This window comes from Tachyglossus aculeatus, chromosome X1, assembly GCF_015852505.1.
Source record: "Tachyglossus aculeatus isolate mTacAcu1 chromosome X1, mTacAcu1.pri, whole genome shotgun sequence".
Classification (NCBI taxonomy): domain Eukaryota; kingdom Metazoa; phylum Chordata; class Mammalia; order Monotremata; family Tachyglossidae; genus Tachyglossus; species Tachyglossus aculeatus.
The window spans coordinates 16677325-16749413 of NC_052101.1; the positions used below are offsets into that span (position 1 = coordinate 16677325).

Consider the following 72089-nt stretch of genomic DNA (forward strand, 5'->3'; position numbering starts at 1 on the left):
TCTAGAGAAGCAGTATGGCTCAGTGGAAAGAGCCCGGGCTTTGGAGTCAGAGGTCATGGGTTCAAATCCCGGCTCCACCACTTGTCAGCTGTGTGACTTTGGATAAGTCACTTCACTTCTCTGGGCCGCGTTACCTCATCTGTAATATGGGGATTAAAAACCGTGAGCCCCCCATGGGACAACCCGATCACCTTGTAACCCCCCAAGAGCTGTTCAATGACTCATCCCCATAAAATGTGGGTTTCCATAGAGAAGGAGGAAGGCTATTGTATTCCAAAACCATAAACAATACCTGTGATCTAAGGTAATGAGCAGACTATAGTATTAGACAATCTCCACTTAAAAATTATTATACACCTTTACCTGTGAGCAGGGATCAGGTCTATTGGTTCCATTGCATTGTACTTTCCCAAGTGCTTAGCACAATACCCCATACCCAGTAAGTGTTCAATAAATACCATTGGTTGATATCTAATTATTCAACTTTTTCATAATCCATATGTGGCATGAAAAGAGCTTACACTCTAAAAGGGGAGGCAGACATGAAATTATAATAATAATGATGACATTTATTAAGCACTTACTATACGCAAAGCACTGTTCTAAGTGCTGGGGAGGTTACAAGGTGATCAGGTTGTCCCACGGGGGGCTCACAGTCTTAATCCCCATTTTGCAACTGAGGTAACTGAGGCACGGAGAAGTTAAGTGACAGGCACACAGCTGACAAGTGGCGGAGCTGGGTTTTTAACCCATGACCTCTGACTCCAAAGCCTGTGCTCTTTCCACTGAGCCACGCTGCTTCTCACAGCATTCTCAATTATAGGTTGTAGGAAGAAGGGTAAGTTTTAAGATTTGAGCTCATTGAAAACCAGGTAATTTGACCTAGTGCATTTTGACAGGACTACTTTAAAACGGGTCACCTGTAGTGTCAGGGGGTTTTATAGTCTAGGGAAAGAGAACCAGGTTGGGAATTGGGAGACGTGACTTCTGTCTCATCACTGACTTGGAGAGTCACCCTGGAGAAGTTAACTAAAACTTCTCTCTTATATTGTTCAACCAAGCGCTTTATACAGTGATTTTTTTTTTCTACAAAACGTTCAGAACACGTCACCCTGCTCCTCACATAACTCCAGTGGTTGCCCATCCACCTCTGCAGCAAACAATAGCTCCTCACCATTGCCTTTAAAACACTCAATCACCTTGCCTCCTCCTACCTCACCTCCCTACTTTCCAACTGCAACCCAGCCCACGCACTTTGCTCCTCTAATGCTAATCTTTTCACTGTGCCTCCATCTCACCTATCTCACTGCCGGTCCCTTGCCCGCATCCTGCCCTCCCTCCTCAAATCTGACAGATAATTACCTTTCCAGCCCCCTCCGCCCCCCACCCCTTCAAAACCTTATGGAAGGCACAATTCTTCACTAAGCCCCCACTTTCCTATTCTCCCACTCCCATCAGAGTAAGCCTGACTTTCTTCCCCTCCCAGCCCCTCTTCATTTATGGACAGATCTGTAATTATTTTTATTGTCTGTCTCCTCCCCTCCAGACTTTAAGCTCATTGTGGGTGGAGAATGTGTCTATTTATTGTATTTACCGAGCACTTAGTACAGTACTCTACACGGTAAGTGCTCAAATATGATTGAATGAATTTGTTCTTGAACTCTTCCACACTTTCTAGCTTCTTTCTCACAGGTGTATCTTAGAAAAAGACAATTTTCAAATGAATTTTTAATCACTCCTAGGAGATGGGTAGGGGTGAGTTTTGAGTTCAACTCTTCAGGTACCTTAGTAAAGAAAGAGTTAAGCATTTTGGGAGGACATCAACTTGTTTAGAACACTAGTGTTTTGCGATTTACCCCATGTTTGGGCCATTGACAGGTTTAAAAGAGTTGATGAGAAGAATGGATGTGTAGGATATCCACGTATCTCTATGCAGGGGTGTACACCAGGCAAAATATAGTCAAACCTTGCAGTTTAGCAATGGAGACTACTGCAGAAGACAGACTGGAAATCAGAGGGTGGATTGCTGTCTTCGAGCAGAGGTAGTGTTGCCTAATGAAAAGAGCATTGACCTGGAGGCAGAGGATTTGGGTTCTAATCTCCGCTCTGCCACGTGTTTGCTATGTGACCTTTGATGAGTCACTTCTCTGTGACTCAATTCCCTCACCTATAAAATGGGGATTAAATCCTACTTCCTTCTACTTAATCTGTGAGACCCATGTGGGACAGGAACTGTGTCCAAACCGATTAACTTGCATCTGCTCCAGTGCTTAGAACAGTGTCTGGCACATAGTAAGTGCTTAATGAGTACCATAATTATTATAACTTCAATGATAAATTATAATTTTTATAAATGTTGTGAAGATTGGGATCATAGACTGTCGGACCTTATGTGGAACAAATCAATCAATCATATTTATTTAGCACTTCCTCTGTGCAGATTGCTTGAGAGAGCTCAGTAAAAGAGCTGGTAAACACATTCCCTACCCCAGTCCTTAGAACAGTGTTTGACACACAGTAATAGCGTAACAGATAAAATAAACAATCCTACCGTGCAAAAAAATAGCAAAAAAAGGAGTTTACAGTCCAGCACCTCAAGGATTTGTTCTTACTTGTGTTATCGACAAACATGGTGTACAGTCCAGCACCTCAAGGATTTGTTTTTACTTGTGTTATCGACAAACATGACGGGGTAGGATTTGTTATCGACAAACATGACAGGGTCCCTTTGTGGAACTGTTGTCGACAAACAGGGTTATCATATGGGTTCGTTTAGTCGATGAAGAAACAAGTGACTCTGAGAGAACGAGTCACAGATTAGAGCAGTAGGAAAGTGGCGAGCAGCCCGTCACCCAATGGGGTACGAGTGACTGCAACGTCCGAACCACCGGTGTAAATCGGGGGCAGGATTTGAGAACCCAAGGTGGTGACGCAGATAGGAAAAATGACTCGGAGACATGAGTTCAGATAGAGCAGTAAAGGAGGAAAGTGGCTACCTGCCCGTTCACCTCTCGAGAGAGATACGAGTGACAAGCAGCCCCAATCCCATTCTCACTGTTTCTTTTATTGAGTTAAAGCAACATGGGAGAGGAGCAATTGAGAATTTCAGGACTCCAATTAGGCCCGAGAGGATGTTATAAATTCTCATTGTTCTCTGTTTTTGCTGTCTTATGCAGGATGTTATCTGCCCTATGACCTTGCATTGATAGGTGTTATTGGCCTTGAAGACATCTGTTGCTGAGCCTTGCATAAAATACAAAAAAAGGAGTTGTTCTCTCGGCCTGCACGAAATGGAGGGTTATTGTCAGCATGCACAAAATGGAGTCAGTCATCATCATCATCAATCGTATTTATTGAGCACCTACTGTGTGCAGAGCACTGTACTAAGCGCTTGGGAAGTACAAGTTGGCAACATATAGAGACAGTCCCTACCCAACAGTGGGCTCACAGTCTAAAAGACAGTAATGTCAAGTCCGCCAGTAGACAACACTTGTTAACAATGAGGCAGGGTGTGAGGTGTCCTCAGCCAAAATCCCACATAGGGGGTGAACTTCAGAAGGGCAACTAGTCAGTCAATCATATTTATTAAGCTCTCACCATGTGCAGAGTACTGTGCTGAGCACTTGGGAAAGTACAAAATACGGACATATTCCCTGACCAAAATGTTTAGAGGACGAACTTAGTGTGCGAGTCTTGTAGGACAATGGCAAGTGTATGTGTGTGTGTGTGTGTGTGTGTGTGTGTGTGTGGCCATAACACAACACAGAGCCTGGGCTGAGTGGGGCTACCTGTAGGTCAACAGCTCATCAAAGACAGGCTGGTGTAAGATCAAAAACTGCATTACCTCTTTGCCCTGAATCTTGGAAAATGGAGCTGCCTGTGAGAGGTGAATGCCCTCCCTCCCCACATCCGCCAAGCTAGCTCTCTTCCTCCCTTCAAAGCCCTACTGAGAGCTCACCTCCTCCAGGAGGCCTTCCCAGACTGAGCCCCCTTTTTTCCTCTCCTCGTCCCCATCCCCCTGCCCTACCCACTTCCCCTCCCCACAGCACCTGTATATATATTTGTACAGATGTATTACTCTATTTTACTTGTACATATTTACTATTTATGTTGTTAATGATGTGCGTATAACTTTAATTCTATTTGTTCTGACGATTTTGACACCTGTCTACGTTTTGTTCCGCTGCCTGTCTCCCCCTTCTAGACTGTGAGCCCTTTGTTGGGTAGGGACCGTCTCTATATGTTGCCGACTTGTACTTCCCAAGCTCATAGTACAGTGCTCTGCACACAGTAAGCGCTCAATAAATATGATTGAATGAATGAATGAGTCCCTCCTTGTAGTAATGTAACGGCTCAGTTGTGGCCAGCAGATCCACTGGGGCCCCCCAACAGACAGAATTTGTTCCAAAAGATGAAATGTAGGAGAATAGTGGTGGTGATTGTTGTGATCTAAAGGTGATTTCTGTGTTCCTCCTGGCAAGGCTTGCTTCCCCTGAGAACCGGAGTTGCCTGTATTCCCGGGGACAGTTTTGAGAACTGACGTGGCCCTGAAGGCAACTCTGCACTTTCCAGTTCCAGGTGCACATACCCATCAGACTCCACATGTACCCCTCCCCCACCCCCCAACCTATGAGGAAAAAAAAATCGTTTCCCACTGTCTGCACAAATTGCAAGGGCTCTTGTGGTTACAAAAATAAATATTCCTGCTTCGTTCCTGAAACTAGTTTAAAAGTCTTTAAAACCCAGTTCCCTGGGACAACTGAGAACTTAGAGAGGATGAAGAAAGGCAGTTCTGGTTGAAGCATTAGCTTCCCATGAAATTTCACTGGCAAACCTTCAGTGCAATATTCCAGCGTGGCCTTGTGGAAATAGAAAGGTCCTGGGAGTCAGAGGACCTGGATTTTTAACCCTGACTATGCCATTTGCCTGTTGTATGATTTTGGGCAAGTCACTTGTCTTCTCTGTGCCTGTTGTATGATTTTGTCTTCTCTGTGCCTCCATTACCTCATATGCTAAATGGGCATTTGGATTGTGAGCCCCATGTGGGGCATGGCCTGTGTCCAACCTAATTATCTTGTATCTACCCCAATGCTCAGTACAGTGCCTGGCACATAGTAAACGCTCAACAAATGCCATACAAAATTGATCAAACAGTATTTGTTCAGCATGACTACTTGAGTTCCTCTCTAGTTACTTACCATGTTCCATGAGAAGCAGCATGGTCTTAGTGGTTAGAGCACAGTCCCGGGAGTTAGAAGGTTATGGGTTCTAATCCCAGCTCTGCCACTTATCTGCTGTGTGACCATGGGCAAGTCACTTCACTTTTCTATGCCTCAGTTACCTCATCTGTAAAATGGGGTTTAAGACTGTGAGCCCCATGTGGGACCAGGGATTGTGTCCAACTTGATTTGCTTGAAGTCACCACAGCATTTAGTACAGTGCCTGGCACATAATAAGCACTTGACAGATGCCATTATGATTATTATTATCTGATGCCTCAGCAGCAGTTTGGCTCAGTGGAAAAAGCATGGGCTTTGGGGTCAGAGGTCATGGGTTCAAATCCCAGCTCCACCAAATGTCTCCTGTGTGACTTTGGGCAAGTCACTTCACTTCTCTGTGCCTCAGTTCCCTCATCTGTAAAATGGGGATTAAGACTGTGAGCCCCCAGTGGGACAACCTGATCACTTTACAACCTCCCCAGCACTTAGAACAGCGCTTTGCACATAGTAACCACTTAATAAATGCTAGTAGTAGTAGTAGTAGATGATCCTGGTAGCTTTCCCACTAACCTAACTCTCCTTAGGTAGAACTGGCTCAATATCTTTTTGTAATATCCTCCACCGCCGCCCCCGCCCCGCTTCTGCACCAGAAAGTGGGATTGAGGGGCAGACTTTGTTTCCATCAATCAACTGGGCTTGAAACATTATTCTATAGAAGAGTGATACATTCCCTACCCTCATGGGGTCTACAATCTTATAGATTGGCTGTCCTAGACTGAAAGCTCCTTGTGGGGTGGGAGCATGCCTACTAACTCTGTTAAATTGTATTCTCCCAAATGCTCTTCACACAACCATTCAATAAGTACCATCCATTAGTTGTCCTGAGAGCTCCGAGGGTCACAGCCCTTTGGGTGCTAGGACCAGAAAGGGGAGCAAAGAGACCCAGCTGGGATCTTTCTTACCCTAGTTGAAGGGTAAAAATGTTGGTGACCTTTCTTCTTGCTTCACTCTACTCACCCCAGTCCTTGCTGACCCAGAAGTGGTGCCTTACCCCTTTTTTCCTGGGGCTTCATTGACCTCTTCCTCAGTATCTGGGCTGTATGAGTGTCTGAGTTTATCTAGTAAGGGAGCCAGTGGATAGTCAATCAATTATATTTATTGAGCATTTTCTGTATGCAGAACACTGTACTAAGCACTTGGGAGAATACAATATAACAACAAAAAAGACACATTCCCTGCCTGCAACGAGCTTATAGTCTAGTAGTGATGGCATCTTTGCCCTAGCACTGACTTTAATCAATCAATCAATCGTATTTATTGAGCGCTTACTATGTGCAGAGCACTGTACTAAGCGCTTGGGAAGTACAAATTGGCATCACATAGAGACAGTCCCTACCCGATAGTGGGCTCACAGTCTAAAAGGGGGAGACAGAGAACAGAACCAAACATACCAACAAAATAAAATAAGTAGGATAGAAATGTACAAGTAAAATAAATAAATAAATAAATAAACAGAGTAATAAATATGTACAACCATATATACATATATACAGGTGCTGTGGGGAGGGGAAGGCGGTAAGGCGGGGGGATGGAGAGGGGGACGAGGGGGAGAGGAAAGAAGGGGCTCAATCTGGGAAGGCCTCCTGGAGGAGGTGAGCTCTCAGCAGGGCCTTGAAGGGAGGAAGAGAGCTAGCTTGGCGGATGGGCAGAGGGAGGGCATTCCAGGCCCGGGGGATGACGTGGGCCGGGGGTCGATGGCGGGACAGGCGAGAGCGAGGTACAGTGAGGAGATTAGTGGTGGAGGAGCGGAGGGTGCGGGCTGGGCAGTAGAAGGAGAGAAGGGAGGTGAGGTAGGAGGGGGCGAGGTGATGGAGAGCCTTGAAGCCCAGGGTGAGGAGTTTCTGCCTGATGCGCAGATTGATCGGTAGCCATTGGAGGTTTTTGAGGAGGGGAGTGATATGTCCAGAGCGTTTCTGGACAAAGATAATCCGGGCAGCAGCATGAAGTATGGATTGAAGTGGAGAGAGACACGAGGATGGGAGATCAGAGAGAAGGCTAGTGCAGTAGTCCAGACGGGATAGGATGAGAGCTTGAATTAGCAGGGTAGCGGTTTGGATGGAGAGGAAAGGGCGGATCTTGGCAATGTTGCAGAGCTGAGACCGGCAGGTTTTGGTGACGGCTTGGATGTGAGGCGTGAATGAGAGAGCGGAGTCGAGGATGACACCAAGACTTTAAGCCTAGTCCTGGTTGGTGTTCAATCAATCGTATTTATTGAGTGCTTTGCTATGTGCTGAGCACTGTACTAAGACCTGGAAGAATACAATATAACAGAGTTGGTAGACATGTTCCCTGCCCACAGTGAGCTTACAGTTTAGAGGGGCCTCATATGGGTTGCCAGAACATCTTGTCCAGAGCTCCCTCCCTGGCCGTCCACACCCAGTCTATCAGAATGCTTGCTGTCTGTCTTAGAAAGAACTCCAGACATATTTTGATAGGCTTTATACAAGAGAAGCAGCATGGCTCAGTGGAAGGAGCATGGGCTTTGGAGTCAGAGGTCATGGGTTCAAATTCCGCTCCACCAATTGTCAGCTGTGTCACTTCAGTCAAGTCACTTAACTTCTCTGTGCCTCAGTTACCTCATCTGTAAAATGGGGATTAAAACTGTGAGCCCCCCCATAGGACCATCTGATCACCTTGTGACCTCCCCAGCACTTAGAGCAGTGCTTTGCACATAGTAAGCACTTAATAAATGACATTATTATTATTATTATTAGTAGTATGCATCTGCCGCCCATTCTCAAGGTGATGCTAGTGACTAATTTGATCCATATATGCAACTGGTTTGCACAGGCCTACTTGCAGATGCGCTCTGCTCCCTGCCACAGGGATGTCTGCATCTGATGCCGTTTAAAATCTGCCTTTTGGTCTTCTGATGCTCATGCAAACTCTGGTGAAGCAAAGCAGTGTTCTTATAGCTGCAAGACAGACTGATCATTTGCTATATGTTGCCAGCTTGTACTTCCCAAGTGCTTAGTACAGTGCTCTGCACAGAGTAAGCACTCAATACATTTGAATGAATGAATGCTATCTCCTAGCAGTTCACTATTATACTACGTTGTTTAGAAGTAGGTTCTCCTGAAAGAATCCTTTCTTCTCCACTGGCATGAGATTAATTTCAATTCCCCATCTGGCAGATATTGGACTATTTGCCTCTTTACAATCCACTGGGTAGGGAACGTGTCTACCAACTCTGTTGGGTGGTATTCTCCCAAGTGCTTAATGCAGTGCTTTGCACACAGTAAGCATTTAATAAATATCATTGATTCACTGGATCTCTGTGTTTTAGGGAACTCTCGAAGATGTTAGTATCTTCTTGAGTATTTGAGCCAGGATGCTACTACAGGAGTTCAGATAAAATTTTAGATTACTCTCCCTGTAGGTTGTCAAATGATTCTAGGCAAGAATGACTGTTAAAGTGACAACCATCAGAGTTTGCTTTAAAGGTTGATATCAAGTAGATATCAATTAGGATGTAACCATTTATAAGTAGGAAACAAGTGAAAGAAATGGGATGCTTTAATACTGAAGAGGTAGCATATATCAAAAGCTAAAAAGTCTTCTGGGTTCTGCCGCTTTAGTGATTTACCCTTTTCTGCCTTTCAGGTTTCAGCTTAGAATTGAGGCTATATGGATAGGACAGGTTGTTGAAATAGAACAGATCCATAATAGAATATATCAAACAAATAGTTGTGTTCAGCAGTGTTAGGGCAGGGCAACACGCAGCTGTTAGTGTAAATATACCACTGTTCTAATCAATATAGAAGGAAAGTGAAGATTGGAGAACTAGGACTGCATTTCAGACATGAGGGTGAGTATCCCCTTCTAAATTGTGAGCCCGTTGTTGGGTAGGGACCGTCTCTATATATTGCCAACTTGTAGTTCCCAAGTGCTCAGTACAGTGCTCTGCACACAGTAAGCACTCAATAAATATGACTGAGTGAATAAATGAATCCCAGACATCAACAAATACAATTGATACGATACGATTGATGATCAACTGTAAGCTGATTTGAGTTTCCCGAGCAGGAGAGGCATTTATAGAGCAAGCTACTGACACCTGTGGTTAATTGCTGTAAATAATGTGATAAGAACAGATCACAACTTCACTGCAGATACAGCTCTGATTATATCTCAATTGCAAATCGGAATTTTTCCATTAAGCTTCTCTCCACTGAGAGGGCAAAATGAGTCGTCTTGTGAACAATTAGAACTGGCACCAAATGTTCTTTTAGCAAATATTGGCAGGGGTAAGTATTTTTACAAGTATCGGATTTCGAAAGGCCATTTTTATACTTGCCAGGATTGGCTTAAGTGAAAATAAATTGACTTCAGACCACAATCCTCCTTCCAATGTACCATCCACCTTATGAACATTTTCCCCTTAAGTAAAAATAAAGGTAAATTTGACTTGACCATCTTTATCATTACTCTACCATCGTCTTCTGGAAGAATATTAGCCCTTTAACTTCCACCTTGTTGTGTGCCTGGTAAGACTAAAAATCTAGCACAAATTTAAACATAATATTTCCCCTATCTATAATTGATTTTAATATCTGTCTTCCCCTATAGATTGTAAGTTCTTTGTGCACAGGGATTATATCTACCAACTCTTTTGTATTGGACTTTCCCAAGTGCTTCGTGCAGTGTTCTGCACACAGTGAATACTATTGCTTCATCAGCACCACTTAATAATAATAATAATAATGATGATGGCATTTGGTTAAGTGCTTACTATGTGATAAGCACTGTTCTAAGCACTGGGAAAGGTACAAGGTGATCAGGTTGTCCCACAGGGCGCTCACAGTCTTAATCACTATTTTACAGGTGAGGTTACTGAGGTGCAGAGAAGTTGTGACTTGCCCAAAGTCTCACAGCTCACAATTGGCAGAGCTGGGATTTGAGCCCATGACCTCTGACTCCAAAGCCCGGGCTCTTTCCACTGAGCCACGCTGCTTCTCTTACTGACTACTGTACGCAGAGCAGTGAACTAGAGGCTTGGGAATGTAACACTTGGAGTTAAAGAGATGGCCCATGCCCACAGGAAGATTATAATTTAAGCTATGATTACTATAAGGGTAAGAACAGAGATGTAAATGATTTAAAAAGCAAGGAAATACTTATCAAATATAAGTAACACATCGCTGTCTTACAGTGTAGTTTTGCATACTCATAATAATAATAATGGCATTTATTAAGCACTTACTATGTGCAAAGCACTGCTCTAAGCGCTGGGGGGTACAAGGTAATCAGGTTGTCCCACAGGGGGCTCACAGACTTCATCCCCATTTTACAGATGAGGGAACTGAGGCCCAGGGAAGTGAAGTGACTTGCCCAAAGTCATGCAGCTGACAATTGACAGAGCCAGGATTTGAACCCATGACCTCTGACTCCAAAGCCCGGGCTTTTTCCATGAGCCATGCTGCTTCCCCTAGACCCTTCATAGACCCTGGGTTGAAGGGAACTCTTATACTACTCCTGTAGACTGTAGGTTCCTTAGGGGCATGGATCATGACTACCAACTCCATTGTATTATACTTTCCCAAGCACTTGATAAATAAATAGCATTGATCATTTGATTGATCACACATCAAGCACACAACCCTTTCTTCCAACATCATGCCATACTGTATTCAGAAAGGTGTGGGCATTTGAGGAACATTCCTAAATTCTGCCATCAGGTTAAGGTCAAAATGCAGCCTGAAAACACATACTAAGGCAGAACAGAATACGTTACTCTTTATTTTAGTTTGTGTCTCCCTGTGTAGACAGTAAGCTCCTTGTGGGCAGGGGATGTGTCTATCAACTCTGTTGTATTGGACTCTTCCAAGTGCTTAGTACAATGCTCTGTGCATAGCAAGTGCTCAATAACTACCATTGATTGAATTCTAGGGTGGTGAATGGGATGATCAGAAAGTTGGGAGATTATTCAGGAAGTTTCATTTGGAAGAAGGGGGTTTTGGGGGGTATTTGAAGATGAGGAGGGTTGTGGTTTGGTAGATTTGATTAAAGAGGGAGTGAAAGGGCAAAGGGAGTGATTAGACTGTAGGAAATAAGAGGACCTGATTTGTGATTCCTCCACTCAAGGCCAACATCCCTGATGAGGGAACTGAGGCCCAGAGAAGTTAAGTGACTTGCCCACAGTCACACAGCTGACATGTGGCAGAATCGGGATTCGAATCCATGATCTTTGACTCCTCAGCCCGGGCTTTTTTCATTGATCCACGCTGCTTCTCAATAGACACTGAGTACATATATTTAGTTTTACATTTCTGAAAAAGCAGCATGGCTCAGTGGGAAGAGCACAGGCTTGGGACTCAGGTCGTGGGTTCTAATCCTCGATCCGCCACTTGTCCGCTGTGTGACTTTAAGCAAGTCACTTCACTTCTCTGTGCCTCAGTTACCTCATCTGTAAAATGGGAGTTAAGACTGTGAGCTCCACTTGGGACAACCTGATAAACTTGTATCTACCCTAGCGCTTAGAACAGTGCTTGGCACATAGTAGGCGCTTAACAAATACCATCATTATTATTATTACTGTTGTTATTTGGAGGCCTTCCCAGACTGAGCCCCCTCCTTCCTCTCCCCCTTGTCCCCCTCTCCATCCCCCTGTCTTACCTCCTTCCCTTCCCCACAGCACCTGTATATATGTATATATGTTTGTACATATTTATTACTCTATTTATTTTACTTGTACATATCTATTCTATTTATTTTATTTTGTTAATATGTTTGGTTTTGTTCTCTGTCTCCCCTTTCCAGACTGTGAGCCCACTGTTGGGTAGGGACTGTCTCTATATGTTGCCAACTTGTACTTCCCAAGTGCTTAGTACAGTGCTCTGCACACAGTAAGCGCTCAATAAATTTGATTGATTGATTGATTGATTGATTGGTGAATACTTTGCCCTGTAATGCCTGAGTAGGTTGCCTCTACTTAGGGCTAAGCTAAGAATAGTTGCTGGCCAGTTTTTAGGGACAAGCTGCCCATTTGGGATCAAGGAAAAAAGGCCACTGAAAATTCAATCAGTTGTATTTATTGAGTGCTTTCTGTGTACAGAGCACTATACTAAGTGCTTGGGAGAGTACAGTCCAACAGTTGGTAGACACATCCCTGCTCTTAATGAGCTTATACTGTTGTTCCTTGGGGATCGCTAAACTCAAATCAGTTAAGCTTGTGTAGGAGGATGACACAGAGGTTTGAAGAGATTCCTAAGTGAGGATCATGTAGGTAAATGCACTGGATTTCCGTGAGACATTCTTTCCCAAGGTCAGCACAAACTCACAACTGATGGCTTAACTGATGGTTGATGGAGGATTCTAATCCTCGAGCCAAGACTGATTTAACACTGGGGATTCTAGGGCTGGAGCCCAGATGCACTGAAAACCTCCACAGTATATATCCCCACATCTGCCTCCACCAAAAGCCACCCTCAAGATGACTGATTGGAGCTTTCCCTCAACCCTCCCCATAGCTCTGGTCTGTTGCAGCCTTGCCCAAACTGGCTCAGAAGATCTCTGCTTAGCTTCAGTATATGGGGAAATGAAAGGGGGGTTTATAGGATTTCCCTCTGCTCCCCTTCCACTTCCCCTAAATCAATTTCTGGGAGGGATTTACTTCAGGAGGACTCTCACCAGGTGCATTTTGACAGAGTCCCCGTGTTGGCAGAACAGTCTTAAAAGCCCTGTTAGTGATGCTAGTGGGAGCAATACCGCCATTCAAGTGAGCCATCAGTACCTGATGGACTTGGGGAGTGTGAGGGAGAGCTAGCTTAGGAGAGGCTAGTGAGATTCAACATGGTATAATCACTTCACATATCACATAGGCACTTCACAAAACCCACCAAACCCAGTAGGCCTGGACCAATGGGGTGATTAACATAGCCCTGTCTGGAGGAAGACACCATTTTAGATTAAAAACTTCCTTCGATTTCATCAAACCTGTTTTGGAACAGTGAAGGAGAGTGAGGGTGCCTAGGGTTATCTAAATTGAACCTTGACTAGGATTCTGTGGGGAAGGAAATTCATTCATTCAATCATATTTATTGAGCACTTACTGTGTGCAGAGCACTGTACTAAGCACTTGGGAAGTACAAGTTGGCAACATATAGAGACGGTCCCTACCCAACAACGGGCTCACAGTCTAGAAGGAAATGAGGAATTGATTCATGTTCATATTGAATATGGACAGTTTGAATTATGGCTTATGTTCATGTGTGGAGTGGGCTTTAGAGGAGTCGTTAGTTTCAGATGCGGGACCCACTATAGGAGGGAGGTAGGGAAGGAGGAGAGAGGAGGAGGAGGACTGAACTTGCCTGGTAGTAACCAGGTTGTCTTATCCTCTAGATGGTAAGCTTGTTGTGGGCAGAGAACATGTCCAACAATTCTGTTGTATTCTCCCAAGTGCTTAGTATGGTGCTCTACATACAGTAGGCACTCAATAATTACCACTGATATTAAATAACTGAGTCCTGGAGTTTGGAGGAATGCTGCCAATCCCCCTTCAAAACCTTACTGAAGGCACATTTCCTCCAAGAAGTCTTCCCTGACTGTACTCCTTTCTTCTCTCCCACTCTCTTCTGCATCACCCTGACTTGCTCCCTTTGTTTTTCCCCCATCCCGGTCTCTACCACTTATGTACATATTCAAAATTGTTTTATTTATATTGTCTATATTCCCCCTCTCCCTCCAAGACTAAGCTTGTGGGCAGGGAATGTGTCTGTTTATTCTTGTATTGTACTCTCCCAAGTACTTAGTACAATGTTCTGCACATAGTAAGCACTCAATAAATATAAATGAATTGAATGATTTGGGGAATCAGGGTATAGTCATCATGTGCGTTTGGAAGTGGGATGAATATTTTCTGTTCATTCTGTTGTTGGTACTTGGCATTAGGAAGTACATTGTCAGGTTAGTACTAACTTCTGGAGACTCCAGAGACTTTTCTATGATGTAAAAGCATCTCATACATCCCCTGCCCCCTAATCTAATCCCACACATACTTGTGAATGCCAGGCAAGGTCTTTGTGATTTCTTATTCATTCAATTGTATTTATTGAGGACTTACTGTGTGCAGAGCACTGTACTAAGAACTTGGAAAGTACAATTCAACAATAAAGAGAGCCAATGAATATCCATCTCCAATGGGCTAACTGGGACTTATCTGTATTATGCCTCCCAGGAATGTATGAGTTAAGTTTCCTCATTCAAGCTGAGGTGAACATCCAGCTCTTAGAATAGTGCTTGGAACATAGTATGCGCTTAACAAATACCACCATTATTATTATTAATTCTAGATGACAGCAGTTTTAGGACTGGCCCCCACAGAGCACTGTGCAATCTGTCTTTCCCCTCTCTGATCCTGACTTTCCAGGTAGATGAATGGAGCAGCTGTCTGAAAGTATGAGCATCACTCCCCAGACAGAGCGAGGGGTCCTTAGCTCCTAAAGGGAGATGATTTATTTGCCACTTTAGGTAGTCAATTGTGGACAGAAAGCCCAGCTTTGGGTAGAGGTAAAGGGTATCTTGTGTGGGAGGAAAGCCAGGAAGCCTGAATAAGTCCTACCGGTTCTATCTAACCTTGCAATGGATTTGTGTATTCAATGGTGTGTGTGTGGCAATGGGGGATGGGGAATGTGAGCATAGGAGATTTTGTCTGGTGTTCTTGGAGGGGACTCCCTTTTCTCACCTTATTCTAATTTGATGAAATCTCAACCACACGCAAAAGGTTAGGGGAGACTCCATAGAGTGAATCTGGGTTGGATCTTTGGAGGTGCATTGGACTTGGAAAAGACTTTTGGTGAGGAAGTTAAAGGGAACGGTGATCTCATTCTTTTCTTTCATCCCTACCCTCTATGTTGGTTTTGTGGCTAGGCTGTGGGGGTGGTTAACTCATGTTTTCCATCCCTAAGGGTCAGGACAGCCCTTCCATTCCCTCTGCCATCTCCCACTCAGAGACCAGGGAAGGGAAAGAGGAGTGAGGCAGTTTGGAGGGGCTGGGCAAGGAGAAGACAAAGAAATTAGGAGGAAGGAGCTCACTCATAGGAATGGAATAAGGTTGGTTAAGAACATGCCTTGTGGAGGGAAGTATCTTACTTTGGACTTTTCATTCCCACCCACTTCCTTTCTCTCCTCCCCAAATATAGTCTCTGTCATAAACACGATATGCTAATTCAATGGGTGTGTTTCAGATCTCCCTCCATTTTATATCCTTTTGGCCACTTCAGCTCTTCCATGCCACTTAAGCACTCACATCACCCTTTGGTCCTCATGTACGGCTCTCATATCCACTGGTACTTCCTTCTAGCTGTAATTTTTTAGTACCTGTCTCCCCTGCTAGAGTGCAAGTGCTTTGAGGGCAGGGATCATATTACTCATTCTGTTGTACTCTTTCAAGATCTTAATTCAGCTCTGTGCACACAGGAGGTATTCAGTAAGTAGTACTGATGGATTGAATTCAATCAGGGCTGAAAAGAAAAATGATAAATGCTGCCTTTCCTGATATTTTTTTAAGAAAAATACTTGCGCCCTCTTAGCCAATCAATCATAGTATTATTGAGTATTTACTATGTGCAGTGCTCTGTACTAAGTGCTTGGGAGAATTGGCAGACACATTACCTACCCACACCGTGCTTACAGCCAACAGAGCCAAGTTGCCTTTCAGGTAGAATAAATTTGCAATTTTCACTGCTGATTCTTAGTCAAATAATTTTAGGCAAGACTGATTTATAGTTGCTTAAACTAGATATTTTTTAAAAATTTGATGTGATTTGGAGATGAATTGAGAAAGTCACTAGGTATACCTACAAAAAAATTAAAATCAATCAATAAATATTGGGAGGAATCATATGGAAGAAAAATATGTCAAGAACCAAAAGAGATTCTGGGTTGTGTAGGTTTTGTGACTTTTTTCTGCATTCTACTTTTCTGCCAGGAAAAGGCAGGTCTCGATTGGCTGATAGCATAAAATTAGTATTGCTCTATTTGATGTAGAAAGTACAACTTCAAAGAAGTTGACAATAGGAAACTGTTTTGGGGAGCCGATGAAGAGAGCACAGGCCTGGCAGTCTGAGGACATAAATTCTAATCCCAGCTCTGCTATTTTCCTGCTGTGATTTTTAAGGCACGGAGAAGTTAAGTAACTTCTTCAGTTTCCTCACCTGTAAAATGGGGGTTAAATACATGTTCTCCCTTCACCTTAGAGTTGTGTGTCCCATGTGAGGCAGAGAATGTGCCTGATCTGATTTACTTGCATATACTCCAGCACTTAGATCAGTGATTGACACACAAAATGCACTTCACAAATACAGTAATTAGTATTAATTACAGGGCTGTATCTACTTGGAAGGCGATTTAAACGAATAAGATTAGCCTAGAGAAAGAAGCTGATCTGTGGAGCAAAGTAACACATTTGTTAATGAAAATAACTGGAGGAGAAAAGAAACACTTTCAATGCAGTTTAATCTCAAATTTCTTCTAAATTGCCAATGAGACATTTTCCCCCTGAGTCATTCTCCTTGGAAAGCCAAGGAGAGAGAGACAGCATGGAGGAAAGTTATTTAATTTCAGTGGTACACTTGCAGCTGGCTTCACAATCTGATTGAACTATAGGGTGATCACAGGTAACGGAATTCTTCAGATCCTCACAGTTCGCCCATTTATTCACATGCTTGCAAGGATTGGCTGAAAGGAAAGCAAATTGGAATTAGAGACAACAACCTTTCTTTCATCAATCCTATTTTATAAGCATCCTCATTCAAACCACCCCCCTCCCCCAGCAAAAAGCAGGTTGGCCATGTATTGCCTCAGTGTTCCAGGTTTTAAAACATCACTAGATCAGTGACACCTCCTCTGATGCTCTGTTGAATGTGCAGTTATTGTTACCAAGTGCAGATACCAAGATGCATTCTCTAGGAAACCCCCACTGATTTAGATCATCTGGAAACACCCCAGAGGTTCATGTTGGCTGGCAGTAATCTCAGGAATTGTGATTTAAACTGCAGAGACCCTGAGGACTAGCAGTGTTTGCTGGGGATCCTTGTTTGAAGACCTTCTGGAGATTTGAGATGCTCTGATAACCTCTGAAGAGGTTTAGGGATCTGCTTCTGCCTGGAATCTTGTAAGGATACACACCAGCTCATCAGAAACAAAACAGAGCCTTGGAAAATTACAAGGGAGGAACTGTAAGCTGTTGGCAGCTCCATCTGAACTCTGTGGTTTGTTGGTCCAAGGGCTACCATGGCTTGACACACGTCCTCTTGTAAGTCCTCATATTAAAATTCCCTAACTTCGCACTGTCTTTGGATATCGTGCATCCTTTGGAGGGATCAGTGTGGCATGCATCCGGTGACTATCAGGCATATCCCTGACCCTCCCCTGCCTTTTATTCTTTTTGAGTTTGGGTGGCATTCTGATATCTGATTGTGGACCACTTTTTTTAAAAAAAATAGTAAATCATTTTAGAACTATCAATTGACTTGTTCAAACTTACTACACAGTCCGTTGTCACAAGCATCTTCGCAACTGTCACACGGAGTTCCTTTTAGGTATGGCTCGTTTATGCTTGAGTGTTCATTCCCTCTGAAAAATAACAGAAAGGCAATATAAGGTAAAAGCTTTTCAGGCAACTTAAAGTTAGCTTTAGAAGTAGAATACAATTCATCATGTACTTGGGACTGTTACCTGCTTGAAAAATGGGTATTCCATTACCATGGGCAGCTAGGCTGGTTTTGCAAGGAAAAAATAAAATAAATGGAATGCCCCTTTTCCCATGCACTTAGGTCCTTGTGCTCAGCTGCACAGGAAGTGAGGTATGGTCACTGTGCCATTGGAAGAGAAGGATAGGAGGAGGCAATGACTCGATTCCTTTCCTCCTCACCTGCACAAGACCAAAATAATGTCAATCCAGTGCTCCATGCTGCTGATGAATTTTAGCTTCCTAAGGCCTCCTGAGTCCAGCATTTATGATCTTCCTTCCTTAAGAACCCAGGGCATACATATCCCCAGTGAACCCCAAAGGGTAGTGCCACTTAGGTGAAAGGGAGTAGAATGGAAAGGTTCTAAACAACCAGGAGAACAGCTCCACTCAGGCCAAACCAACAGTTATCATTCATGTTTTAGGGTCCATAGTGTCAACTGGCAAAGAAATATTCATTACAAGAACTCGATATGGTTGTCTGACATCACCTAATATCCCTGGGGCATGGTTGCTTCAGACAATAATATCAACAATAATAATGATATAAGACTACGATGTAAGACTCAAGATTGTAAATTCCTTCTGGGCAAGGTACATGTTTCCATTTCCATTCTACTCTCCCAAACACTTAGTACAGAGCTCTGCAGACAGAAAGTGCTCAATAAATATGATTGATGCTAAGCACTTACTATGTCAGTCGATCATATTTGAGTGCTTACTGTGTGCAGAGCACTGTACTAAGCACTTGGGAGAGTACAATATAACAGACATTCCCTCCCTACAGTGAGCTTACACTCTAGAGGGGGAGATGGGTGTTAATATAAATAAATGCATTACAGGTATGTATATAAGTGCTGTGAGCTTGGAGGGGGGGGATGAATAAAGGGAGGAAGTCAGGCCTCAGAAGGGAGTTGAAGAAAAGGAAAGGAGGGCTAAGTCAGGGAAGGCCTCTTCGAGGAGGTGTGCCTTCAATAAAGCTTTGAAGTGGGGGAAGAGTAAGTGTCTGTCAGATATGAGGAGGGATGGCTTTCCAGGCCAGAAGCAGGACATGGGTGAGAGGTCAGTGGTGAGATAGTTGAGCTCAAGTTCCAGTGAGAAGGTTGGCATTAATTGAGCCAAGTATACAGGCTGGGTTTTACTAGGAGTGTAGTGAGGTGAGGTAGGAGGGCTCCAGGTAATTGAGTGATTTAAAGCCAATGGTTAGGAGTTTGTATTTGATGTACTTCCCAAGGTCTTAGGACAGTGCTCTGCACACAGTAAGAGCTCAATAAATACGATTGAATGAATGAATGTGGAGGTAGAATGACAACCACAGGAGATTCTTGAGAAGTGGGGAAACATGGCCTGAATGCTTTTGTAGAAAAATGATCTGGGCAGCAGAGTGAAGTATGGGCTGGAGTGGGGAGAGACGTGAGGCTCGGAGGTCAGCAAGGAGACTGATGAAGTAATAAAGGCGGGATAGGATAAGTGACAATGTGGTAGCAATTTGCATGGAGAGGAAAGGGTGGATTTTAGCAATGTTGTGAAGGTCAAACTGACAGGATGGATTGACTAGGTGTGTTGAATTCATTCAATCATATTTATTGAGCACTTACTGTGTGCAGAGCACTGTACTAAGCACTTAATGAGAGGGAGGAGTCAAGGATAACACCAAGGTTATGGGCTTGTGAGACAGGAAGGATGGTGGTGCCATCTACAGTGATGGGAAAGTCAGAGGGAGGACGGGTTTGAGCAGGAAGATAGGAGTTTTGTTTTAGACTTGTTAGGTTTGAAGTGACGGGAGGACATCCATCCAAGTTGAGATGTCTTGAAGGCAGGAGGAAATGTGAGTTTTCAGAGAGGGAGACGGAGATCAGACCTGGAGATGTAGATCTGAATATCGTCTGCATAGAGGTGGTAGTACTATGTCCTAAGCACTGTGCTAAGAGGTGGGGTAGATATGAAATAATCAGATTGAACACAGTCCCTGCCCAACATGGGGCCCACAGATTGCAGGAGGGCAAATTGGTATTTTATTCCCATTTTACAGATGAGGAAACTGATGCACCAAAAAGCAACTCAGCAGGCTAGTGGCAGAGCAGGGACTAGAACCCAGGCCTCCTGACTTCCCCAAACCCATTTTTAATCCCCCAAAATAGGATTAAATGGTCCCTGGCCTTTTGAAGTTTTCTTGTCATTCTGCCACCTGTATGAGCTCCTTCTGAAACAGCCTAAGGCGTTACAGGATAAAGTTGGAATCTTACAGTGCTGAAACTCATGAAACATACTTTTTGAAATAAAATTCAGAATTCAAACTTACGCAGGACAGTATTGACAAACATAAAAATATTTAAAATCATGCTCGTTCGGACAGTAGGCCACAGCACATCCAACTTGATGAGATTTATACCACACGACCTGAACAGACAAAAGGAAACATATGAGAATGGGTAAGAGGTCCTACTTCTTTCAAAAAATAAATTCATAATAATGCATTCATGAGGTATAGAAGAAAAAGAATCACTCTTGTCTAAATGCCTCTGTTTAGGCCCATCTTTGGAAGCACAGTATTTAATTCAGAAAAACATGAGTAGGCCATGTTCACAAGGATCCTTTATTTCAGCCTTTTGTGCTATTTTGGAAGCAAATAAAGACCACTGAATCTTGAGACACCAGCCCACCGGTACTTCCCTGATGGCTTAGGAGCATGAAGTTACTCCCAGTTGATGCTTTTCAATTTTGACTGGTTTCCCGAGTCCAAAACAGGTGCTTTTTAAATCAATGCTGGAAATAATAATAATGGCTTTTGTAAAGCGCTTACTATGTGCCAAGCACTGTTCTTAGCACTGGGGTTGATACAAGCAAATTCAGTTGGACACAGTCCCTGCCCCACATGGGACTCACACACGTAATCCCCATTTTACAGGTAAGGAAACTGAGGAACTGAGAAGTGAAGTGACTTGCCCGGGACCACACAGAAGACAAATGACAGAGCTAGGATTAGAACCCAGGACCTTCTGACACCCAGGCTCTATCCACTAAGCTGTGCCGTAGTCTGAAGAGCAGTGTGCTATAGTGGATAGAGCGCGGGCCTAGGAATCAGTAGGTCATGGGTTCTAATTCTGGCTCTGCCTCTTGTCTGCTCTATGACCTTAGGCAAGTCACTTAACTTCTCTGTGCCTCCGTTCCCCTTATCTGTAAAATGGGGATTAAGACTGTGAGCCCCATGTGGGACAGGGACTGTGTCCAACCCGATTATTTTGTATCTACTCCAGTGTTTAGAACAGTGCCTGGCACTTAGTAAGTGCTTAATAAATACCACAATTATAATTATCATTTTATGGCATTTATTAAGCGCTTACTATGTGCAAAGCACTGTTCTAAGAGCTGGGGAGGTTACAAGGTGATCAGGTTGTCCCTCGGGGGCTCACAGTCTTAATCCCCATTTTACAGATGAAGTAACTGAGGCACAGAGAAGCTAAGTGACTTGCCCAAAGTCCCACAGGTGACAATTGGCAGAGCTGGAGTTTGAACCCCGTGCTCTTTCCACTGAGCCAAGCTCATTATTACGATATTATTATATTCAAACTGCTGTATGTAGTTGGCCAAACATTCCCTGATTGCCTAGCAAAATTCTAGACAAAAAGCTTAGTAAAAAAGCCTCTTTTCTGACAGGTCTACTGAGTGTTAATTATATACTAAGACATGGTCCCTGTCTTTTGGGAGCTCACAATTGGACAATATCCCTTTTGATATTCATCTTTAAAGGCATGGACATATCAAGTTTTACTAACTTTCTCTCTGAGATCAATTAAGCACCTTTTGGCCTATTTAGCTAATGATAGTGACTGCCTGAACCAGTTCTAAAGGAAATCAGGCCACCCACTATGTGAAGATGTTTCCTTTTGTTTGTTTTAATCTACCACATTCATATTTCTGGGGTTGCTCCTGATTCCTGGTATTGTGGAATTTATTGAACAAGTCCACTTTTATTACTTATCTTTACTTCTTATGCCATAAGCACTTGACACTCAACTCAGGCTCACAGTACTTATATACAAATTCTTATACGTTACTATTTATTCTATTGGTAATCTATTTTAATCTTTAGTCCCTTATGGACGGAAAGCTTCTTGTAGGCAGGTATGCTGAGTATCAGCTCTGTTGTATTTTACTTTCCCTAGCATTCACTCATTCATTCAGTCGTATTTATTGAGTGCTTACTGTGTGCAGAGCACTGTACTAAGCGCTTGGGAAGTACAAGTTGGCAGCATATAGAGATGGTCCCTACCCAACATTGGGCTCACACAGTGCTCTGCACCCGATAAGCACTCGGTAAATACCACTGATTGATGAGCTAGTAAGTGCTTGCTTAGTGCTAAGCACTGAGGTTGAAAAAAGATAATCAGATCAGATGCAGCCTCAAGAGGTTCACGGTCTAAGAGGTAAGGAAAAGTAGGCATCGTTATTCCCATTTCACAAATGAGGGAGAAGGCTCAGAGAGGTTAAAAGCCTTACCCAAGGTCTCACAGCAGGCCAGTGGCAGAGATAGGACTAAAACCCCGTTTTCCTGGCTTCTGGGCCCCCATAATCTTTCCATTAGGCCACGCTGGCTTCTGTGCTTTGTGTGCCTACTTCCTAATTAATCAATCAATCTTTAATTGAGTGCTTAGGGTGTGCAGGACACTGTACTAAGTGCTCAGGAAGGTACAGAGAAGCAGCATGGCATAGTGAATAGAGTACAGACCTGGGAATCAGAAGGTCATGGGTTCTAATCCCAGCGCCACCACTTGTCTGCTGTGTGACCTTGAGCAAGTCACATAATAATAATAATAGCATTTATTAAGAACTTACTATGTGCAAAGCACTGTTCTAAGCGCTGGGGGAGATACACGGTGATCAGGTTGTGCCACGTGGGGCTCATAGTCTTCATCCCCATTTTACAGATGAGGTAACTGAGGCACAGAGAAGATAAGTGACTTGCCCAAAGTCACACAGCTGACAAGTGGTGCCTCACTGTAAAATAGGGATTGAGACTGTGAGCCTCACGTGGGCCAGGAACTGTGTCCAACCCAAATTACTTGTATCCACCCCAGTGCTTAGTGCAGTGCTTGGCACGTAGTGAACGCTTAAAAAATGCCATCATAATTATTATTATTACAATATAACAGAGTTGGTAGATTCATTCCCTGCCCATAATGAGCTCACGGTCTGGAGGGGACTTACAGTTTACACAATTACACAATTCTGTTGACAACATTTATGTCTCATCTCGGTTTTTTGGTTCTCATTCCAAGAAGTCCTCCCATTTTTACACTATCCTCATGTTGGAAGTTTTGCCATCCCCAGGTTTAATTTGGTTGAATGAAGATTGTTGGCTATTAAATCTTGCAGAATGCTGACAGTAAAACATAGTAATTTCCTGAATAATTTTAAAATCTATAGGATATAGTTATAAAATAATGAAATTGATTATCCTTACCTGTGTGTAGTGGCCAACCACTGCATCTTCAAACTTTTTCCCTTCACCATGTACAAAATCATGAACCTCATCATACCAATGCTGGATGGCTTGTGACCATGAGTCGGGGTGACCTGACATATAGAGGTTCTCCCCACAGTGTATATCTGAAAAGGAAACAGGAAGAGTGTAGATGATGGAAAAGGATAGTGACCTGCACACTAGAGGACTCTGACTTTTCAGGAAAAGGGTGCCCCTCCCTCATTTCTCATTTATCAAAATGAACAGGCCAGCATACCAAGGAATTAGATAGCACTGAGAATTCTAAATTACTTTCTTCAACTGGATTTAAATTGGATTGAAACAGTATGGACTAGTGGAGTCTGTGGACCCTAGTTCTAATCTCACCTCTGCCACTCATCTGTTGTGTAAGCTTGAGTGACCGTTAGTTTCTCTTTGCCTCTGTTGCCTCATCTCCAAATCCTACTCCCTCCTACCTAGACTGTGTCCAACCCGTTTATCTTATATCTACCCTAGCACTTAGTATGGTCCCTGGCACATAGTAAGTGCTTAACAAATGCCATTTTATAGACCCACAAAAATAACGCAAACCAAAAGGAATAATGAAATGCACAAAAGTTAGAAACAAAAAGGTTAAAATGAAAATAATATGTTCGGGGAAATAAAGGACACTGGCCCAACAGCCCCTTGGGGGGGTCTGATATTAACACAGCAGTACTTAGGCCTGACTCTTCATTTACAGTAGTCCAATAGCAGCTCCCAAGCATGGTTTAATTAATTTTGTTTGAAAGGTTTATCTTGTTTATGTGGTACATCCTGAGAAGCAGTGTGGCTAAGTGGAAAGAGCGTGGGCTTTGGAATCAGAGGTCATGGGTACAAATCCCGGCTCCACCAATTGTCAGCCGTGTGACTCTGGGCCAGTCACTTAACTTCTTGGTGCCTTAGTTACCTCATCTGTAAAATGGGGATTAAGATTGTGAGCCCCACATGGGACAACCTGATCACCTTGTCTCCTCCCCAGCGCTTAGAACAGTGCTTTGCATATAGTAATTGCTTAATAAATGCCATCATCATTATTATTATTGCTATTACATCTCTGACCAGAACTCTTCATTTTTAGCAATAGTACTGATAGTATTTATGTGCTTATTATGTGCCAGCTGCCGGGCGAGGTACAATAAAATCAGTCCGTCTTGCATGAATTTCACAATCTGAGGGAGGGGTAGCAGGGATTTGCCATTCCAGATGAGGAAGCTGAGGACCAGAGAAGATAAGGCACTTGCCCCAAGATCACACAGCAGTGGAGGAGTAACAGAACCTGGACTAGAAGCCAGGTCTCCTACCTCTTATTCCTGTGACTTTCTCTTTTCTTCTCTAGACCATGTTGCCTCTCTATCAGTTACTAACACCTTGAGGACAAAACCATTAAACCACTTGTGGCTCAGTGGAAAGAGCCCAGGCTTGAGAGCCAGAGGTCATGGGTTCAAATCGCACCTCCCCCACTTGTCAGCAATGTGACTTTGGGAAAGTCACTTCACTTCTCTGGGCCTCAGTTACCTCATCTGTAAAATGGGGATTTAGACCGAGCCAAACGGGGGACAACCTGATCACCTTATATCCCCCCCCCCCCCCAAGTGCTTAGAACAGTGCTTGGCACATAGTAAGTGCTTAACAAATACCAAAAGTATTATCATTATTATTATTATTGGCTGTGGTCATCTCATTTCAGTAGCCCAGAAATGGAGAACTTTCATTCATTCGATCATATTCATTGAGTGCTCACTGTGCAGAACACTGTACTAAGCACTTGGAAAGTACAATAATGATGGTATTTAAGTGCTTACTATATGCCAAGCACTGTTCTAAACACTGGGGTAGATACAGGGTAATCATGTTGTCCCACGTGGGGCTCACAGGCTTAATCCCCTGATTACAGATGAGGTAACTGAGACATAGAAAAGTGAAGTGACTTCCCAAGGTCACACAGCTGACAAGTGGCAGAGCCGGGATCATAACCCATTTCCTCTAATTCCCAAGCCCAGGCTCTTTCCACAAAGCCACTCTACTTGAAATGATTCAGGTGAATATCTGAAAAGTCCATCTTTTTGCCAACTTTATTAGGCTCAGCTAGGAGCTGAAATTTTTGTTGAAAATTGAGGTATGTCACTCTTCCAAACATTGTTATCTGGCCTGTCCTGCAAAGACAAAGTATGAGGGACCAGGGTCAAGTGTGTAGTTTAAGTTGCTCTTGCTGAATCCTCCTGCCCTTTCCTTCTTGGACATATGCCCAGTGCACAATAGATAAACATTGTCCTTTGAGATGACAATCTGCTGACCTGTGATATGAGCAGTGGTAGAGCTGAGGGCCACTCTAGTAATAATAACATTAATAATAATATTTGTGGAATTATTTAAGCACTTATTATGTACCAGGCACTATATTAAGCGCTGGTGGTGGGGGGAATACAAGCAAATTGGTTGGACGCAGTAACTGTCCCATATCCAACTCACAGTTCTATCCCCATTTTGCAGGTGAGGTAAAAAGCAAAGAGAAGTGAAGTGCCTTGCTCAAGGTTACACAGCAGACAACTGGGGGAGCTGGGATTAGAATCCATGACCTTCCTACTCCAAGGCCCATGCTGTATCCACCAGGCCGTGCTGCTTCTCCACAGAAGTGTGATGTGGTTAATCCAGCTTGCCGATTGTCAGAACTGTTCTATTGCAAGGTCCCTTATGGAATACTAATGATAATAATGACATTTATAAGGTCCTTACTATGAGCTAAGGACTGGGTGATCAGAGCGAACATTTCTATCCCACAAGAAATTCATGATCTACCTTCTCCTTTCCCAAAGGAGGAAACAAGGCACAGAGAGGTGGTGACATATTCAAGGTCACACGGCAGTCCAGGGGCTGAATTGGGTTTAGAACCCAGGCCTTCTTACCCAGTCCAGTGCTCTATCACCAGGCCACCCACGTCTTCCCTTTGTGTCCTCCTTGGTGAAATTACGAGGGTCGGGGGGTGGGGAGGGATAAGATTCTCAGTGAATTTTGAGCTTTGAATAGGAGAGAAGGAGCTGGATGATCATACCTTTTGCTGGGAACTCCCTCCTGGCCTCTGGGCCCTAAATCATCTCATTCTCTTTATTCATTTATTCAGTCATTTTTATTGTGTGCCTACTGTGTGCAGAGCACTGTACTCTGGGCTTGGGAGGGTACAATAATAACAAACAGGCACATTCCCCGCCCACAAGTTTAGAGTCTGCAGGATGAGCTTACAGTCTAGTGGAGTTGATTGCAGTCAGTCAATCAATCAATGACATTTATTGAGCAATGGGTGAAGAACACCGTACTCAATACTTGGGAGAGTCCAAAACAACATAGTTGGTAGATACACTCCCTAAGTCCATAGTGGGCCTGGGGAGTGTGGTAGTGTCAGGAAACATGTTGCAAAATCTGCCTTATAGCTCATCTACAGAAGTCTCATGGGATCAAGGGCTCTCTTGGCCAAAAGGGCAAGGGTCACCCAGGACTATGAGCAAGCCATCTCCTGACTTCATCTGAAATCTAACACAGGTGGAGATATTCATCACCTCTTCTGAAATGGTTTATGTCTGAACTTAAATAGTTTGGCACTTTGGCACATTTTGTTCACCTCTGTGTTTTCAAAAATCCACATCAAATGAGGCATTAAGGCTCCTTTGAACATGAATAAAGTCTTATTGTTTGATGAAAATGATTATAACAGGACAGTGAAAGCCTTCATAAAAGCATGTCGTGTTTCATTACTCCCTCACTAAGCTTGTTACTTACCAGTTTGTCTGTCTTCTGGAGCACTGTGTTGTAAGTGGCATTGGTTTGCCCAAGCCTCAGCATTTTGTGCCGCTTCATGACTCCATTCCTTGTTGAAACAAAAAATTATATGTGTTATTTCACTCCAGTTGTGTACTATCTGCTATATGGAATGTGCTTTAGGACTCTATATGTTATCATCTAATGTTGTGTTTTGCTTGAGTCAGGGGAGAGATGCCTTCCCTGGGGAGCAGGAATAAATCCGCATGTCAATAGCTTTTGATTCAACGTACAAATCCCCCAATATTTGACTGTATATGTTATCAAAATAATGGTATAGTTTTGGCATTTGTGGCCGGAGGATATAACATACATTTAACCAAAAGTGAGTTCTTTGCCAATTATCTAATTTCATGCCAATTCAGTTTTTTAGCTGTCTTGTGTATCCCCATCCTTTAGAAATTTCTATTATTTGTACAATTCATCTAGGAAAAGCATCCAGTGAACTGTTCCCCCTGGTAACTATCAACTTGCAAATCCCCATGAGAATGAATGTGCTGTAAATATCAGATATATCCAACATTTCCTTAGATCATGTTTCTTACCATTCTTAGCATGTTGCTGGCTGGGGGCGAGGCTTGTCTCCTTAGGGCATTGTGCTTGTCCACAATCTCTCTTTGTACTTCGGGATCCTCGGTAGACAAACTTGACCAAGATGGATCCTATATGGGAATGAAATGGGGAGAAGGATTTATACAAATACAGAACTGGTTTTATGTACATGTAGTTAAAGGCTAGATGAAATTTTTGTTTTAAAACTAAGTGTTTGGGAGAGCACATTACATTAGAATTGGCAGATAAGGTCCCTGCCCTCAAGAACCTTACAATCTAGTGCCCCTGTGAAATTAAGCCATCCATGAAAGGGTTTGTCAATATTTTGGGTACAGCACTGTTACAGGCAATAAGGGGGCTTGTTCAGAATTGAATTAACATTGGAAACTCTTTCAAGAACCAATTCAGGAACTTATAATATTCAGAATATCAAGAGATTTTTCTTAATACCTAACTTGATAATGCTTACAAATTATATAATGCTTGATTTTTTTTCCTAAGGACTTTTTGCATTACATTGTGGACAGGGAGCAAATTTGTCAACTCTTGTATTCTCTTAAGTGCTTAGTACAGTGCTTTACAGTAAGTGGTCAATAAATATGATTGCTTGACCTCATTTATCTCCATTACAGCCTGTTTGTTGTATGTAGAGGCATGTATGAGCCTCATTTTAGAGAAAAGGAAACAGAGGCCCAGTGAGGGTAAATCAAAATCACACAGCCCACCCACCTTACTACTCTTACCACTAGACCTCCCTGCCTCCCTATATTATCTTTGCTGTTTTTGAATCAATTTCATCTAGCTCTGTGTCTAAAGATAGTGAACAGTTGATCTCCTTAATCTTTCACATAATGTATGTATAAGTTTGTGTGTGTGTGTGTGTGTGTGTGTGTGTGTGTGTGTGTGTGTGTGAAGTCCTTTAGTTTTTAAGGATAACTCTACTGACACAGACATTCTACCTAACTCCCAGTCCCATCAAATCCTCCCCTTCTGCCAAAGTAATTGTTTTAAATTCCATATGGCCACATGATCTTAATAATAATAATACTGGCGTTTGTTAAGTACTTACTATGTGCAAAGCAGTGTTCTAAGCGCTGGGGGGGTACAAGGTGATCAGGTTGTCCCACGTGGGGCTCACAGTCTTCATCTCCATTTTACAGATGAGGTAGCTGAGGCCCAGAGAAGTTAAGTGACTTGCCCAAAGTCACACAGCTGACAAGTGGTGGAGCCGGGATTAGAACCCATGACCTCTGACTCCCAAGCCCGGGCTCTTTCCACTGAGCCATGCTGCTTCTCTCTAAGTTTCCAGAGTACTGGAAACTCTGCAGGTGCGACCATGAGAGGGGAAGCACTGGGGTAGATGCAAGCAAATTGGGTTGGACACAGTACCTCCCCCACATGGGGCTCAGAGTCTCAATCCCCATTTTACAGATGAGGTAACCGAGGCCCAGAGAAGTAAAGCGACTTGCCCAAAGTCACACAGTAGATGAGTGGTGGAGCTGGGATTAGAACACATGACCTACTGATTCCCAGGCCCGTGATCTATCCACTACACCATGCTTTTTGATCAGACATTTGATGACTGTAAGTTTCTTGTGGGCAGGGAACACCACCATGTCTACCAACTCTGCTATAGTGTACTCTCCCAAGAGCTTAGTATAGTGCTCTGCAAATTGAAAGCACTCAGTAATTGATTTGTGGGTTGATCAGGAAGCAGAAAGCTGATTGACTACAATGAAGCCAATGGTTAGAAGTTTCTGCTGCTGCAGAGAAGACCAAGCAGCTATTTGGGGTTTTTTTGAGCAATCAATCAATTAGTCGTATTTATTGAGCGCTTACTGTGTGCAGAGCACTGTACTAAGTGCTTGGGAAGTACAAGTTGGCAACATATAGAGACAGTCCCTACCCAACAGTGGGCTCACAGTCTAGAAGGGGGAGACAGAGAACAAAACCAAACATACTAACAAAATAAAATAAATAGAATAGATATATACAAGTAAAATAAATAGAGTAATAAATATGTACAAATATATATACAGGTGCTGTGGGGAAGGGAAGGAGGTAAGATGGGGGGTATGGAGAGGGGAACGGGGGTATGGAGAGGGGTGTGCGGGGGAGAGGAAGGAGGGGGCTCAGTCTGGGAAGGCCTCCTGGAGGAGGTGAGCTCTCAGTAGGGCCTTGAAGGGAGGAAGAGAGCTAGCTTGGCGGATGGGTAGAGGGAGGGTATTCCAGGCCAGGGGGATGACGTGGGCTGGGGGTCCATGGTTAGCAGTGACGAGATGGGTGTAGAACATCATTTTAAAAACCGATCTAGGTAACAGAGTGAAGTATGGATGAGAGAGGGGAGAGCCTGGAGTCAGGAAGATCTTGTGGACGAGGATTGTGTCTATCAACTCAATACTATTGTGCTCTCCCACGTGCACAGTACAATGCTCTGTCCACAATAACTGCTCAATAAATACCATTGATGGATTATAAGAGATTCCTGCCACATTATAAAGGAACTCCGATGTTCAGTCCATTGTCACAACGTCAAGACAAGACTCATAGAGGAGTGGCACAGACCGCAGCCCAGCTTTATTCTATGATATTAATCAGGATCATCAACAACAGTATTTATGGAGCATTTGCTGGGTGCAGAGCACTGTAGTTGTCCCTTGGGGACATACAGTAGGAATAAAAGACACAGTTCCTGCCCTCAAGGAGCACCCAATCTAATGGAAGAGACGGACACAAATTGCAACAACTCACTAGGAATGAGTGGAAAGGAATAGATAAAAATAATAGTATTTATTAAGCTCTTACTGTATGCAGAGCACTGTCCTATGCGCTGGGGATAGTACCATATTACCAAGATTGTAGATAATGATAATAATGCCATTTGTTAAGTACTACGTGCAAAGCACTGTTCTAATAACATTTTTCAGAAGGGCTTTGAAAGTGGAAAGCCACGTGGCTTTGCAGATTTGATGAAGAAAGAGATTCATGAGGGGAAGAGACATGAGAAAGACCATACCCTCAAAGAGTAGACTAAGGAAATTCGTATGTTTCTCAACGCAGTCAAATTTGTTTCATAGTCCAAATCCCCAGCCTACTGAGATTATCCAATATTTTGTAATATCATCAAAATCATACTCAGGTACTTTTCTGAATGAGGTTGAAGCTTCATACCTGTCCAGAGGATAGATACAGGACAGCTGCCAGAAACACCAGCAACTGCAGGGAAGCCATTGCTGAAAAATAAAAGAGAAATATTCTCAATCTTAGAATACCTCCTCTTCATTAACAGTATTGAGTGTCTTCTCTGTGCAGAACACTGGGCTAAATGCTTGAGAATCATGGCATGGAAATGAACTATGTGATCCCTTCTCTCAAAGAGCTTGTACTCAGTAGTGGGAAAGCAAGCAGCCACGAATTGAGGATTATGCAATGGTTTATAAAAGGGTGAGAAGAGGTGAATAAACATGAATGGATAACCTAATAAAATAAACAGTAAGTGCATAGGAATGCTGAAGTAATGGCTTGATTAGGAAGATGGGAACTTAAATCAGGAAATTTTGTTTGCAGGAACTCACCTTTCAAAAGGAGTGGGCATGCATAGCTTGGGAAAGATGAGAAGGGAGAACTTTACAGCCTAGAGTTAGGCCAGGGGCTCTGGCTCCTTATCTAGGATTGGAGTCTTTTTGTTCATGTTCATAAAGTCCTTTCCTTTATTCATTCAATCGTATTTATTGAGCACTTACTGTGTGCAGAACACTGTACTAAGCACTTGGGAAGTACAAGTTGGTAACATATAGAGACGGTCCCTACCCAACAACGGGCTCACAGTCTAGAAGGAGGAGACAGAAACAAAACATGTAGACAGGTGTCAAAACTGTCAGGATGTAAAACCTTTAGAATGTAGACTTGTGGGCAGAGAATGTGTCTACCAACTCTGTTATATTGTACTCTCCCAAGCACTTAGTACAATGTTCTATACCCAGTAAGTGCTCAATAAATGGTGCTCAATAAATGTCACTGATGACCCTGCATCTGCTGGGAAGAGAAATCCCGCAAGTGTGGTGGAATAATCATCTTCTCTTTCCCACAGTGATCCCCTGAATCAGGATGGCTTTGTCAAAAGAAAGTGAAATGGTGTGTGGCAGATAGGCCCCACTTGCTGAGATTAGAACAGACCGGACCAGGTCCTGGAATTTGGGGTAATAAAGGGATCTGTCATCAAATTCATATAGTGATTTTTGCATCAATTGAGTCATCCCAACCACTGCAACTTTTCAGCACTGTCATATATCACTTTCTAAGGCTCTGAACAATTTATTGCTGTGTGACTGTCTCGGATGAGCATTTGTACAAACGGGTGAAATTAGAATAATAGTGATGGCATTTATTAAGCGCTTACTATGTGCAAAGCACTGTTCTAAGCGCTGGGGAGGTTACAAGGTGATCAGCTTGTCCCATGGGAGGGCTCACAGTCTTAATCAACTCCCTTCTCAGGCCCCAGGTTCCTCACCCTCCTCATTCCCTCACCCCCAACGATCTGGCCTCCTACTTCATTAATAAAATTAAATCCATCGGGTCTGACCTCCCCAAAGTCACCTCCCCTCTCTTCTCCAACCCTCCAGCTGTCAACACTCTCTGCTACTCTCCCATCCTTCCCAGCAGTATCCTCCGAGGAGCTCTCCTCCCTCCTCTCAAGTGCTACTCCGGCCACCTGTGCTTCTGACCCCATTCCCTCTCATCTCATGAAATCTCTCAATCCGTCCCTTCTCCCCTCCTTAACTTCCATCTTCAACCGCTCACTCTCCACTGGTTCCTTCCCCTCTGCCTTCAAACATGCCCATGTCTCTCCTATCCTAAAAAAACCCTCTCTTGATCCCACCTCACCTTCTAGTTATCACCCCATATCCCTCCTACCATTCCTTTCCAAACTCCTTGAATGAGTCGTCTACACGCGCTGCCTTGAGTTCCTCAACACCAACTCTCTCCTCGACGCCCTCCAGTCTGACTTCCGTCTCCTACATTCCACGGAAACTGCCCTCTCAAAGGTCACCAATGACCTCCTGCTTGCCAAATCCAACGGCTCCTACTCTATCTTAATCCTCCTCAACTTCTCAGCTGCCTTCGACACTGTGGACCACCCCCTTCTCCTCAACACACTATCCGACCTTGGCTTCACAGACTCTGTCCTCTCCTGGTTCTCCTCTTATCTCTCCGGTCGTTCATTCTCAGTCTCTTTTGCAGGCTCCTCCTCCCGCTCCCATCCCCTTACTGTAGGGGTTCCTCAAGGTTCAGTTCTTGGTCCCCTTCTGTTCTCGATCTACACTCACTCCCTTGGTGACCTCATTCGCTCCCACGGCTTCAACTATCATCTCTACGCTGATGACACCCAAATCTACATCTCTACCCTTAATCTCTCCCCCTCCCTCCAGGCTTGCATCTCCTCCTGCCTTCAGGACATCTCCATCTGGATGTCTGCCTGCCACCTAAAACTCAACATGTCCAAGACTGAACTCCTTGTCTTCCCTCCCAAACCCTGCCCTCTCCCTGACTTTCCCATCACTGTTGACAGCACTACCATCCTTCCCGTATCACAAGCCCGCAACCTTGGTGTCATCCTCGACTCCGCTCTCTCGTTCACCCCTCACATCCAAGCCGTCACCAAAACCTGCCGGTCTTAGCTCCACAACATTGCCAAGATCCGCCCTTTCCTCTCCATCCAAACCGCTACCCTGGTCGTTCAAGCTCTCATCCTATCCCATCTGGACTACTGTATCAGCCTCCTCTCCAATCTCCCATTCTCTTGTCTCTCCCCACTTCAATCCATACTTCACGTCGCTGCCTGGATTGTCTTTGTCCAGAAACGCTCCGGGTATGTTACTCCCCTCCTCAAAAATCTCCAGTGGCTACCAATCAACCTACACATCAGGCAGAAACCCCTCACCCTTGGCTTCAAGGCTCTCCATCACCTCACCCCCTCCTACCTCACCTCCCTTCTCTCCTTCTCCAGCCCAGCCCACACCCTCCACTCCTCTGCTGCTAATCTCCTCACCGTGCCTCGTTCTCAGCTGTCCTGCCATCGGCCCCTGGTCCACGTCATCCCCCTGGCCTGGAATGCCCTCCCTCCCCACATCCACCAAGCTAGCTCTCTTCCTCCCTTCAAGGCCCTACTGAGAGCTCACCTCCTCCAGGAGGCCTTCCCAGACTGAGCTCCCTCCTTCCTCTCCCCCTCCTCCCCCTCCCCTTCCTCCCCCTCCCCATCCACCCTCCCTACCTCATTCCCCTCCCCACAGCACCTGTATAATATGTATATATCATCATCATCATCAATCGTATTTATTGAGCGCTTACTATGTGCAGAGCACTGTACTAAGTGCTTGGGAAGTACAAATTGGCAACATATAGAGACAGTCCCTACCCAACGGTGGGCTCACAGTCTAAAAGACTGTATATGTTTGTACATATTTATTACTCTATTTATTCATTTATTTTACTTGCACATATCTATTCTATTTATTTTATTTTGTTAATATATTTTGTTTTTTTCTCTGTCTCCTGATTCTAGACTGTGAGCCCACTGTTGGGTAGGGACCATCTCTATATGTTGCCAACTTGTACTTCCCAAGTGCTTAGTACAGTGCTCTGCACACAGTAAGCACTCAATAAATACAATTGATTGATTGATAAATCCCCATTTTACAGATGAGGGAACTGAGGCCCAGAGAAGTTAAGTGACCTGCCCAAAGTCACATAGCTGACAATTGGCGGAGGCAGGGTTTGAACCCATGACCTCTGACTCCAAAGCCCGGGCTCTTTTCCACTGAGTTACACTGCTTCTCCAGTGAGGAGATAGTTTATCACAGTGTCCCAATTCGTTTCCTTAGTGAACCGAACTTGCGGAAAAGACCTCTGGTTATCTTAGGAGAGGGTGAGCTGGAATCTCTTTTGACCACTGAAACCATGGACTGCTCCCAAGCACCTGAATTCTTCTCTGTGGGAAGTAGGTTATTTTAAAGGAACTACATGCGGTGACAGAAAACAAGACTCTTTAGGAGAAATCACAATCAATGAATCCCCCTTGGGCTTAGCAGGTCTTGGGCAGAAAACCTCCCAGGAAGGAAAGAAAGTTCAAAGGATAAGAGTCCCTGAATATTTTTATGGTATTAGTTAAGCACTTATTATGTGCCAAGCACTGTTCTAAGTGCTGGGCAGATACAGATTAATCGGCTGGATAGAATTCTTGTCCCGCATTGATCTCAGAGTCTAAGTAGGAGGAAGAACAGGTATTGAATCCCTGCTTTTCAGATGAGGGAACTGAGGCACATTGCAGTTAAGTGACTTGTTAAGGACCTGGTTTCTAATCCCAGTTCTGTCCCTTGTCTGCTACATGACCTTGGGCAAATCACTCAACTTCCCTGTGCCTCAGTTTCCTCATCTGCAAAATGGGGATTCAGTAACTGTTCGTCTTCCTACTTAGTGAGATTTAAGCCTACACTTAGAACTGTGCTTGGCATATAGTAAATGCTTAACAAATACTACAATTATTATCATTATTATTGTTATCATTATTGATTATTATTCAGAGTTGTCTCCCAGAGCAGCTTTCTGGTTCCTCTTCTGCCTCTAACCACCTAAACTGTGCATAATCAGATAAGAGCCACTTTGGACACATTCCCTGGGACACTTCAATCACTATGCAGATTCATCACTTTATCCTGTCAGCCCTGACCTTTCTTTCACTTTTCCAAGCTTGTATTTCCTCTTTAATCAATCAATCATATTTACTGAGCATTAACTGTGTGCAGAGTACTGTATTCATTCAATTGTTCAATTCAATTCAAACTGTTGCCTGGATCATTTTAAACAAAATAGCAAAAAAAGTTTAGTACACATCTCCCCACTCTTTAAAACATTCCAGGGATTGCTCATCAGCTCCACAACAAACAGAAACTGCTTACCATCAGCTTCAAAGCACTTAGCTTGACTCCTCCTGATTTCTACTACAGTCCAGGCCCCAGGCTTTGATCCCCTGACTACAATTTACTCACAGTACCTCATCTCATCCATCTTGCTTTCCACTCTTAACCTAAATCCCAAAATCATCCCTCTGGCCCTCTCCAGATAGGACAGACCACCACTCTCCCCAACTACCTAGCCCTTCCCGAATTAAGTCCTCATTTCCCCTACTCCCTCTTCCTTCTTTGTCACTTATGTACTTGGATTGGTACCCATCGAGCACTTGATGTTCACTTTACAGTACTTAGGCACATCTCCATAATTCATTTTAATGTATTTCTTCCCCTGTAAAATGTAACCTCCATGTGGACAGGGACATGCCTACAAATTCTGTTGTATTGTACTCTCTCAAATGCTTAGGCACTGTTCTCTGCATATTAACAGATCAATAAATACCATTGGTTTATTAATTTTTGTCCGTCTCACAGTTTTTATCTAGTTTCCATATGTGATTCCCAAATAGATTCTTTGGAATTTATGGCAGCATGGCCTAGTTGGTAAAAGACAGTACTGGAAGTCAGAAGGATTGGGTTCTAATCCTGACTCCTGGGCAAGTCGCTTAACTTCTCTGTGCCTCAGTTACCTTATCTGTAAAATGGGGATTAAGACTGTGAGCCTTATGTGGGATAGGGGTTTCATCCAGCTCAATTATCCCAGTGCTTAGTACAGTGCATGGCACATAGTGCTGAAATAACACAATTATTTTAATTGTTTAATAATAGTTTAATAATGTAATAATTATTTTTAATCATTTTATTTAATTATTATTAGTAGCATGGCTTTTTTCAGTGTTCTGTAGGGTTACTAGAAATTCCTTCCTTCAAATTTTAGTTTTGAGCTGTATTTACCATTTCTCATTTATGGATATATATTCCCTGCTTATTCCAAACAGTTTCTACCTTTCTACTGATTCTTTTTGCTTAGGTTAATATTAACTTTCCCATCAATAGTTCGGGTTTAAGGCTCTGCACGACTTCCTTTACTCAGTTCATTGTCAGATGGCAAGAGGAATTAATCGAAGTTTGTGATAGCTAGGGCATCTGTCCAAGGTGGCATACCCTGATGGTATTGACATCAGACGAACCGATCTTCTTCCGTGGCCACTGAGTGCTAGAAAATGAAGAGCTTAATCTTTTAACATCTCAAGCAGTCAGTGTCTCTTCTAGGTCAATAGCCATTAGTGATAGAGAGACCAGACCTTACTGCTTTTCTTTTTTTTTTTTTTGGTCTTGTAGGGATGAATGGAACCTTGATGTGCTGTAGCAGTGTACATATTTGTTTCCTGGTTTACAGATAAGAAGACTGGGTGAGTCATATGATTGATATATATATATACACAGTACTCTGCACACAAGCTAGTGTTCAATAGATACCATTGATCAATTTTTTATGGGCTTTATATTCGAAGAATGAAGTTCACTTATTAACATTTTAATAGCTGAAAAAGCCAACACAGGATCCGCAGTCTTGCTTACAGTTTTTGTACACATAAAGGCTGTTCTTTATGTTATTGTGTTTAATATTTTCAGCCCTGGTGCTGTTTTCTCTTTAGCCTCCTTGTCTCTCATTCCGAATGGTTCCAAGTGACCTGTTTCTTAATAGCAGTACACCTTTTAAACAGACTTCTCTTCTCAAATGTTAACCTTCACACGACTTCAATCTTGTCTATCTCACCACTGACCCCTTGCTCACCTCTGCCTTTGGCCTGGAACACAGTTCCTTTTCATAATGGACAGACAATCTCCCCATCTTCAATGCCTTATTGAAGACACAGTCTCCTCCATGAATCCTTCCCTGAGGCACTCATTTCATTTTCTTCCACTCCCTTCTGCATCCCCCTAGCACTTGGATTTCCAACCTGTATTCACCCCTCCCTCAACTCCACACAGCACCTGTGTGCATATGCATTATTCATTTATTTATATTTATAGTATATGTCTGTCTCCCCTTCTAGACCCTAAGCTCATTGTGGACAGGGAACAAGTCTATTAAGTCTGCTATATTGTACTCTCCCAAGTGCTTAGTACAGTGCTCTGTACAAAGTAAGTGCTCAATAAATGCAATTGGTTGATTGATTCAATCCCTGTTCTTCCTCCAACTTGGACTGTGAGCTCCAAGTGGGACAGAGGCTGTGTCCAACCTGATTAATTTGTATCTAGCCCAGCACTTAGGACACTGCTTGTTATAAAGTAAACCCTTAATAAATATTATTATTATTATTGTTATTATTCTGATCACACCATCCTGGTCTATCCTCAGCAACTGACTCCCAGTTTCCAGCTGGGATGCAGGCCTTGTTTTAGCTCCAACACCATCTGAGGTTTTGTTTAATCAGTAGATTTACCGACATGGTTTAAGCAAGATAAAAACATGCATACTCTGCTGTCAGATCTCCAGTTCATTCCTCTTCCTCTCTCAGCCCCCATCCCCTTTTTCCCCAAGTCCCCAGAAATCCCTACTCTGAAAACATCTCAATTGGCGGCTTCTGCAATGTTTAGGTGGTGGCATGAAGGAGTTTGGGGAAGATGTGCCAGCTGTTTTCTTTCAAGGTCAAGCATGGGCCCCACTGCACTCCTGATCGCTTGACCTCTGCCCTCTCCTCTTTCAGGGATGCATGTTTCTGTTCCTCATAAGGCTTTGCCAGGGCACAGAACAAGACTTTCCCCAGCCCCTTCTAGACTGTAAGCTCATTATGGACAGGAAAGACTGTGAATCCGTTGTTGGGTAGGGACCGTCTCTATATGTTGCCAACTTGTACTTCCCAAGCGCTTAATACAGTGCTCTGCACATAGTAAGCACTCAATAAATACGATTGAATGAAAGAATGAACGTCTACCAACTCTTATATTGTACTCTCCCAAGCAGTGTGCTCAGCCTGCAGTAAGCACTCAATAAATATAACTCATTGATTCCCTTCTTCTTTGCCCAACATGTAACATTTTAAAGATATAGTTTTTCTCTCCCAATCCTTCCTTTTTTAAAACAAAATGCAAATTTAAAAAAAAATGAAAAGGTTGCTGTAATGAAAGTATCAGACACAAGAGCCAAACATAGGAATGTGTCTGTTTATTGTTATATTGTACACTCCCAAGTGCTTAGTTCAGTGCCCTGCACACAGTAAGCACTCAGTAAATGCAATTTAATGACTGAATGAATACTGCCTCTTTAAGGGTAAACATAGCACTTATCTCCCAAATTCCCCAATGTCATAAGCATCTCTGTACAGCTATTTCACTGTCTTTTCTGCTGTGTTCGTTGTTTCTTTCTGCTTTCCAATAGTGCTTGCTTTTTTGAGCCGTCTGCTAGTCTTCTCATCCAGTTACTTAATTTTGTTTGAAGTCAGTTTCAATATCATCAAATGATATGTGTCCTTATTTTTTTTTGAAAAAAAGGTGTATTTTCCATCACAGCTCAGTTAGTACCTTCATGTTAACTCTTAGCTTTTCGAGCTGACCTGCATAGCCTTGATTATTCCACTGTCAATATTATAATTCATAATAATAATAACAATTATTATTAGTATTTTTCCATTTACTGAAAATTGAGAGTAAGTGCACGTGTATGATTCAAATACATCTTGTTCAGATACACAACTTACCCTTAATAACTCATTAATATTTTGTCAATTTTGGCGTGCAACCCTAGAAAAACTGTCCCAAAGAATTCCAGAAATTGGGAATATGGTAATATGAATCTTTCAAAACAATTCATAACATTTCCAGTCACTCAAAAATTTCTTTGATTTGGTTAAAATAAAAGGCACCTGATGTTATCCTTCAACATTATAAAGTAACAGAAAACATTCTATTTAATAAACCTAAGTAGCAACGTTTTGAAGATCATTAAAATGTATATTCAATCTGTCATTTTTCTGGACTACATTATCCAAAAGTATTGGCAAAATGAAGTTCTAATACCAAAATATTTTCTGACTTACCGTTGGTTCTCAGAAGATAACCAAGTCTTTCTGTGTCTTTAGGAAGACTAAATTTGGAGTGGATTTGAGTAGTATATATATCATTCCAGTTTCCTGCTTTGACATATTTCTGGTTATGCAAGGTGTTAGGAAATCCAAAATGGCTAGAACAGGATATGTCATAGCTACTTTGAAAAAGGCATCAGGTTACAGTGTTGCATGTTTTCACTCATCCAGAGCTGACATTTTCAAGGGACCTTTGCTGTTGGGCATTGCTCTTTGAATCTGCACTATTTTCAAGCATCTTCAATTTCTCCATAGAAGTCGCTAATAGAATGTTAATTGTTGATGACCAACATAATGACATTTCCTCCTCACTGCATCACAACTGCAATGGCGGTGACAACTCATATTTTAAATGAGGGTTGCACTTCAATACACTTCGGTAATGAAGTGTTAAAGGAATTGATTTTAGTGCAAGGAACTTGAGAGGGGACATTTGCATTTTTTTATCCTTGCCAATAATGTTCCCACTGGGAAAGAAGGTGTAATCAGCGGGTAAATGGGCAGGAGTACAACAAATTGGGATGTTACATTTTACATACAAACCCCATTTGGGACCAAAGTGATTTCATCATGTTTCCATTGGTGTATAGATTAGCGGGTGGTTGTCAAGATTGCCAACTCAGCATCCGCAGTGGTATTTGCTTATAATAATAATGGCATTTACTAAGCACTTACTATGTGCAAAACACTGTTCTAAGTGCTGGGGAGGTTACAAGGTGATCAGATTGTCCCACGGGGGGCTCACAGTCCTAATTCCCATTTTACAGATGAGGTAACTGAGGCACAGAGAAATTAAGTGACTTGCCCAAAGTCACACAGCTGACAATTGGTGGAGCCGGGGCTTGAACCCATGACCTCTGACTCCAAAGCTCTTTCCACTGAGCCATGCTGCTTTGCTTCCTATATAAGCCAGAATTATTCAAGATTCCTGTGAGCCTTTTCTACTATGTAATAATCATCATTATCATCATCACTGTGGTATTTGTATGCCAGGCAGACTTGCGCACTGGGGTATATACAGGCAGATCGGGTTGGAAGCAGTTCCTGTCCTACATGGGGTTCTGGGTTCCCAGTCTCAATCCCCATTTTACAGATGAGGTAACTGAGGCACAGAGAAGTAAAGTGACTTGCCTGAAATCACACAGCAGACTAGTCATGGAGCCCGGATATGACACACCATAGTAATAATAATAAAGATGATGGCATTTATTAAGCACTTACTATGTGCAAAGCACTGTTCTAAGTGCTGGGGAGGTTACAAGGTGATCAGGTTGTCCCACGGGGGGCTCACAGTCTTAATCCCCATTTTACAGATGAGGTCACTGAGGCCCAGAGAAGTGGCTTGTCCAAAGTCACAAAGCTGACAGTTGGCGGAGCCGGAATTTGAACCCATGACCTCTGACTCCAAAGCCCGGGCTCTTTCCACTGTGCCATGCTGCTTCTCTGTGGTTCTTCAGTTAGAAACCCTGAGCACTGATGGCATAGCCCTAGCTATCATTTCACCCTCCTCTGCAACTTCCACAATGAGCGGTGAGGCAGCGAGTACGGGGGTACCTGAAATTGTTAGCTTGATTCTACACTAAGATAACCAGAGTATTCTAGGCAAAATTCCAGAGAATACAATTTTCCCAAGAAGAATGGATTGTTTGCAAAAATGCTGGCCTAGTCTCCTTGGAATGCCTCTATTTTCTAAATAAAAGGCTTCATTTTACCAGTGAAGAAATGGTCTAAAACTTCCTCTAGACAATTGAAAATAACATGTACTAACTCTGATCATTAGCAATGAATAGAGTACTCCAAGAACTACTATGTGTATTTATTGAACACCCATTCAGTGCGGAGCAGTCTACCAGACACTTGGGATGTACAAATTAAAGAGTGATGTCTTCTCTATCTTCCAGGAGCTTACATTCTACTAGGGGGAAATGAGTTTTATTCTTCTTCTTGCTAACATAAAGCCCTGGATTTCCTCTAGACTGTAAGCTCCTTGTGGGAAAGGAAAGGGTCAAACAACTCTGCTGCATTATACTATCTCAAGCACTTAGTACAGTGCTCCGCACACAGTGAGCACTCAATAAATGCCATTGATTGATTATTTTGATCAAATCTTGAATGTAATGGTGTGCTTCTATAATCCACTTTTTATCTTTGTACCATATACCATAATGTCTGATTTAAACATTCATATTTGTAATTAGCCTTAAAGAACTTGTATATATGTTTCATATGTATATATGAAACAAAAAAACACAGGAAATCATCAGAGAATGACAAGGAAAGACACCATTATTACTCAATTAAAAGATTTTTCTCACCACACCCTTGAACCCCAGAGTTCCTTAATCTGTAAATATCCCTCATCACGTCTTTCATCGAAAATGTAACTGGAATATTCTATTTCGCCTGTAAAATATCATATTCCCCTGAAATAAGATTAAGCATACCCTGATAGTGAGTGGCGTGCCCTTTAAAACTGCAAGCATGAATGAAGTAAAAGAAAGGAACCGATTGAGACAGAGGTAGAAAAAAATATGCCTGAAAGAGTAGATTGGCATGTCTTTTTCTTATTGTTTCCTTCTTCATTTCTTTCAGAGTTAGGATTGCTCACTCTCCCTCAACTTTTTTTTTCCCCTCATATCCTTCTAGCTTCATCTCATGAGCTGGTTGCTTCACAGATATATACAACAAGGGTTCCCACTCATGAAAGAAATAACAATATTTACTGAAGCAGTGTCTCAGCTCAAGATTGTCAAATGGAGGCAATCATACACTTCTCTGACAGATGGAATTATTATCTTCACTATATGTACATGGCTGTCCTTTATGTTCAGGGATGATGAGGATGATTATGGTATCTATTGGTGAGATTTAATAGTACCATGTCACATCAATTGAGGTATTGGCTTGACTGTGAACTTAAAGTGCTTTTTATGTCCACCTTCAATATGATTATCCAGTTTCAGCTCATCATAAGTCAGGTTTTTAGGTATTGGCCTAGGGTAAAGAGCACAGGCCTGAGAGTTGGAGAAGCAGTGTGGCTCAATGGAAAGAGTCCGGGCTTGGGAGACAGAGGTCATAGGTTCAAATCCCAGCTCCGCCACTTGTCAGCTGTGTGACTTTGGGCCATTCACTTAACTTCTCTGTGCCTCAGTTCCCTCATCTGTAAAATGGGGATTAAGACTGTGAGCTCCCTCCGTGGGACAACCTGATTGCCTTGTATCCTCCCCAGCACTTAGAATAGTACTTTGCACATAGTAAGTGTTTAACAAATGCCATTATTATTATTATTATTATTATTATTATTATTATTATTATTATTATTATTATATGGGTACCAATCCCAGCTCTGCCACCTGCTTGCTGTGTGATTTTTGAGCAAGTCACTTAATTTATCTGTGCCTCACTTCTCCCATTTGTAAAATAGGGATTCAATACCCGTTCTCCGTCACCCTTAGATGTGTACCCCATGTGAGACAGGGACAGAGTCTGACCTGATTACATCCATCCCAGCACTTAGTACAGTGCTTGGAACATTAGTGCTTAAACACTATCATTATTATTATTACTATTATCTTCAATTCTTCCTACATGTCTTGCCCAGTGAAGCTGTAACGTAATGAATATCGCCACAAGGCTTGTGGTCTGGCTGTGGTCTTGGACTTGAATGTGTTTGATCTGATCTTGCTACTTGGTGTTAAAGTATTGCACATAGATGATATTGGAGGAATTGTGCTAGAGAGATCTTGTGGTCCTGGTTGGCCTGGTACCCCATCTGAATTCTTTTCCTTGTTCCTTTCTACAGTTCTTTTCACAAAGCAATTGTTCAGCAAGTGCTTATAATAACCAGAATAGTGATCACTGTTATGTGGCAGTGATGATGATGATGGCATTTATTAAGCGCTTACCATGTGCAACACACTGTTCTAAGCACTGGGGAGGTTACAAGGTGATCAGATTGTCCCACGGGGGGCTCATAGTCTTAATCCCCATTCTACAGATGAGGTAACTGAGGCACAGAGAAGTTAATGACTTGCCCAAAGTCACACAGCTGACAATTAGTAGAGCCGGAATTTGAACCCAGGACCTCTGACTCCAAAGCCTGTGCTCTTTCCACTGAGCCATGCTGCTTCTTCGTAGTGGCAACAGCAGAGAGCAGAACCTGAGAGTCAGAAGATGAGATTAGAAGAGCAGCTCAGTTGCTGGCCTTAAGTAAATCTAGACCTTTCTGGGCTAGTTTCCTCATCTTCAAAATGGTGAGAAGGTAACCACTCACTTTTCCTACCTATTAGGTTTTGAGGCCCCATGTGAGAGAGGGACTATATCTAATCTGATTATCTACTCCAGTTTTTACCACAGCAAGCACTAAATGAATATCATTATTCCCCTCTACTCCCCCTCTAAACTGTCAGCTCTTTACAGGCAGGGAACGTGTCTGCTAATTCTGTTGTATTTTCCCAAGCACTTAGCATAGTGCTATGCACAGAGTATGCACTAAATAAATGCCATTGATTGCTTACTAAAATACTCTAGGTGCAGATGTCATTGCCATGAAGAAGACTGGACACTCCAGTTGCCCTACTTATCTTTAGTTTGGCTCATCTTGAAATTTATTTTGGGCCTCACTTTATCTTTATGTCCTTCAAAAGATGCACTAGCCTTTTTGATTCACTTCCTACCTTCTTATCTCTCCTTACATTACTGGACAATGTGTTTCCCAGATGACAGAATTCAGAACCAGTCATTCAATCAATGGTATTTAGTGAGCCCAGATTCCCTGAGAGAAATTCAGCAAAAGGTTAGTTTTGAAATGGAGTACCAGCCTTCAATTAATATTTACAGATGCTGGTCCTCGATTGTGTGTAGTGCTTGCTTTATACTTTGTTGCTTCCCCTACCTGTGATTTATTTTAATGTACATCTCCCCAGCTGGAATGAAAGCTACCTAGAGAAGCAGCATGGCTCAGTGGAAAGAGCACGAGCTTTGGAGTTAGAGGTCATGGGTTCAAATCCCGGCTCCACCACTTGTCAGCTGTTTGACTTTGGGCAAGTCACTTCACTTCTCTGGGCCTCAGTTCCCTCATCTGTAAAATGGGGAATAAGACTGGGAGCCCCACGTGGAACAATCTGATCATCTTGTATCCTCCCCAGCACTCAGAACAGTGCTTTGCACATAGTAAGTGCTTAATAAATGCCATTATTATTATCATTACCTGATGGGAAAAATTGGGTCTACCTACTCTATTGTACTCTCCCAGGGGTTGAGTACAATGCTCTGCACATAAGAAATGCTCAAATAATAGCACTGATTGATTGGTTTTTGATGAAAATGCTATGTAACCTTGTTTTTATTCATATTGTCAATCTACAGCATTTTGCTGCTTCTGAGAGGTTGTCTAGTATCACATGAATTTTTCCGTCTGTGAGGTGTGTGTGTGTGTGTGTGCGCGCGCGCGCTTCCAGAGCCCAGTCATTAGCACATTGGCATAAGGACATCATTCAAGGACGTTTTCTAATGCTTTCAACCTGTAGAATTGAAAAATTAACCAAGAGGGGCCAGAATCATATTTTAAAACCTGCTTCCAAATTCTTTGCTGTAACATTGGGCAGGGCACTGGGAACACAGTGTGGCTCAGTGGAAAGAGTGTGGGCTTTGGAGTCGGAGGTCATGGGTTCAAATCCCGGCTCTGCTAATTGTCAGCTGTGTGACTTTGGACTAGTCACTTAACTTCTCTATGCCTCAGTTACCTCATCTGTAAAATGGGGATTAAGACTGTGAGCCCCCCATGGGAAAACCCGATCACCTTGTAACCACCCCCCAGCACTTAGAACAAAGCTTTGCACATAGTAAGCACTTAATAAATGCCATTATTATTATTATTAGTAGTAGTATTATCAAACAGTTCTAGCCCAGGTCCATAACCCTGCTTTACTATGTTGGTGGTGGAGAAAGGATCTGACAACGGCTTATCGACCCTGATGTGCCAGGCCCTATGACTGTGGAGTAGCCTGTGAACTGTGACACACTTGTCAGTACAGCCAAAGTTTTGTTCAAGAATTAGATGGTTGTTTTGTTTTCCTTTTGGCTTATGTAAAAATGTATGGAAATTAAAACTTGAAAAATAGCTTTCCAGGAATCTCTAGTAATTGGGATTGAAAAAACGTTTATAAATACACATATGTACAGATACATTTGTACGTTTGAGTGAAACAAAATGCTCAATCAATCAATGTATTTATTGAGCATTTTCCATATACAAAGTACCATACTCAGTACTTGGGAGAGTACAACAGAATCATTCTTTCATTCATTCAATCGTATTTATTGAGCGCTTACTATGTGCAGAGCACTGTATTAAGCACTTGGGAAGTACAAGTTGGCAACATATAGAGACGGTCCCTAACCAACAATGGGCTCACAGTCTAGAAGGGGAAGACAGACAACAAAACGAAACATGTGGTCAGGTGTCAAGTCATCAGAATAAATAGAAGTAAAGCTAGATGCACATCATTGACAAAATAAATAGAATAGTAAATATGTACAAATAAAATAGAGTAATAAATATGTACAAACATATATACAGGTGCTGTGGGGAGGGGAAGGAGGTAGGACGGGGGGGGAACAGACATGTTTCCTGCCCACAACGAGCTTACAGTCTAAAGGGGGAGGCAGACATTAATATCAATATAAATAAAGGGATGCATTCCAATTTTTCCAAAGAGTTGAGAGCATTATAACTTTGTAGCCATTTTCAGCCTCTCTGGGAGACTGATAGGAGGTGACTATTTGTATGTGAACTTTTATGGATGAACTCGGACACAGCTGGTCACTTACCCGAATTATCGGCGAGTGAGTTGCTTGAAGCTGTAGGCGCCAGTCGTGGAAGAGTTAAAGTGAGGAGGCTTAGAATGTATGTGCGGCCTCAATGAATCCCTTCAGCAATTGGATACAAAGGTCCCAGTTCTTGTGAGGAAGACAGCTCTGGAAGCGTCCAACCCCAGTAATGTATCTGTTCTGCAAGGACTTATAGAGAACAAAGGGTGTGTTTGAAGTGTCCCAGATCTCTGTCCCCATCTCAGGATTGCACCTGGAGAGTTTCCAGTACCCAATCAGCCTCGGCTACATGAGGGAGAGTCAAGCAGAGGCCTACCCATTCCATTCCTAGCTTTGGCAGTGGCTAGTGAGTGGAAGGCAATCTGCTACAAGTCGAAACTCACTTGTGCTGGGCCGCAGCAGCATCATGGGAGAGAGTCGAGGGCAGAGACTCAAGTTTACTGTGCGGAAGGGGGCAATGGTCAACCACTTCCATATTTTTACCAAGAAAACTCTATGGATACACTACCAGAACGATTGTGGGTGGAGGTGGGGCATTCTGGGAGAGATGTGTCCATGGAGTCACTACGGGTTGGAGACGACTCGTCAGCATAAGACAAGATCCCATTCTGCATATGAAAATCTGGGGTCTACCTTATCGATATTTGTGTCAGGGCCCTACCTGCTAGCATATTGGCTGATCCCTAGCTTCGCTTTCCAGCCACATCCTGTCATGCTGTGATGGACCATACTATTTTATCGACTCCTATTTAAACAGGCCACTATACTTGGATGGTTGAGGTGCCACTATGATTGATACCAACGTCTGTTATGCTCCGTACAGTTGTGTCAGCATTTCTCTGCACTGACTGGCATGTGAGTATGCCTCCTTAAAATATCTACTTATTAAGCATAGCCTTTGTGAGCCTTGGTATCATCGGTACCTTTCCAAACCATATCATGTGTTCAGTAGACTGTGAGTTCATCACTAGATTGTGAACTGGTTGAAGGCAGGGAATGTTTCCTTTGTTGTACTGTCCTCTGTGAAGCGCTAGTACAGTGCTTTGCACACAGTAAGAGCTCAAAATCGATTGAATGAATGAAAGCTCACTTACATCTGATCTCAGTGCGAACCATGTCTTATGTATTTACAGAAGGAACAACATTCTATTACAGGAAAGTACTGGAAACAAAAGCCATGTGCTGAAATCTGTACAGCATTATGATCTCCTGAAGCAAGAGTAGTCTTCCTAGAGATGACAGGGAGAGCTTTGTTTATATTTTACCCATTCAAGTGTTCCCATGAGCCTAGATCCCTTGAGAGAAGATGGGCATTCTGCAAAGGTTGATTTTGAAATGGAGTGGGCAGCCTCTGATTGAGATGGTCCAGGAGTCGATGGGTTTTGAAAGAGGTTTCAAGCTAAATGGAAATCGAACCTATTAAATCTGTGCCTGTGCCTTGGGACTAGACTGTGAAAAGATATGGGATTCTGGATTTTATAAAGAACTTTGCAGCCAGCTATTCCAAGAGTCATACTTGTTTGTGTTAATACGTATAGAAATAACTAGTGTTTGAATTTGAATGTGTGCGGGCTAACTCATGGTTCCATTTGTGTAGCGATGATAGTTCATTCTCATCATTAGTTTCAGTGAGAGAAGGCAGAATTTCATGGTTTTGGCTGGATCTCTGCAACCAAAGAGGAATCTTGGCATATTTTGCTTGAATTGTCCAGAAAAGCAACTTCATTTCCCCACTTGTGGATGTTACCTCTCAAGCAGAGTGTCTATTTCCAAATAAAGTAACTGGTACTCACCTTCCTACCTTGAAATCATGATGCCATGCCAGTCCATGTGCTCCTTCCTTCCTCCTGTGACATGTAAAGGTGGAGTGGAATGTTTCTTAAAAACCTGAGCATGCTCAGGAAGACCTTGTCCTATGAGAGAATATTTCCCAGAACTCCAGGTAATTAATTAATTCATTCAATCATATCTATTGAGCGCTTACTGTGTGCAGAGCATTATACTAAGCACTTGGAAAGTACAGTTCAGCAATAGAGACAATCCTTGCCCACCCGGGTTTACAGTCTAGAATCCAAGGCATTTAGAAGGTTGAGTGTACCCCCACATGGGATTCACAATATAAGAGGGAGGGACAGCAGGTATTTTAGCCCCATTTTACAGATAAGAAAACAGGCACAGAGAGGTTAAATAACTTTCCCAGGGTTAAACAGCAGTCCAGAAGTAGATCTAGGATTAGAAACCAAGGCTCTGGACTCCCACGGGAAGCAATGTGCCCAAACAGAGAAGAAAACAGGCCTGGGAGCTGGAAGACCTGGGTTCTACACCTGGCTCCACCACATGTCTGCTGTGTGACCTTGGGCAAGTCACTTAACTTCTCTGTGTGGTAGTTATCTCATCTGTAAAATGGGGTCTAAATCCTTCTCTCTCTGAATTGGAGTGTAAACCTCAAGAGGGTCAGGGACTGTGTCCAACCTGATTATCTTTTTGGTTTTTTAATGATATTTGTGTGCTTACTACATGACAGGCACTGTACTAAGTGCTGGAGGAGATGCAAGCTAATTAGATTGGACACTGTCCACATTGGGCTCATATTCTTAATCCCCATTTTACAGATGAGGAAACTGAGGCACAGAGCAGTTAAGCAACTTACTCAAGGTCATACAGCAGAAAAAAGGTGGGCTGGAATTAGGGCCTAAGTCATCTGACCCTCAGGCCCATGGTTTTTTTCTCTAGGCCACACTATGCTTAGTTTAGTGCTTAGCATAGTGTAAGCACTTAAATACTATAATTATTATGCTCTTTCTACAAGGTTAAGGTTTTAGTTCTCTAATAATGTGGGTGTTACATTCTTGCCAAATTCCATCTTGACGAACCCTGGCGTATAACTCATCATACACAACACAGCATGCATGGTCATCATCCCTGACACCACAACATGCTATATTTAAACAGACTAAGATTGTTTGAATGTTCACTAATTCCTTAGCATTACCCTAGCCACAATACATAGTGAAAACACACACTATGCAGAACTGAGTGTATCAGCATACTTACTCTAATTATCCACCAATTGATTTATATATTCGTCTTTTCCTACTCTGGCTACTATCAGTTGTATGTTTGTTCTTTCTCTTTCTCCTTGTGTGGAAAATAATTTTTGTCCACCTGCTTCCTCAATTATTCTTAAGGTTCCTTGAGGGCTGGAATCCCATGCTTAGCTTCTATTATACTGTCTTTGTACTCTCTTACAGCAAGGACTTCGTAAATATAGTGTTTTGGTCAGAGAAAATGCTTAATACTGATTGACAATACTGATGCACTGATTGATTTATTGACCTTAGAAATATTTTAAAGATGTCAGATAAGAATCAGAAGAATCTGGGTTCTAATCCCAGCTGCATCAAGTGTCTGCTGTGTGATCTTACTTATCTTACAAGTCACTTAAATTATCGGTGCCTCGGTTACCTTATCTGTAAAATGGGGGTTAAGACTGTGAGCCCTATGTGGGACAGGGACTGGGTCCAACCAGATTACCTTGTATCTACCCCAGTGCTTAGTACAGTGCCTGGCACATAGTAAGCACTTGATACCACTATAAAAAAACTATAATGAAGAGTGACCTCAGAAAATGCAGCAGAGCAGTTGACAGTTGGGAGACAGCTGCAGTAACAGATGGGGTGATAGTCTAGGTACAGAGGCTTCGGGGTGATCATAAACCTGACAGGAAGAAATGAAAACAGCACCAGAGTAAGAAATCCAACAAGGTAGTAGGCGGAAAATTTTGCATAAACACAATGTGGCAGGGACTGTAAGTCATGCCTGGATCTTTTTTTCTTTTAATGGTATTTGTTAAGCACTTATGTCAAGTATTGCTCTAAGTACTGGGGTAGGGAAACGTTTATCAGGTTAGGCACAGTCCCTGTTCCCATGGGGCTCACATTCTAAATTGGAGGGAGGAGGATTTAATCCTCATTTGAGGAGGCACAGAGATGTTAAGTGACTTGTCCAAGGTCACGCACCAAACAATTGACAGAGGCAGCATTAAAATCCAAGACCTCTGACTCCCAGGACTGTGCCCTTTCCACTAGGCCATGGATTTTATCAGCTAGACCTGACCATACCGATAACTTTTTACCATCAGTAGCCTAACCTGTAAACTCCAAGAACAGACACACAATTAAATTGTGTCTTCGTGTTCAGTTATATGTAGTTTTTCTAAATGCATCTTCAAAATTAATATTGCATTATATGTAGCAAGGGTTAGAAAAGCACGGGTACGTTTTGCAGGTAATTCATATTGAAGTAAATTTTTTTTTTTGTTTTATCATTTTTGCATGGTCTTGTTTCTGATGAGGAATTAAATTCAGACTTTAAGGCTTATAGTCACAGAATGAGTACAGGAAAAGGTATGTGAATCTATGGTTTAAATATTACTATAAAGCAGAATATTACTACTCTTTTTGGGACAGGTTGATATTTTCTTTTATAACTTCATTAGAATGTATAAATGAATTAATTCAACTCTAAAGACATTTTTACCATTTCCTTGTGGACAGGGATTGTCCCTTTATGCTTCTGTTTTCTTCCAAACACTTAGAGCAGTTCATTGCATTCCATTAATGTTCAATAAATGCCGTTACTACTAGATTCAACCACTTTGTCCCCTCCTATCTCACCTCGCTACTCTCCTACTACAATCCACCCTACACACTTCGCTACTACTAGAGAAGCAGCGTGGCTCAGTGGAAAGAGCCCGGGCTTTGGAGTCAGAGGTCATGGGTTCAAATCCGGGCTCCGCCAATTGTCAGCTGTGTGACTTTGGGCAAGTAACTTGACTTCTCTGTGCCTCAGTTACCTCATCAGTAAAATGGGGATTAAGACTGTCTGCCCCCCGTGGGACAACCTGATCAACTTGTAACCTCCCCAGCGCTTAGAACAGTGCTTTGCACGTAGTAAGTGCTTAACAAATACCAACATTATTATTATTATTACTATAATGCTAACTTTCTCACTGTGCCTCAGTCTCACCTATCTCACCACTGGCCTCTTGCCTACATCCTGAGTCTGGCCTGGAAAGTCAGTCCTCCTTCCTCACATCCAACAAACAATTACTCTCCCCCCATTCAAGGACTTACTGAAGACACATCTCCTCCAAGAGGCCTTTTCTGACTAAGCCCTCATTTTCTCTTTTTCCACTCCCTTCTATATTGCCCTGACTTGCTTCCTTTATTCATCTCTCCCCTTCTCTCCATCCCTACAGCACTTATGCACATACCCGTAATTCATTTATCTTAATGCCTGTCTCCACCTCTAGACTGTAAGCTTGTTGTGGGCAGAGAATGTATCTGTTGTTGTGCTGTACCCTTCCAGGCACTTAGTACAATGCTCTGCACACAGTAAGTGCTCAATAAATACAACTGATTGATTGATTAGGTTGGAGCTGGAAAGAACGAGGCTATAGCATACTACCTAGGCTCAGCTGAATCTAGGCACAGCTCTGTGAGACGTGGATGTATTACCTAACAAACAGCCATGTTCTTGAGCAGTTCACCAATGTTACAGCATAATAATCTTTAAATGCTTACTATATGCCAAGCACTATTTTAAGTGCTGGGCTAGATACAGGTTAATCAGGCCCCACATGGGGCTCACAGTCTAACAAGGAGGAAGAACAGGTATTGAATCCACATTTTGTAGATGAGGAAACAGGCCCAGAGAGGTTAAGTAACTTGCTCAGGTCACACAGTAGGCATGTGGCAGAGCTGGGATTAGAACTCAGGCCCTCTGACTCCAAGGCTTGTGCTCTTTCTACTAGGCCACATTGTTTCTCTATGGGCTATGCTCAACCGCAAATAGCAAGACAAGGTTATCAATGATGAGATCTTGGAGTCCAGTCAGTTCACCAATATTGAAGCAATCAAAGCTCGCAGAGACACAGCAGTGCTAGGTGGAACATGTGAGGAAAACAGAGAACAGCAGGGTATCCAAGCAGCTGCTAGTTGGTGAATTCAGAAGAACCAAATGTAATCTCAGAGGGCTGAAATGTCATTACAAGGATATGATGAAGCATGGTCTCAAATGAGGAAAAACAGGGTGGGCTAGGGTTTTTTTTGTTTGTTTTTTGAATGAAGCACTTACTATGTTCCAGGCACTGTACTGAGCACTGGGGTAGATGCAAGATAAATATGTCAGACCCAGTCCCTGTCCACATGGGGCTCACCATCTAAGTAGGAGGGAGGAGGGTTTAAGCCCTATTTTTCAGGTGAGGTAACTGAGGCACAGAGAAGTCAAGTGACTTGTCCAAGATCACATAGCAGACAAGTGGTAGAGCTGGAATTAGAATTCAGATCTTCTGAATCCCAGATCAGGAATCTTTCTTCTTAAACCTCGATGATTCATGGGAGGCCATTGTAGCAGGTGGAATATTCATTCATTTATTCAATCATTTTGATTGAGTGCTTACTGTGTTCAGAGCACTGTACTAAGTGCTTCAGAGAGTGCAATATAACAATAAACACATTCCCTACCCACAATGAGTTTGCATTCCAGTGGGGGAATAGCTTGGGGATTAGCAAGAGAGAGAGGGTTTGCTCTCCTTGAGCACTGGTTTTGCAAAGATTGAGGTACCAAGAGGCAGGATTGAAAACAGATATAGGCCTGGATGGGACCAGAGAAGCAATGTGACTTGGTGGATAGAGCACGAGCCTGGGACTCAGAAGGACCTGGGTTTTAATTCTGGCTCTGCTTTTTGTCTGCTGTGTGACCTTGGATAAGTCACTTCACTTCTCTGTGCCTCAATTACTTCAACTGTAAAATGGGCATTGAGACTGTGAGCTCCATGTGGACTATGGACTATGTCCAAACCGATTTTCTCGTATCCGCCCCAGCGCTCAGTAAAGTGCCTGGTACATAGTAAGTGCTTGACAAATACCCTAATAATTATAATAATAACCCATTAGTGTGATAAGGATCCATCCTTGAACACGATGCGGAAAGGCATGGCAATCACTCATGGGTCTTTTCATATCACACATGGGACGATCTCACCATCAATAGTATCATCTTCTAAAATGACTGATTGTGTTCCAATATAATAAATCTGGAGAGAATTCACAAACAGTATTTCAGACCCATTTCTTTCCCCACAGGGAGTCCATGTTCTACATGTGATTGGGAAGGGGAAAATATACGAACATGGGAAAAAGCCAACAAATAAAATGGATCCGAAGAGAGGAAAACAAATGGACCAACAGCTACAGAAGGATAATACTTCATTATGCAATGACCAGGTAATTCACAGATCCAAACAAGATGGTCTTATTTGGAAAACTGCCACAGTCTTCTATAGTTCGATCAGTCAATGGTACTTACTGAGCACTTGCATGTGGAGCACTGTACTAAGTGCTCCCCTGATATTGATTCTCATGGCCCTGATGTGGGGGAATTTCAGGCTGCTGAGTTGAACCTGGCCTCTACTCATGTCATGATCAGGGAGAGGGCTTCTCCACAGAACTGGCAAATGGGGATGGGGTAGGTATGGGACTCCTCTTATATAAGGATGAACACTAGCATCTGCTAAATACCCAGTAAAAGTGACTTGTTGCATTTCTTCTATTTCTTTGATCCTTTTCTGATGAGGTGTTAATGTGCAATCATCCGCAAAGTGGGGATTCAATAAATATTCTCCCCCCTACTTAGTCTCGATGAAACAGGGATACAAGACATTAATTTGTATCTACCCCAGTACTTCGTACAGTGCCTAGAATGTAGCATGTGCTTAACAAATACCATTAAACAAACAATTGGGAAACAGTGTGGTTGAATGGATAGAGCACGTACCTGTGATTTAGAAGGACCTAGGTTCTAATCCCAGATCCACCACTTGTCTTCTGTGTGACCTTGGACAGGTCACTTAAATTTCCTGTGCTCCAGTTACCTCATACTATAAAATGGGGATTAAGACTGTGAGCCCCATGTGGGACATGGACTGTACCCAACCTGATTAATTTGTACCTAACCCAGGGCTTAGTATAGTGCCTGGCACATAGTAAATGCTTCATAAATACCATTTTAAAAAAAATCAATGGTGTGTTTTGAGTGATTCCTGAGTGTAGAGCCTTGTAGTAAGTGCTTGGGAAAATATAGCAAAATTCAATCTGGTGAGGGGAGACAAGAATGAAAATGAATTACATGTGGGGGAAGCAATCAATTATAATGGCATGTACATAAGTGCTATAGGGGTGCAAAGCACTGAACAAATAAGCAGCATGGCTCAGTGGAAAGAGCACAGGCTTGTGAGTCTGAGGTTGTAAGTTCTAATCCTGACTCCGCCACTTTTTGGCTGTATGACCTTGGGCAAATCACTTAACTTCTTTGTGCCTCAGTTACCTCATCTGCAAAATGGGGATTAAAAACTGTGAGCCCCATGTGGGACAACCTGATTACCCTGTATCTACTCCAGCACTTAGAACAGTGCTTGACACATAGTAAGCCCTTAACAAATACCATCATTATTATTAACAAAGTGCTTGGGAGAGTACAGGAGTTGGTAGACAGGGTTCTCTGACCCCAAGGAGTTTACAGTCAGGTAATCAAATGCCTAGGTAGCCCATTTTCATTATCAATGGTATTTACTGAGTGTCTACTTTGTGCAGAGCACTGTACTGTTTGGGAGAGTACAATAGGAACAGAATCAGTAGACACATAGCCTGCCGACACTGAACATACAGTCTAGAGGGAAAAAGACATTAATATAATTTATAATACATAATGCATAGATATGTATAAAAGTACTGTGGGGCTGAGTGTGGGAAAAAATCAGATGTCCAAAGGAGACAGATGCATGTTCATAGATGAGACAGAAGGGAAAAGGAGCTGGAGAAAAGAGGGCTTAATCTAAACCTACTAAAGCCCATCTCCTCTAAGAATCAATCAATTATATTTATTGAGTGCTTACTCTATTCAGAGAACTGTACTAAGCACCTGTGAGAATAGAATATAACTGAGCTCGTAGACATATTCCCCACCAGCTAGGAGTTCACAGTCTAATGGAGCATTAAAATTAAGGCCCTTCTGAGAGCTCACCTCCTCCAGGAGGCCTTCCCAGACTGAGCCCCTTCCTTCCTCTCCCCCTCGTCCCCCTCTCCATCCCCCCATCTTACCTCCTTCCCTCCCCCACAGCACCTGTATATATGTATATATGTTTGTACATATTTATTACTCTATTTATTTATTTATTTTACTTGTACATATCTATTCTATTTATTTTATTTTGTTAGTATGTTTGGTTTTGTTCTCCATCTCCCCCTTTTAGACTGTGAGCCCACTGTTGGGTAGGGACTGTCTCTATATGTTGCCAACTTGTACTTCCCAAGCACTTAGTACAGTACTCTGCACACAGTAAGCACTCAATAAATACGATTGATTGATTAAAATCAATTACATGAGTGCTGAGGAATTGAGGATGGAGTGAATAAAGGGTAACACAGAAGGGAGAGGGAATAGGAAGAATTAGGGCTAGACGGAGAAGGTCTCTTGGAGATATGACCTTTGAAGGTGGGAAGAGTGGTGGTCTGTCCAATATAATAATAATAATAATGGCATTTGTTAAGCACTTACTATGTGCCAAGCACTGTTCTAAGTGCTGGGGTGATACAAGGTAATCAGGTTGTCCCACGTGGGGCTCACAGTCTTAATCCCCATTTTACAGATGAGGTAACTGAGGTTCAGAGAAGTTAAGTGAGTTGAAATATGAAAGGGGAGGGAGTTTCAGACCAGAAGCAGGACGTAGGAGGGGGGGTATGGTGATGAAATGGACAAGATCAGGGTACAGTGAGTTATTTGGCATTCTGCTTCTTGCTTTAAGTCAGTCAATCATAAATATTGAGCACTTACTGTGTGCAGAGCACTGTACTAAGTGCTTTAGAGAGTACCATATAACAATAAACAGACATTTCCTTCCCCCAACGAGTTTACAGTCTAGAAGGGAAGACAGACAGTAATATAAATAAATGAATTATGGAAATGTACCTAAGTGCTGTGGGGATGGGGGGTTGATGAATAAAGAGAGCAAGTCAGGGTGATGCAGAAGGGAGTGGGAGAAGAGGAAAGGAGGGAAGTGGGGAGGAAATTTTTCTGCTAGGGTAAAAAAAAGGCTTCAGAGTGGCCTTGGCCTCATCAACAATTTAAGGTATATCTTGCCAATCTGAGAACCTACTCTACACTGAACTCAGTTCCGTCTGTGAACGAGGCTACTGGTAGAATCCTGAGATCCTGTAAATCCATCCTCATTACTCCCTCATCTGTTTGCCCAGATACTACCCTTGCACTTTCCAAATCGGCTGTCAACCTCTCTGTAACTCTACTTGCTGAACTGAAGCTTCTTAGTAGTGTATGTTCTGGGATTTTAGTGGCGCTGGCACTTGGTTCTCTGCTCTTTGTGTGACCTTTTTAGCATGTTGAAATATTCACGCTGATAGTCAAAAGACTTCAGCTGCTATTAGCAGAACACACTCCAGCTTTGAAACAGCAACAGCATGGCTTTCTATCTTTCCTTCTAAATGTGGACTGTTCCAAGTGACACAGGGGTCTTCCAGTCAAAGTTCTTCCTTGGCTAGAGGGGTGAAAGGAAAGTTTCCCTGGATTATCATTTCCAGTTACAGGAATTCAGTCAAGTTTTGAAATCATTTCCAAGTCAAACCCAACTGGAAACAGACAAGTTCATTTCCTTATAATCTTTACGGCTTTGCCTGCCTACCTGGCATATAGGTAACATGTTATTTCAGGTATGCATTGTTAAGAAACTAATGGTGATCTCTCTTCCGGTTGTTTCTGAGTAGGGAATTTACCCACATGTGGGTGGGTGGAAGAGTGTGCTTGTGCACTGGCAAATATAGAAACAGCAAGGCCTAGTGGAAAGAGAACAGACCAGAGGATATGGGTTCTAATCTTAGGACCACCAGATGTCTGCTGTGTCACCTTGGGCAAGTCACTTCTCTCTGCCTCATTCATTCATTCAATTATATTTATTGAGCGCTTACTGTGTGCAGTGCACTGCACTAAGCGCTTGGGGAGTACAAGTTGGCAACATATAGAGACGGTCCCTACCCAACAGTGGGCTCACAGTCTAGAAGGGGGAGACAGACAACAAAACAAAACATATTAACAAAATAAAATAAATAGAATAGTAAATATGTACAAGTAAAATAGAGTAAAAAATCTGTACAAACATATATACAAGTGCTGTGGGGAGGGGAAGGAGGTAGGGCTGGGGGGGATGGGGAGGGGGAGTTCCCTCAGTTCCCTCATCTGTGAGCCTCATGTGGGAACTGATCATCCTGTATCTAACCCAGTGCTTGGCATAATGCTTGGTACAAAGTAAGCACTTAACAAATACCTCAGCTGTTACTATTATTTTTATTACAAAGCCCTAAGGCAAAGGACTGAGTCGATTTATTACATGTCTAAGGATTCTGTGTCTCTTCCAAGAAAATTCTCTTTTGGAGCGTAAGTGTGTGTTCTGAGGGATTATTGACACAGGACATTTGGCTCAATTCAAAAGGCTATGACTAAAAAGGAGGGAGTTACCAGCCCTTATCGCAGAAGTTAATCCGGTTGGACACAGTCCCTATCCTGCTAAGGGCTCACAGTCTTAGTATCCACACAATTTAACCACACTATGGTCTCTGCTTACCCCCAAATATTGCAATATTGTAATATTGCAGTAACTGCAGTACACAGTCTTAGTAACTGAGGCAGAGGAGTTAAGTGTCTTGCCCAAGGTCACATAGAAGACAAGTTGCAGAGCCGAGATTAAAACCCAGGTCCTTCCGACTTTTAGGCCCGTGCTCTAGCCATTAGGCCATGCTGCTTCTCCATTCCTTCTCTATTTCTAATTAAGGGAATCACCTTTTTTTAAAGATGTTCAGATATATTTTCTCTTCCCCACTTACTGCCCTCTTTCTCCTCTACAGTAATACTATACTTACCAGTGTCTGCCCTGTTTCTCCTCTTCCTATTACTCCTTCTCCAAGCCATGGTTTATTATCAATCTCTTCCACGTGGCTTTTCACTCATTCATTGGATCATATTTATTGAGAGCTTACTGTGTGCAGAGCACTGTACTAAGTGCTTGGAAGAGTATAATACAACAATAAACAGACACATTCCCTGCCCACTACGAGCTTGCGATCTAGAGGGACTTCAAACTCTTTGGGTACATATTTATTACTCTATTTATTTATTTATTTATTTATTTTACTTGTACATTTCTATCCTACTTATTTTATTTTGTTGGTATGTTTGGTTCTGTTCTCTGTCTCCCCCTTTTAGACTGTGAGCCCACTGTAGGGTAGGGACTGTCTCTATGTGATGCCAATTTGTACTTCCCAAGCGCTTAGTACAGTGCTCTGCACATAGTAAGCGCTCAATAAATACGATTGATTGATTGATTGATTGGGTAGGCCAATGCAAAACACAACCATCAGACCTTACTTGAGTGTCCAAATGACAACTCCACCAATAGTAAGGGCTGGCAATCTGCTATTATTAGTTCATCCAGACCAGGTTGACTCTTCTTGCAAACGGGGTTGGGGGCGTTTGTGAGGAAGGGTCAAAGCCCAGCTAGCTGCATCACTTTGCCTGGGGCCAAGTCAGTTGCCATAGCAGGGATGCTAGCAAAAGACGAGTCTGTTGTGTCCAACACAATTTTCTGCTAAGGCAGAAGGGGACAAGAAAAAACCCTGGTGCTTCCTGGAGTGAGCTAATTATACCTGTTGGTATTTGAGCAATATTGTGGGATAAGCAGAGACCATTGTGCGGTTAAATTGTGCGGTTCAATCAGGAAGGAACACAATGTCTCACTTGTTGCTCTACCTTGAACTCTGCAATTGCTTTTAATCTCATGGGGATTTAGATAAAATAGAAATGGTTATTACAAGTATTACAGAGCCTTGTCAAATGCTGAGAGCTATTGGGAGGGGTGGAGAAGAAGGAAGCCGGGGTGGTCCTGAAACTACCATTTGTTGTGGTGGATCAAGCACAGTGGTTTTTTTAACGGTATTTGTTAAGCACTTACTATGTGTCAAACACTGTTCTAGGTGCCCGAGTAGGTACAAATTAATTAGGTTGGACACAGTCTGTCCTGCATGGGGCTTGCAGTCTAAGTAGGAGGGAGTACAGGTATCCCCATTTTAGTTGAAAAACCTGAGGCATGGAGAAGTTAAGTGTCTTGCCCAAGGTCATCTAGCAAGCAACTGGCTGAGCTGGGAATAGAATATAATTCTTTCTGAGTTCCAGGCCCATGCTGCTTCAAATTTATCGTATACCTGATGGCAAGAGAAGTAGAGGTAGACATTGCTACTCGTATGTGCTGTTGACACCTCAAACTTAACATGTCCAAAACAGAACGCCTTCTCTTCCCATCCCAAACCTGTCCTCCACCTGACTTTCCCCTCACTGTAATAATAATAATGATAATAATAATGATGACATTTATTAAGTGCTTACTATGTGCAAAGCACTGTTCTAAGCACTGGAGGGGTTACAAGGTGATCAGGTTGTCCCACAGGGGGCTCACAGTCTTAATCCCCATTTTACAGATGAGGGAACTGAGGCACAGAGAAGTGAAGTGACTTGCCCAAAGTCACACAGCTGACAATTGGCGGAGCCGGGATTTGAACCCCATGACCTCTGACTCCAAAGCCCATGCTCTTTCCACTGAGCCACGCTGCTTCAACGCTGCTTCTGTAGACAGAACCACAATCCTCCGGCAACATTTCCGTTATCCTTGACTCACCTGCCTCATTCAACCCACATATTCACCCTGTCACCAAAACCTGTTTATATTGTTAAATCTGTCTTTTCCCCCATCCAAACTGCTGTCATGTTAATCCAAGCTCTTATCCTATCCTGCCTTGATTACTGTATCAGCCTCCTAGTTGACCCCCTGCCTCTCCCCGCTCCAGTCCATACTTGACTTTGCTGCCCAGCTCATTATTTTACAAAACTCTTCCGTACATTTTCCCATTCCTCGAGAACCTCCAGTGGTTGCCCAAACACCTCTATATCAAACAAAAACTCCTTACCATAGACTTTAAAGCACTCAATCACCTTACCCTCTCCTACCTTACCTCCCTGATTTCCTACTATAACAATCAAGCATTGGAGAAACAGCCTGGCCCAGTGGATGGGAGTCAGGAGGACCCGAGTTCCAATCCCAGCTCTGCCACTTGTCGGCTGTGTGACCTTGGGCAAGCCATTTAACCTCTCTGTACCTCAGTTACCTCATCTGTAAAATGGGGACTAAGACTGTGAGCCCCATGAAGCACAAGGACTCTGTCCAACCTGATTATCTTGTAGCTACCCTGATGCTTAGTACACTGCCTGCTACATAGTAAGCGCTTAAACAAATGCCATTAAAAACACAACAGCCTTCACACTTCGCTTCCTTCTCGAATGCCAAGTTGTTCACTGTACCTCAATCTCGTCTATCTTGCCAGTGACTTCTCACCCCATCCTGACTCAGGCCTAGAATGCCCTCCTTCTTCATACTGAAAGATTCATTCATTCATTCAATTGTATTTATTGAGCACTTACTGCGTGCAGAGCACTGTACTAAGCGCTTGGGAAGTACAAGTTGGCAACATATAGAGACGGTCCCTACCCAACAACTGGCTCACAGTCTAGAAGACGGGCTCACAGTGTAGAAGATGATCACTGTCTCCACCTTCAAAGCCTTATTAAAAATGCATCTCTTCCAAGAGACCTTCCCTGACTAAGCCCTCAATTCCTCTTCTCCCACTTCCTCCGGCATCACCCTTGCACTTAGATTTGTACCCTTTATTCACCCCTCCCTCAGCCCTACAGCACATATGTACAAATCTGTAATTTATTCATGTTAATGTCTGGATCCCCACTCTAGACTGTAAACTCACTGTGGGCAGGGAGAGTGACTACCAACTGTGTTACATTGTACTCCCCCAAGTGCTCAGTACAGTGCTCTACACATAGAAAGGGCTCAACAAATGCAATTGATTGATAACAGGACTATATTTCTGAATGTGGCCCAAGTACTAAAACAGAACTCTGCCCAGGAAGGGGTTTAATAAACACAGTTGATGATGATAAGGTTGGCAGTGGTAGAGACCACTGCTTTTGAGGTGTAGATATAGAGACACAGCAATATGAAAGAAGGGATACTGCTAGATTATAAGTCCTCTGAGGTCAGGGATCATGTTTACTAGCTATATATGTACTTTCCCAAGGGCTTAGTACAGTGTTCTGCACAAAGTAAGAGTTCAGTTGTTACCATTAATTAATTGATTTCAAGAGGGACGAGCGAGATGGTCAGAGGTAGAGGACAAGAGGGGCTTGGAGAGAGCTGGGATAGGCAAAATGGCAGAATGAGTTGGCTGGGAAGATGGCTCTATTGGCTATTTTAATTTTATAGTATATTACTGAGTAGGTGTTTCATATAGCCAATCAACTTCTGCATTGTTGCAGAGACAACAATGCAGCATATAGATATATGCTGCATTATTCATGTCCACAGATGACACTTCTTACGGTGAGATTTTTATTGGGGTGTCTAACTATGATAAGATCAACGGCACCCCCCCCCCCCCCGACTCCTAATAATGATAATAATAATGGTACTTGCTAAACGCTTTCTACGTACCAAGCACTGTTCTAAGCACAAGTTAATCAGGTTAGACACAGTCCCTGTCCCACATGGGACTCACAGTCTTAATCTCATTTTACAGATGAGGGAACCGAGGCCCAGAGAAGTGACTTGCCCAAGGTCACAGAGCAGACATTTGGTGGAGCCGATTTAGAACCCAGGTCCTTCAGGTTCCCAGGCCCATGCTCTATCCACTGTTGCATGGTGTATATTGTGATTGCTGTATACCAGGCTGACCCACAGTCTACAACTCTCCCCTAACTGAACCCTGACCTGCTCAGCATCTGAGGGTTTGTTTCATTCTGTCTTTGAATTACTTCTGGACCCCTTATTTATGGTTACCATAAATTTACCTTATGTTTCTGTAATACATTCCATTGTGTCTTTAAAAGTATTTCTCCTGTACATCCTGTTTGCAGTCATCTTATTTACCTTATATTTCCTTAATACCTTTCCTCTGATTGCAAAGTACTCCAAGTGTATCTGTTAGATCCGCTTAAAGAGATTACTTTGGGCTCCGGAGGATTAGATAACAATGCTTGGCAAGTAATATTAAAAAGGGCCTTTGAATAACTGCTGATTTCATTAGCTACTGGTTGAATTGTAGCAAGAGTTTCCTTTATAGGTGACTTCCTGGGGCCCTCAAAAGCTGACTTAGGATGGCCAAATCTAAGGATGGCTTGCAGAATTACTTTCCCCGCATCCCCTTGAGGGGTTCCTCTTAGAGTGTGGGTTAAAGAGATGTGATTGCTTGAATCTGCTGTCAAACCCCAGGGAAGCTCTAGGAGACATTCTTCTGGATTCCTTTCTGCTGGGATCAGAGAAGGAGGATTCAAATGGTGATGATCCCCAACTTTACCTTCCCCCAACTCCTCAACTTGGAATGATAGTGTTTTTCCTTGGGGATGTAGTGTTTAAAAATAATACAGAGAAAAGAGAGAAAGGATTAGCCCAAGATCCCAGGTTGGGATACAATGGTCCCCTTTATTTGCCAGTAGCAGGATGTGAGAATGAATTGTGGTTGTATTATATTCAAAGCAGTCTATGCACCCTTGGAAAGTGACTTGGTGGCTTCAATAGTATGGCCAGTGTTTCACAAGGAAATCCAATCAAAACATTCACTGGGGCTTCTAAACCATGCAAGACGTGGGCACTGAAAGGAACTTAATGACCTGGACAGAAATTACAAGTGAAATTGCTTCTACTCCTATCTGGTGAACAGTCTTTTAATGTGTAAATACAGGTCAGTTGTGGAAACAAACAGACATGAGCTGCTTCTGTCATTATTTCTAACAGCACAATAAGATTATATCATAATGTTGCATTTAGACATGTTCAACTATAATTTCTATTTTGTTGGTCAGTGTGCCACGGCTGAGGTTTCTAATAATAATAATGATGGTATTTGTTAAGTGCTTACTATGTGTAAAGCAGTGTTCCAAGCGCTGGGGAGGGGGGGGATACAAGGTGATCAGGTTGTCCCATGTGGGGCTCACAGTCTTAATCCTCATTTTACAGATGAGGTAACTGAGACACAGAGAAGTTAAGTGACTTGCCCAAAGTCACACAGCTAGCAAGCAGCGGAGCCGGGGTTAGAGCCCATGACCTTTGACTCCCAAGCCCGGGTTCTTTCCACTGAGCCACGCTGCTTCCACTGAGCCACGAAAGCACTTCCTAAATGCCATGATTTTTATTAAAGGTTGAATAGAATATTCTATTGTACAGAGATAGCCTATTGAACAGAGAAGCAACATGGCTCAGTGGAAAGAGCATGGGCTTTGGAGTCAGAGGGCACGGGTTCAAATTCTGGCTCCACCAATTGTCAGCCGTGTGACTTTGGGCAAGTCACTTAACTTCTCTGGCCCTCAGTTACCTCTTCTGTAAAATGGGGATTAAGACTGTGAGCCCCCTGTGGGACAACCTGATCACCTTGCAACCTCCCCAGCACTTTGCACATAGTAAGTGCTTAATAAAGGCCATTATTATTATTATTATTATTACAGATGGAAACACCGAGAAGCGGCATTGCCTAGTGGATAGAGATAGGTCTGGGAATCAGAAAGACCTGGGTTCTAATCCCAGCTCTGCCACTTACTTGCTGTGTGACCTTGGGCAAACCACCTAACTTCTCTGTGTCCCAGTTCCCTCATCTGTAAACGGAGGGACAGGGACTGTGTCCAATCTGATTAGCTTGTATCTACTCCATTGCTTAGTAGAGTGCCTGGTATATTTTAAGTGCTTAACAAATGCCATTTTAAAAAAAAGAGCACAGGCCTAGCAAACAGAGGACGAAGTTTCTACTTCTGGCTCCAGGACATGATCTTGGACATACCACTTCACTTCTATGTGCCTCAGTTACCTCAACTGTAAAATGGGGGTTACATCCTCTACCATCTTGCACGGTGAACCTCATACGGGACAGGGATTGTGTCCAACCTGTTGATACAGAACTCTCACAAGTGCTTAGTACAGTGCTCTGCACATACTAAGCACTTGATAATAATAATAATAATAATAATGATGGCGTTTGTTAAGTGCTTACTATGTGCAAAGTACTGTTCTAAGCGCTGGGGAAGGGATACAAGGTGATCAAGTTGTCCCACTTGGAGCTCACAGTATTAATCCCCATTTTACAGATGAGGAAACTGAGGCTCAGAGAAGTGAAGTGACTTGCCCAAGGTCACACAGCAGACATGTGGCGGAGCAGGATTCGAACCCATGACCTCTGACTCTGAAGCCCGTGCTCTATCCACTGAGCCACGCTGCTTCTATACCATTGACGATGATAAGGTCTGCCAATTGTCTGTTGTGTGACCTTGGGCAAGCCACTTAACTTCTCTGTGCCTCAGTTACCTCACCTGTAAAATGGGGATCAAGACTGTGAGCCCCAAGTGGGACAACCTGATCACCTTGTTTCCCTCTCAGCACTTAGAACAGTGCTTTTCACATAGTAAGTGCTTAACAAATACCATTATTATTATTATTATTAGGATGATGATTTGTACATGCATTTTAGGACATGTCCCAAAACAGTTTTAGCAAAGTGACCAAACTCTGGGGGCCATAGGGAAGGGACATAGTAACCACTTAGGAAATACCATAAAAGATAGTATGCAGCTGAAATAAGATGTCACGAGTGGTAGTTGTAGTAATATTTATAAAATGCCTATAAAGGTGCAAAACACTATACTACTATAACAGGTGCTTAGAAAAATTAGAGAGGTGAGAATTTTACACAGTCTCTGTCCCACTAGGAGCTCACAGTCTAAGAACACGGTGATGGACCAATAAACAAAATGACATTCATTCAATCGTATTTATTGAACACTTATGGTGTGCGGAACACTATAGGAAGCACTTGGGAGAGTACAATGCAACAGGAAACAGATACAACTAGTTGACAGTTTAGGGCCGAGGGGAGAGAGAAGGACTAGAATAAACAAATAACAAGAGCTGCAGATCACGGGGCTAAAGGAGCAGTTCCAAGTTTCTCACTGCCCAGGCAGAACAATTTAGAGTCCGGATGACAGAACAGGCTTAGCCACAAGCACCCCTATCCTCAATGTCTTGCCAACAGGTGGAGTGGAGATTCTGCTACCTTTTGGTTAACCTCCGAGGAAAAAGTCCCCTCCTCATTCTCATCCAATCGCCTTCTCCCTGCCTTCCCACCCATATGTAGGCAAATGCAGGAAAAATAAATACATGAAATTTGCATGAAATTTTTTGCCCTCATCCTGTTCTGCCTCTGTGGTTTGGAAGTCTTGTTTTTTTTGAGCGTGTGCATTTGTGGAGCAAGATCAGGTTGACCCAGGAATTGTTATTAAAGGGTGCATTGATTTGGGTTTTATTTTCCCTTCTTTCTCCCTTTTGGTTCCCTAATAATAGTATTAATAACGATGATAATAGTGGTATTTGTTAGTTTACTGTGTGCTAGGCACTGTACTAAGCACTGGGGTAGACTTAAGGTAATTGCATTAGGCACAGTCCCTGTCCCACACTGGACTCACAGTCTTAATTTCCATTTTACAGATGAGGTAAATGAGGTACAGAGAAGTGAAGCAACTTGCCCAAGGTCACACAGCAGAAAAGTGCCAGAGCCAGAATTAGAACCCAGGTCCTCCTGACTCCCAGACTTGTGTTGCCCTCTGTCAACTAGGCCATGCTGCTTCTCTATGTGTGATTCCTTTAGAACCCCCGAGGCGAGCCGTTCCTTGAGAGCTCATTAGGGGAAGCCCACCCCAGCTGGGACAGTGGTTCTCAGTTCAGTGCCTAAGGTTCCCGGACCTTTCTAATAATAATAATAATAATAAAATAATTTGGGTATTTGGTAAGCACTTACTACGTGCCAGGCACTGGGATGGATACAAGCAGCTTGAGTCGGATTCGGTCCCCGACCTACATGGGACTCACAGTCTCAATCCCCATTCGACAGCTGAGAGAGCTGGGGCCCAGAGAAGTGAAGTGACTTGCCCAGGGTCACACAGCAGACAAGTGGCAGAGCCGGAATTACCTTTTGACTCCTAGGCCCGTGCTCTAGTTATTTATTTATTTATTTTCCTTGTACATATCTATTCTATTTATTTTATTTTGTTAGTATGTTTGGGTTTGTTCTCTGTCTCCCCCTTTCAGACTGTGAGCCCACTGTTGGGTAGGGACTGTCTCTATATGTTGCCAACTTGGACTTCCCAAGCGCTTAGTACAGTGCTCTGCACACAGTAAGTGCTCAATAAATACAATTGATTGATTGATTGATTGCTCCTATTAGCGTGGCCCTTTCTCCTAGGTTTCTTAGAATTCAGAGAACCCTTCTTCCAGCCCTTCCTGCTTCCTTCTCTAGAGTAAGTCCCTGGACTGTTCCATCCCCTGCCTAGTCTGGCAAATGTGTAGTCCCCAACCATACCCTCCCAGCCCACCCATTAATGGTAATGGTAATAGGGGTATTTGTTAAGCGCTTACTATGTGCCAAGCACCGTACTAAGCGCCCAGGAAGATACAGGAGAATCAGGTCCCACGTGGGGCTCACAGTCTACAGAAGCAGCGTGGCTCAGTGGAAAGAGCATGGGCTTTGGAATCAGAGGTCGTGGGTTCGAATCCCGGCTCCGGCACATGTCTGCTGTGTGACTTTGGGCAAGTCACTTAACTTCTCAGAGCCTCAGTTACCTCATCTGTAAAATGGGGATGATGACTGTGAGCCCCACGCGGGACAACCTGATCACCTTGCCCCCCAGCGCTTGGAATGGTGCTTTGCACATAGTAAGTGCTTAACAAATGCCATTATTATTAATAAATATGATTGCATGAATGAAGGCCCTACTGAGAGGTCACCTCCTCCAGGAGGCCTTCCCAGACTGAGCCCTCTTCTTCCTCTTCCCCTCCTCCCCCTCCCCATCTCCCCCACCTTACCTCCTTCCCCTCCCCACAGCACCTGTATATATGTTTGTGCATATTTATTACTCCATTTATTTATTTTATTTGTACATATTTATTCTATTTATTTTATTTTATTAATATGTTTTTTTTTGTTCTCTTTCTCCCCCTCCTAGACTGTGAACCCACTTTTGGGTAGGGACCGTCTCTATATGTTGCCAACTTGTACTTCCCAAGTGGTTAGTACAGTGCTCTGCACACAGTAAGTGCTCAATAAATACGATTGAATGAATGAATGAATGAACCCCTTTGCCATGTACCCCAGAGCTTGGTCACCTTGCTAAAACTTCTCCTGGCCATTTCCTAAAATGTATGTCCAAATCATCATCCTCATCAATGGAATTTATTGAGCATTTACTACGTGCAGAGTGCTATACTAAGAGTTTAGGAGAGTACAATTCAACCCAATTGGCAGACACATTTCCTGCCCACAGTGAGCTTACTGCAACCATAGGCTCCTGATAGCCTCCAGGGCTGATGGACTGATGTAACAATAACTCTGGTATTTAAGTGCTTACTATGTGCCAAGCACTGTTCTAAGCACTGGGGTAGATACAAGATAATCAGGTCTCACATGGGGCACACATTCTAAGTCAGAGGGAGGACAGGTTTGGGATCCCCATTTTGCAGATGAAGGAACTGAGGCCCAGAGAAATTAAGTGACTTGGCCAAGGTCACACAGCAAGTAGGTGGCAGAACCAGGATTAGAACTCAGGTCCTCTGACTCCCAGGCTTTTGTTTTCTCCACTAGGCCACGCTGCTTCTCAAGTACTTTTTGACTCCATCTCCCAGGCGTAACTTTGGTTTGAAATGAAAAGTTCAATCTCTACTTTTCAGATTATATTCCTAGATACATGATCTGCCCTCACTCTACACACCTGGGCATTGGGTTTTGCAGGCTGGCTCTTTCCGGATTCTGTACAAAGTTTGGAATTTCTACATGTCAGGTGTTTAATGCTATTTGAGGAGTTGTGTGGTTTTTTGTTTTTTTTCTTACAAACTCAAAAAATCTGATCCAGTCTCCCCGGGGCCTCTGCTGGGCTAGGATGAGTTTGTGATAGTGAGGGTGGCTGCCTTCTCCCATAATAATAATAATAATAATGGCATTTATTAAGCACTTACTATGTGCAAAGCACTGTTCTAAGCACTGGGGAGGTTACAAGGCAATCAGGTTGTCCCACAGGGGGCTCACAGTCTTAATCCCCATTTTCCAGATGAGGGAACTGAGGCCCAGAGAAGTTAAGTGACTTGCCCAAAGTTGCATTATGCATATCCAGCCCCGTGCCAAGAACAGTGCTTGGCACATAAAAAAGCACTTAATAAGTACTTATTTTATTATTAGAGCAGACTGGATAAGGATCACTTCCCTTATACCCATACCAAGGAGAGCATCTGGGCAGGACATGCTGATGATAATCAGTGTGAATTTATTACTGTTCATTACTTATCAGCCACCCTCATCTCATCTTATTTCTCAACACTCATTGTTAAGAAAAGGGCTCTTTCTACTGTCTTAAATGCTTCATTCTGTAGCTTTAACCTGTGGCGTAGTGAATAGAGCAGGGGCCTGGGGGTCTGAAGGTCATGGGTTCTAATCCCGGCTTCACCACATGTCAGCTGTGTGACCTTGGGCAAGTCACTTCACTTCTCTGGACTTCAGTTACCTCATCTGTAAAATGAGGATTGTGATTGGGAGCTCCATGTGGGACAGGGACTGTGTCCAACCCGATTTGCTTATATCCACCCCAGCCCTTAGTAAAGTGCCTGGCACATAATAAGCCCTTAACAAAAACCATAATAATAATAATTATTATCTTTCTCTACATCCAATTCCAATCTCTGGGGTGGTAACTTTCACCTTGAAGACCACCTTTTTTTGCTTTCTCTTCTCTGAGTTCCTTTAAAATTTTCTAATTGGTTAACAGGATTTTTGCAAATTCCTCTTGCTTCATTTAGTTGTAGAACTCAAGAATGATTCCTCTAAACATGCATCACCATCATTTTTACCAATGCTGAGGATACTGGGGATGTTACCTCACAGTTCCTGTCCAGTGCTCTGCACACTGTAAGCACTCAATAAATAAGATTGAATGAATACCACAATTTTGTGTGTCAATACCATGGATTTTAGATTGTTCCTGGAAATTCTACAAAGGAGCAAATATCAGATGAGATAAACAAATATCAGATGAGATACAATCCCTTAGATTGTATATGTAGTCATCTTCTGAGCAGTTTTGGAGTAGGGTGATTGGAGAATGAGACAGCCCATCTGTACTGCACTGTGAGAGTGGGGCAGGGGAGCAATTCATTCATTCATTCATTCATTTATTCAATCATATTTATTGAGCATTTCTATTCATTCTTTCATTCATTCAGTCTTATTTATTGAGCGCTTACTGTGTGCAGAGCACTGTACTAAGTGCTTGCGAAGTACAAGTTGGCAACATACAGAGACGGTCCCTACCCAACAGCGGGTTCACAGTCTAGAAGGGGGAGACAGACAACAAAACAAAACATATTAACAAAATAAAATGAATAGAATAAATATGAATAAGTAAAATAAATAAATAGAGTAATTAATATGTACAAACATATATACATATACAAATATATACAGGTGCTATGCGGAGGGGAAGGAGGTAAGGTGGGGGGATGGGGAAGGGGAGGAGAGGGAGGGGAAGGAGGGGGCTCAGTCTGGGAAGGCCTTGTGCAGAGCACTGTACTAAATGCTTGGAAAGTACAATTCAGCAATAAAGAGAGACAATACCATCATCTTGTATCCCCCCAGCGCTTAGAACAGTGTTTTGCACATAGTAAGTGCTTTAACAAATACCATTATTATTATTATTAATCCCTGCCCACACCAGGCTTCAGTGGTATTTACTGAGTACTTACTGTATTTGAACATTGTACAAAGTGCCTGGAAGAATACAGTACAATGGAATTGGTAGATACATTCCCTGCCCACGAGGAGCCTTCGTTCCAGGGTAGAGTGTCTGTAAACTTGTGGGAAGGGAATGTGTCTACTGTATTGTACACTCCCCAGAGTTGTTTAGTACAGTACGCTGCACACAATAAGCACTAATCAAATATGGTGGGCTGACTGACTGACTCAAGGAACACAAAGATGGGGGGTGGGACAGAGAGAAGAATGACATAATTAAGAGTCAGTGTATCCAGTGGCACCTAACTCCAGGACCCGACATTAACTTTTAAAGACATTTCTCAAGGTTTGTACATTACAGTGAGAAAAAAATATGGAGCCATCATCAATGGCTAGTCCCACTGGAGAGACAAAACACTTTGGAAAGCTTTGAGCTTTGGACTCTGGATGGCCTCGCTAGAGAAGCGAGGAGCCTTAAAACTGCTCCTTTAGCAGTCATGAACTGCAGTTATCCTTGTTTTTTGTTCTGTCCTTGCATGCCTTATTTGTTTTTCTGTTTTTAATTATTTCAGTCTTTCCAGTGGAATCTAAGGCCAGGCCACCTTCCCCGCTATTCTCAGATTCTTTACCCCATGTGGACCCAGGACTATTTTTGAATTATCACCCTTGTGTCTTCCCCAGTGCTTAGTTTGGCACTCCGCATGTAGTAAGCGCTCAAATACTATCGGATGAATTAAAAATCCAATCCAATGCTACTGCTTATCGAATACCAAGGGAAATACCAACTTTTTCATATTTCACAACCTCGCTGCTCCTGGAAACAATTCCTGTTGAAACCTTGATCTTGTTTACCCTGTAAATAAAAACAAAATGACAAAGCTCAGTGTCTGAGCAAGTTTGGCAAAATATGAACTTGATAAAATAACAATGTTTAAATGCTCTAGGTAGCATGTTATTTTCTAAATAAAAGTCATAAAGAACCCAGGGTTGCTTTTGGTAAGTACTGAAGCATTTGACAGGCAATGCCATGATTTGTTCATAAAGAGAACCCTTCTTCAGTGTAGCTCAAACTGTGACCCGGACAGATACCATCTCAATAATCTTTAAATCACCATTCAACGTTGGTAGAGGATAAGGAACATTCTCAACATTTTGCATATGTGGACACAGAAGCAGAGTGCTAGTGTCAGCTGATCCAACACCCAGTTTGTCCTGTTAGCTCCTGGGAATAGAAGACAGGTCTCAAGAAACCCAATTAACTGTCCTTTCTAGAAAACCTGGCTACCACCCACTCAGCATTTACTGCGTTGAATTTAGTGTGATGTTCCTGGACCATTTTCCAGCTTCAGATAAGAATCAATTTGGGGTGGTTTCTTTGTCCCTCACTTCCTCTATGTGCTTTCTGGAGTCAGATTGGAGAGTTACACTTGGAAAT

At 42.8% G+C, this 72089-nt stretch overlaps 1 protein-coding gene and 1 non-coding gene across 2 annotated transcripts; one reads left to right on the forward strand and one right to left on the reverse strand.

The window, feature by feature from the left end:
- Positions 1-16716: 16716 nt before the first annotated feature.
- On the reverse strand, positions 16717-39898 carry LOC119950404 (cysteine-rich secretory protein 2-like). The gene is made up of 8 exons (XM_038772767.1): positions 39786-39898; positions 31007-31068; positions 27829-27945; positions 27245-27332; positions 23432-23577; positions 20270-20367; positions 17764-17852; positions 16717-16955 (listed from the first exon to the last, which is right to left on the reverse strand). Exons 2-8 carry the CDS (start codon positions 31064-31066, stop codon positions 16828-16830), a joined length of 726 nt encoding a protein of 241 aa, XP_038628695.1. The 5' UTR covers positions 31067-31068; positions 39786-39898; the 3' UTR covers positions 16717-16827.
- A 6998-nt stretch (positions 39899-46896) lies between these two features.
- On the forward strand, positions 46897-47034 carry LOC119920697. Its single transcript, XR_005448425.1, has one exon. It is a non-coding gene; the product is annotated as a small nucleolar RNA SNORA7 (small nucleolar RNA).
- Positions 47035-72089: the final 25055 nt, after the last annotated feature.

What these genes read in the sequence shown, in the direction of transcription:
- LOC119950404 (XM_038772767.1), bottom strand. Translation starts at nt 31,066, where the DNA reads ATGGCTTCCCTGCAGTTGCTGGTGTTTCTGGCAGCTGTCCTGTATCTA. An exon ending in TGTATCTATCCTCTGGACAG is followed by an intron (nt 27,946 to 31,006) that starts GTATGAAGCTTC and finishes ATTCCCATATAG; the next exon opens with GATCCATCTTGGTCAAGTTT. An exon ending in TGGTTGGCCACTACACACAG is followed by an intron (nt 20,368 to 23,431) that starts GTAAGGATAATC and finishes TTGTCTGTTCAG; the next exon opens with GTCGTGTGGTATAAATCTCA.